A 69,715-nucleotide genomic window follows, 5' to 3' on the forward strand; every position below is an offset into this window, starting at 1 on the left:
GTACAGAACTGGGGTCCTCCAGCTGAGACCCTGCAGAGGGGCAGGGGCAGATGGGGGACAGAGACAGAGATGGAGACCCAGAGAGAGGGAGAGAGACAGTGGTGAGGTGGGAAGGGGCTCCAGGTGGCCAAGGAGGGGCTCTGGGTTCGAGGGACCCCTCCTAGCTTGGGGCAAGGCCCACTCCCCTCAGCACCTCCCCAGCCTCTTAAATTCCTTAATGACTGCAGTTTGTCCCTGGGCCTGAGCAGGGCACGGTGACTCAGGAGGCAACCTCTGCACTCTCCCTCTCCTGACACCCCAGCACCGCCCCCCCATCCCCCACCAGACTGGCTCCCAAACCACTTTCCTCCCTCTCTGCCTGGTCTGCTGCTTAGCCCCTGTCTCTGTCCCTGGGGACTCACTCCGGGCATTTGAACCCACACGCCCACCTCCCTGTGTGCACTTCTGTTTCCTGTGATCTGGTTCTGAGGAGCTGAAGGTGTCAGCTCTGGCTCTGGCAAACCAGGAGGGTGGGATGCTGAACAGAAGGGAAGACGCCCCTAGGGCACAGGGGGCCTGGGGGGGGGCTGTCCGCACCTGGGGACCCTCATGGTGACACGGATGTACGCATGACATAACCTTCCATGGAAACACCATGCAGGGGCACCTGGGCGGCTGGGTTAAGCTGCCTTAGGCTCAGGGCTCAGATCATGACCCCAGGACCGCAGGGAGCCTGCTTCTCCCTCTCCCTCTGCCTGCCACTCGCCCTGCTTGTGCTCTCTCTCTCTCCGTCAAATAAATAAATAAAAATCCTAAAAAAAAAAAAAAAAGAAAGAAACACCTATGCGCACATGCACACAGGCAAACTTATACACAGAGACCTGGAACTAGACCTTAAGAGTCTGGCTACTGGCCCTCGGGGATTTCCTGGGACTGATACAGCCTGCAGGAATTTATCTATGACAACATCGCCACCGGGGGAAGCTGAGAGAAGGAGTCCATGGGACTCTATCATTTGAACAACTTCTTACAGTCCGTAGGTATTTCCTTTTATTTTTCTCTCCATAATTTATTTCAAAATAAACAGCAACAAAACAGAATTTCTGGGTAAAGGCGAGCTCACCCCCTCCATCTGAGCATAAACCTTGATTTGATGGACTCAGGGGGCCCCTCTGCTGAGTTGAGAGGCTCTGGTAAGCATGAGGTCTCCCTCTGCCTAAAAAGAAGGCTCTGAGGGGCGCCTGGGTGGCTCAGTCAGCTGCGCATCTGTCTTCGGCTCAGGTGATCCTGAGGGTCCTGGGATGGAGCCCTGAGTTGGGCTCCGTTCTCAGTGTGGTCTGCGGTTTGCAAACCCTCTCCTGTTTGTGCTCTCCATCTGCTGACACCCCAGGTGTCTCCTGACACTCCCTTTGCCCCTCTGCCTGTTCATGATCTCTCTCTCTCTCTCTCAAATAATAAATAAAATCTTTTTAAAAAATTAAGTAAAATAAAAAGAAGGCTCTGCTTAAGCAGAAGCCTTCAGTGAACCCAAGAGAGCCCTAGCGAAAGGCTGGCCCATGCACCCCAAGTATGCTCCCCTCCTTCTCACTCCCCAGCCCAGCTCCCGTCCTTGCGTGCTCCACCAGGTTACTCAGCACCCTCCTGCCAGAATCCAAAACCTGGGCCGCCTGCTCACCACTCCACCCACCACCTTAGCAGCGCTGTTGGCCCTGACATGGGTGTGCAAAAGATACTCAGTGAGTGAATGAACGAATGAACAAACAGATGGCCAGAGTCCTTGCCTTCAAGTTGCTTATGGTCTGGTGGAAAAGGCCAATGGGGCAATAGGAAACTTGGTCCAGGGTGATGTGCCCCTGAAAAGGAATATGGAAGGGCCTGATGAAACCCCAGGGGTGGGGAAGTGTTCCCGAAGGGCGGCTGTCTCAGCTGGGGCCTGTGGTGGATGAGTAGGAGTTCGCCAGGGGGATGGAGGGAGTGTAGGGTGGTGGGGGGGCAGGGGGAGAGGGGAGGGGCTTGAGTAGAGACCTCCAGGCAGGAGGATGGTGACAGAGCTCAGAGGGCTGGAGGGAAAAGTGGCCTGGAGAAGCAGAAGCTCAAGGGCGATTCTGAGCAGGGGAGAGAAGAGCCCTTAGGATCCTTGGTGGAGATCTATCTCTGGAGCTTAGGAGGGCTGTTTGGTTAGAGACAGCGGTGGGGCGTTATTAGCTCAAGTGGCATGGAAGCCAGAGTGCCTGCAGCCCACGTAGGGAGACTATATCTAGTGAGAGGACCAGGGACATCTGCCCAGGACCCTAAGGAAGACCCCGGTTTAGGAGGCAGGGTGCTGAGAAGGAGCAAGGGGAGAGCTAGAAAGAAGGCCAGTAAAGGGTGGTGTTGGGAAAGTTGAGATAATTTTCCAGGAAGGAAGAGACATGGGAGTGGGACCCAGCTGGGCAGCGGGGAGACTGGAAGGTTTTCATGGCTGGTGGGACTGGAAGGGGGGATGGGGGGTTGGGGGGTTGGGGGGTGGGGAGGAGGTGGTGAGTGAAGACAGCCCTTAGATGGGGCAGGGGCAAGAGGTGTGTGACCATCCCAGGTTGGTGAGGAGAGGGGAAGGAAGCTCCCATTTACTGAGGGCTTGGCACAGCCAAGCGCTGTGCTATGTTCTTTTGTTTTTGTCCTTTAATGCTCAAAGCTTTTAAAAAATTGATTTGAGGGATGCCTGACTAGCTCAGTTGGTGGAGTATGCGACTCTTGATCTCTGGGTAGTGAGTTTTGAGCCCCATGTTGGGTGTAGAAATTAATTAAAAATACAATCTTTAAAAATAAAAAATATTGAGGGCTGCCTGGGTGGCTCAGTCAGTTAAGCAGCTGGCTCTTGATTTCAGCTCAGGTCATGATCTCAGGGTCCTGGGATGAGCCCCACGACCCGGCTCTGTGCTCAGCAGGGAGTCTGCTTGAGGATTCTGTCTCTCCCTCTCCCTCTGCGCCTCCCCCTGCTCTCTCTCTCTCTCTCAAATAAATACACTTTTAAAAGAAATACAAAAAAATTTTTAAAATTTGATTTCCTTTTTTATTGTGGTAAAATATACAGAACATAAAATTCATCACTTAAATCATTTCTAAGTGGACAGTTCCGTGGCCTGAGGCTGCCATCCATCTCCGAAAGCTTCTGTCTTCCCCAGCCAGGGCTCTGTCCCTGTTCAGCACTTCCTTCCCATCCCCTCACCCCAGCCCTAACCCCTCACCCAGCCCTGCCCCGCCCCCAACCTCCATCTGCTTTCACAAGGGGAATCACTTTGTGACTGGTTTATTCCCCTGAGCACAACGTCCTCAAAGTTCATGTTGTAGCATGTATCAGAATTTCCTTCTTTTCTAAGATGGAATCATCTTTCATTGTACATTTTATTTTACCAAGGATGTTCTCGTGGGGGTTCACTTCTTTCCTTCTTCCTTCCTCCCTGTCTCCCTCTCCCTCCTGCCTTCCTTCACTCTCCTTCCTTCCATTCAACAACACAGAGTACCCACTGTGCAGGAGTCATGGTTCCGAGCCCTGAGGATATAACCATGAACCAGACAGAAATCCCTGCCCTGCTGAAGCTTACATCCTAGAAGAGGGGGCAACCAAGAGAAAGTTAAATAAGTACAACACACAATATTTCAATTTATCAGTGCTATGAAAAATAGTAAGAAAGTAGGGAGTGGAGTAGGGTCAAGGAAGGCCCAACTGAGATGACCTTCGGGCAAAGTTGAAAAGTAGTTGGGGATCTCTGGGGGAAAACTATTCCAGACAGAAGGAGCAACAATGCAAAGGCCCTGAGGTGTGTCTGGGGACCAGTGAGGAGGCCAGCATGGCTGGAGCAGAGTGAGTCATGGAAATTGTGGACCCTATGGGATAGGTACTATCTTGTCCCCATTTTACAGATGGAGAAACTGAGGCTGAGGGGAGGTGGCTGGTCCAAGGTCAGCCAGCTGGTCAGTGCAAGAGGAAGTATACAAACTCCAAGACTATAGGAATCTCCAATCCACTACCAGAATCTTCTATTGTCTTCCAAGGCGATTTGAGGGTCAATTCCATTTATTTGGATGTCCAATACGGTTTTAGCACATTTTTCATAAATTAACTCACCAAACCCTTCCCATGGTTTCGTGAGAAGGACGCTCTTATTATCTTCAGTGTACAGATGAGGAAGAGAAGTTGCCCGCCCAAGTTTACACAACGCTGAATGGTGGCCCGTGATTCTATGATTTGAACCCAGGCGGAGAGCTCTTAAAAACCACAGGGAATGAGATGCCCAAGAACAAAGGGGCAGATGGTGCAACTGCCAGAGTGGTGGGATTAGCTCCAGACAGGAGGAAAGACGCCTCTTCCATTGTTCCAGGAAGGAAGGAGGAAAGGGCGGGTGAGGTTTCGGGTGGGGTGTGGGTACTGTGGCAGGAAGAGGAGGGAGGGCCCTTGGGTTGGCTTCTGTTTCCTCCGGGAAGATTGATGCCAGCTCACCTCAAGGGGCACCTGGGCGGGTGGGGTTGGGGTGGTGAGGGTGGCGGAGAAGGTGCCCAGGTGAAGTTGGCGGTCAGGAATTTAAAGGGGCCTCATTTGAGTGGTTGGACGATTTTGTTTTGTTTTTCTCCAGCAAAGAGGCACATGTAGGACTGAGTGATGGTGGGAGGGATGCTAAGACAAGGGAGTTGAGGACTCTAGGTTGGGGAAAGGGTGGACTGTGGGGTGTAGGAAGTGCAGACAGAGGGGCTTGGCAAAGGCTGCATGAGGGGGTCAGGGTGCCTTTGAGCTGGAAGAACAGGTACGGCAGAGCCACTCACAGCTCTGGGAGCACGGGACGCTGTGGTCAGGGAGTGGGATGTGGGTTTTGTGGCTTCAGAGGTGGAGCCTTTCTAGATGGAGACAGGGGCCAGAGTGCTGCTCTGGGAATGGGTGACAGGGCAAGTTGTCCCAGACCACATTTAGGCCGGGGTGTGTGTGTGCTGCAAAACCAGGGGGCTATCTCTCTTCAACACTCCCGACCTTGTTGTCAGGGAATGCCCGTCTCCGTCTTCACTTAAAATAAACATCAGGCAGGTTGCCAAAGACTGCATAAACATCATCACGTTTAATCCCCACAGCAGCTTTATGAGGCTTAGATACTCTTACCAGCACTGTGTTACAGGCGAGGAAGCGGGATCTCAGACAAAAGTCATTCGTGCAAGGGGCATAGCCAGGCTTGGGACCTGGGTCATCCAACTCTTAAACGCCATGCTGCTCTGCCTTCAGATCTGGTCATGTGCCATTGAGGGCAGCAAGTCCTCTGCTGGATCCCCAGCCCCTGGGACAGCCCAGCATGCAATGAATGCTTGTGGAATGAGCACACAGACCCTCACCTCTGCCTTGTTGGGCCCCTGACCAGCTCTTGGTTGGCAATTTTTCTAGTACCTACATGTGCCACATCCACGTGCCACCTACCTCCATGTGCCATATCTCTCTTCATCCCCCCATTGGCCTTGTGTGGTGCACACATAATCGCTCCCATTCTATAGATGGAGAAAACCCAGAGAAATGAGGTTATTTGCCCAACTTTGCATGGTGAGCAAGGGGTGCAGCTGGGATTCAAACCTCAGCCTGTCTGACTCGATGCCCCTCTGCTGCTGATCTCACATGTCTCTTTGATGACCAAACTTTCTGGGTAATCTCTCAGATGTCTCTGACTCAGCACCTGTATCTGCTACGTGCCAGGCAGCCTCTGTATGCACACCTGGGCACCCTTGATGCCAGGTCAACAGGCAGCAAACATTTCTGCCCCACCTCCCTCCATCTTTATTATCTCCCGCTTATTTCTGTTTAAAAAGTGGGAGAAGATGGGTCCACCTCCACCATCCCCCTGGTCTTCCCCTTGTTGGTAAATGACACCATCCTTTTCCCTGTTGCTCAGGTCAAAAGCCAGGAGTGGTCTTGGATCCCTCCCTCACTCCCACCTCCCACTTTGGCAATTCCTGTCACCTTAGCGCCAAAATAGTCGTGGAATCCACCCACTTCCCTCCTGTCTTACCAAGCCACATTTATCTCTCACCTGGACAAGTGCAGCAGCCTAACTAGTCTCACTGCTTCCACATTTGACCCCTGTTCCCACCTTCCCCCACCCCTGCGAAGTCTAAGTCCAAGCAGCCAACATGTTCCTAAAGTACAAAACAGTATCATGTTACAACCTGCTTAAAATCCATCTATGATTCCCTAATGCAAATGGAATAAGATCCAAATGCCTCCAAGGCATTCTGTCTGGCTTATGTCCATCCCTCCAAGCTCATCACTCCATCATGCACCATGCCTCAGCTGCCCTGGATGTCCTTGATTTTCTCTGCATGGTAGTTGTCTTCCCAATATAGGGTCTTTGTCTTTGCTGTTTCCTTTGCCTGAGACACCCTTCCTGCCACTGTGCCTATGATCACCTTGTCGGGAGCAGACATTCCCCTCTAGTTTCTACTTCAGCCCCTTTTTGGTTTCCTTTCTATGCTTTATTTCGATCTACAATTGCTTTATGTGTTTGCTTCCTTGTTTATTGTCTTTTTTGTTTTCTCTCTCTATGGCATTTATTACCATCAGATGTCCCTCGCATCTTATTTACTTGCTTTCTTTTGGGTTCTGTCTCCCATAACTTGAGTGTCATCTCTGACAGGGCAGGGGGTTTTGGCTTCCTTATCTGATCTGTGCCCTGGCACCCAGCAGGTACACAGTAAACGTTTGTGGAATGAAGTAACGTCTCTCTCACTTGAACTGAGGCTTCATGACGGCTGGAACCTTGTCTCGCAGGTTCACTGCCAAATCCCCTGAGAGGAGTCTGCTACCTGACAGGCAGTGAGGTGCTCTATAAACAGGCCCAAGGAGTGAGATTATCTCAAAGCCTCCTCTTCTCCAGGATCTCGGCTTCTACCAAAAAGCCCACTTGCCTCCAGAATTCCCGACTCCCTCCAGATACCTGCTTCCTTCCAGAACCTCTGTACCCAATGCTTCTACCTCTTCAGACCTGACACTAGACTCCAATTACCCAGGCTTGGGAGAGCACACACAGGGGGAAGATGGGAAAGCCCATCTTTCTGAGACTGGGCTTCGAATCCCTAAGGGAAAGAAAGCTTCCAACTCTGGGGCATGAGGTTTCTGCATCATCAGCCTTGACCCTTTCACCAGATCCACAACCATATGCAACAAGACTGAAGGATCCCTTGTGTTTATGTGGGGGCTGAAGTTTGCAAGGCCAAAGACCACAGCAAAAGTCCCACTCCATGATGACGACTAGGGCTCCCGTCTCAGCAACTTCCCTACTCCGCCCTCCGTGCTTACTATGGCTTTCTCCCTCAGCAAAAGACTGTCCCGTGTTTTCACTATGGCCATCTGCCTGAGTGGCAAACATCTTTATTTCTGTCCAGTCTGTTTAGGACGGACTTCTCTTGTACTGGGGTTCATGTGGGAGCTCTTATGCTTACAAAACACAGCCTAGAGTTTAGTAGGATTCCCAGCCCTTGGTGAGTGCTTCCTAAATAGCCCCTCATATCCATTCTCACCATCCCACTCCCTTGCTGCTGCTCTGTTTTGGCTTCTCCCTGCAGTCTTCCTGGACATGGCCCCAGAAGGAGCTTTCTGGTACTCAGAGCTAGTCCTGTCTGCTCCGAACCCTTCCTAGGGCCGGTGTTCCCCCTAGACAGACAGCCCTCAGTGTGCGGAGCTTTTCACTCTTCTCAGGGGCCCAGACTCCTGGGCTAGCTCCCCACCAGCCATCTCACCCTGGGAGCAGCCATTCCACACAGGTTCTAGGTGCTTCCTTACCTGCAGACCTCTGTACCTGCTGTTCTCTCAGCCTTGTCTCCCTCCCATTGCTTTCTGGTGCTCATTTTTTTTTCCCCTTAAGATTTTATTTATTTGAGAGAGTAAGAAAGAGAAAGAGCAGAGGGAGGAGCAGACTCCCTGCTGAGCAGGGAGCCCAGTGTGGTGCTCCATCCCAGGACTCGGGGATCACGACCTCAGTTGATCCCGGGACTCTGGGATCATGACTTGAGTCAAAGGCAGACACTTAACCCACTGAGCCATCCAGGCGCCCCATCTTGTGCTCATTCTTACTCACCTTCTGGGGCCCGGTTGAAACACTATGTCCTTCAGAAGGCATTCTCTGATGCCCCATGCTGAGCTGGGCACCCCACCTCTGGGCTCCCCTGTGTCTTTGCTAACTCCCTACTGTGGCATGTATCCCTCTGTCCATGCCTGCCTTCCCCACCAGATGGGGAGCCCATTGAGGGCAGGGACTGGGGCTGACTCAGCTGTTTCCCCACTACTCCGCGCAGGGCCTGGCCTCTGGGAGGCACCTGCAAAATGTTTGCTGCGTGAATAAAGGGATGATCATTGTCACTCCTCTGCTCAAAACTCTATGGCTTCTGTCTCAAAACCGAAGCTGAGCCTACACCATCTGGTCCCTTTTAGCTCTCTCCTCCATTCTCCCGTTCCTCAGCGAGCAAGGCTCTTCCCACAAATCTGCAGAGCTAGCTGCCTCACCTTGAATAGGTCTTTGCTCAGTTGTCACCTTCTCCTCAAGGCCTTCCTATCCACCCCACAGCTTTGTGCCTCTCAGACTATCGATAACCGATGCTGCGTCTGGACCAGCCCTTGCAGTTCTCAGGTTTGCAAGATGCCCTCAACAATAACCATCAGGAAACTTGAAAAAAAAAAAATGGAGTTTTTTCTTTTTTTTTTTTTTAACTGGAGGCCATACAGCGACGTCACAATGGAGGGTGGGTGCACGAGTCTCTGGGGTTCTGCTTTTATTGGGGTCTTGGGGGTTACCTAGGGTTTCACAGGCTTACTCTTCATGAATTTAAAACATGAGCGGGGAATTTAAAGCGTGGGAAAAGTAAAAACAAGCTGCAGGGTGATTGTGATTTACAAGAATCAACTAAGATCTCTAAAACAAAGGAGCCTGGGGGACGGGGAAGGCGGCCTGGCTCTTTATCTAGTCGTGTGGCTGGCAGTCTGTTTGCTGAGATAGCCATCTTTGAAGTGGATGCCTTGGCAAAGCAAAGCCTAAGTCAGGCACTTGCATTACAAAAAAGAGAAAACCCAACCTTACACTTACAAGGGCTTACACTACACCTCCTTAAAGGTTGGCCTGTTTCCATCCCCTGATTTATTACCATCTGACATACTGTGTATTCAACTTATTTTTCTCCTCGCTTTTTTGGCCTCTCCCATTCGGGCAGGTGATTGTTCACTGCGGTCGCGGCTGAAGTGCTCAATAAATATTTCCGGAGTGAAGAAATGCATGAACGCACAGGTCTTGAGGTCAAGGAAGGTTTCCAGTGGGGCCTTAATATTTCTGCCAGATCGTACCTCTCGCCCTTGGCCCCTGGTTCAGACCAGGGAGACCAGGGAGTCGGTGGCGGCAGAGAGCAGAGCTCCCACCTGGCCAGCGGAGAGAGACCTTTGCCAACAATGGCCACCTGTTGCACAGGTGTGGGTACAGTGACCTCTTGTGGCCAAAGCCTAGGATAGCATCTTCCCAGTTCCCATGTGGGGCCCCTCAGGTCCCAAGTGAGGTCTGAACAGTGGTTGAATCGGAATGGAGACGGGCTTAAGTATGACACACATACTGTATTTCAAAGGCTTAGTACAAAAAAAAATACTGTAAAATATCACAGTTTTAAAATAACAAGATAAAACTAATATCTGGGATATTTAGGTCAAATATGTTTATTTGGGTCAAGTAAGATATATTATTAAAAGCTCACCTGTTCCCCTGTCCTTTAAAAAATATGGCTCTTAGAAAACTTAAAGTTACACATCTGACTCACATTCTATTTCTGTAGCGTAGTGCTGAACCACAGGCAAAATCTAAACACCCACCGACCGCCTGATGTGGAGCGACCGACTCCAGCTGGTGTGGAGGGACAAACTCCAGCGCGGCGACCTCAGGCCAGTCACCCAGCCCCAGGCTGCAGCCGACGAGACTGTGGTGTGGATGAAATCAGACGGGGCAGCGCCCGCAGTGTGTAGAGCTCTCAGAGAAGCATCCTGATTTCCGGGCACGAGAGAGCCCATGGAGAGAAGCGGTTTTGCTTATCCTGATACCGGCAAACATGACACATAGTAGGTTCTGAAGAAGGGTTAGGACTCTCCTGAGCATGCGCAGAACCGGGCAGAGTACTAGGCAAGCAGCCCCCTACTTCCTATTGGCTCCGGAAAGGAAAGTTGCTGAGTTCTCTCCTGGTCTCCAGCCCCTCCTCCCTCGGACCCTAGAGTTCTTGCCTCAGTTCCACCTTCTCCAGCCCCCGAACGCTCCTCCCTCAGACCCAGGAGTCCAGGCCCCTAGCTTCCCCTCCCTTCTGCGGGGTCACCGGTGGCATGGCCCAGGCGGAGAGGGTTTATTCGCAGCGCTCCTTACAGGCTGCCCCGCACTCCCCGGCGGCGGGGCCCGGCGCAGACCCGGGGTTGCTGGGCGGCGGGGGCGGCGGCCCTGGCGGCCCCTCCTCGTCGCGCCCCCCGCGGCCCTTGCCGATGGCCAGGCGGGGCCGGCCGCGCTGCAGGCCGTCCAGGAGGGCGCAGGCCTGGCAGAGCGCGCGGCTGGCCAGCGCCCCGCAGCGGGAGCAGGCGCCGGGGGGCGGGGGCCGCGCGGCCGGGGCCAGGGCCAGGCGCTCGGCCGAGTGCACCAGGTCCAGCGCCGCCGACGGCCGCGCCGCCTCCAGGAGCTTGAGCAGGTCGCGCGCGTGGCCGCGGAAGGCCTCGGGCGCGTAGACGCACTCCTCGGAGAAGTAGTCGAGGCGGCGGAAGTGCGCGTACAGCACCACCTCCTTCTGCGAGGCCAGCTGCAGGGGGCGGCAGCGCGGCAGGGCGCCCCCCTCGCCCCGCGAGCCCAGGCCCCCGCCCCGGGCCAGCCGCCCCGCGTCGCCCCGCAGGAAGTTCATGAGCACGGTCTCGGCCATGTCGTCGGCGTTGTGGCCTGGGGGAGAGAGGGGGAGCAGGTGAGGCAGGGGCGCCACCGTGGGGTAGCGGTGACCCAGCCAGACGGGGAGGGGCCTGGAGAGCGGCACGGAGTGTGCGACCGGGCCGTGGAGACCCCATCCCAAGAACCCAGAGAGAGACGGGGATGTGGAAAGTGGCAGAGTGGGTGACCGGGCCATGGAGACCTCACACCCTAGACACTATGCAGCAGCCAGGACCTAGAGAGATGCATAAGGGGTGTGGGGAGCAGCAGGGAGGGGCCAGACAGGGCCACGGAGGCCCCTGGGCACCATGGGCCAGCCTGGTGGAGGCTGGAGGTGGTCACCGTGAGAAACAAGAGGGGAACACACACAGGCTCCCAGGGAGCAACTCGGGGTGCCCTCATTAGCCTCCCACTTATTACCAACCAGGCCCTGTGCTAGTTGCCTTTTCAGAAAGTAGTAAAAGTGCTTTGCACTACAAATACCATTTCAGTCTCAGAAGTGTGCTTCCCACTGCACAGAAGTCAAAATGACATTAAACAGCGGAGAGTCTCAAGTGAGCCTTGAGCCTCTGGGAATGCAGATCACCGCATTTAGAAAGACCAGGAAGGAGGTAAGGAAAGATTTACACAACAATCGCCATAAAAAACATAAGCTAAATCTCTACTAATTTGCATCTTGTCATCTTAAATGTGAGTCTGTATAATCCAGATAGTAAAACACTGGTCTTCTCAGGGCTTTTCCAATAGGCCATACTAACCCTCCTCAGGGCCTTTGCATAAGCTGTTTCCTCTGCTCAGAACCCAACCCTCTGTCCACCCTCCACTGCTTACTTGAATGGCCTTCAGGACTTGCCTCACTCTGGAAATGCTTCCTAACCCCTACTTTTCTCCTTCCACGGGGTGTTCCTGCTATAAACTGGCAAAGTCTGTGCGATTTTCCTTAGTAGAGCTTCTCAGGTTTTAAATATGCGTGTGAGAGAAGAGCAGGCACAGAGACTGTCTTGTGTGACATTTGCGTAAGGTCTACTATTTTCCAGTCTCTGGTCTAAGCGCCTCACACATAAGTCATCTAATGCCCAACAACCTTGGGACCTGGATATTAATAACCCCATTTTACAGAAGAGGTAACTGAGGCTAGGTATCGCTCTGGACCACCGAGCTTGTATCTGCTACACAGTAAATGGTCAAGAATCACGTGTGGAAGTAATGACCGGGAGAGGGTAAGGGTTATCAGAGAGGAGAGGCTAACAGAGAAAAGCAGTTCAAGGACAGGGGCGTTTCAGAATACAGTTGGCTTCTGATGGGTGGTACCACTTCACTGGCCTCCTTTTGTGAAGGGGGACACAAAGAGCGTCAATTTTTAAAATGCAGGGAACCACAGCCCCGGGGAGTACCCCTCCGCCCCTCTGGCTGCCAGTGTGACGGCAGGGACTCAAAAGCTTGCCGTGCCCATCCCGGCCCGCGAGTGCTACGCCCGTGTGCCTTCAGCGGGCACGCATATCCGCTTCTCCTCGTGGACATCCTCCACCCGGGGCACCACCAGCATCTCCTCCACCAGATATCGGGCCCGTGCACAGCCCCCTTTAGGTGCCGGCCCTCGCCCCTCCGCTGCAGTGCCTGCGCTCACCCGTGACGATGTGCGTGGCTCCCACGAGGCGCGCCCCTTCCTCCAGCGCGCGGCGCCGCAGCACCCCGCAGAAGGTGCAGCAGGAGCGGCTGCGGCCGGTGCCGGCCGTGCTGCGGGCCACAGCGTCCATCGTCCAGCCCCCGAAGAGGTCTGCGTAGGCCACGACGGTGAGCGGGAGGTCCCAGCGCGCGGCCTGGCGCCGCACGGCCGCCAGCGCCGCGTCCCGGTAGCCGCCGATGCCCTCGTCCACCGCCACCAGGCGCAGCGAGACGCCCAGGCGCGGCGCTAGTTCGCGCAGCACGTGCGCCAGCACCGTGGAGTCCTTGCCGCCGGAAGCGCCCACGGCCACCACGGCGCCGGGCGGCAGCAGGCGGCCCGCCAGCACCGTGTGCAGCACCTCGGCCTCGAAGGCGGTGCAGAAGCAGGGCCCGCACAGCGCCTGGCCGGAGCGCGGGCGGCGGAGGGCCGCGCGCGCCGCGTGGCAGGAGGAGCACTGCGGAGCGGGCATCGCGGGCTGGGTTCCGGGTGTGCGGGGAGGAGCTGGCTTCTCCTGGACAGGGAGAGAGGGGAGGCGGGTTACATGTGGATTCCGGCTTGCGGGGTCGTTGCCTCCAGGGAGGCTGCCAGCTAGCTCTCCTGCCCAAATTGATCCAGGGCCAGGTATGTGTGGGTCTGGCTTCAGGAGGCTTCTCCTAATGCACCCCATTGTACACCAAGTAGAGAAGGAGTCTTAAGAGTTGGTATGGGACGGCGGTGGTGGTGGTGGGGGGGGTTGATGGAGAGGGGAAGACAAGCAAGTTACACTCAGAATTAGGTTGTGACCAGTTGAGGTGGATGGGGTCTGCATATTAAGCAGCAGTGTCAGTCTCCAGGGAGGCCATCCCTATTAGAGCAAGAATCAGAGGGACAGGGTGGAGACCTTTGACCTGGACCCCCAGGGCTTTTTAGAGAGCCTGGAAGGGGTTAGCAACTCTGAGGATAGAGGAGGGCTGGGGGACTGCAGCTCTGTTCAGGGGGAAGGGGGAGAAATGGGAAAGACCAATTGGATTTCACTTTGGGGGGGACGCTGTCTCCAGGAGTGAGCCCCCACAGCATCCTATGCAGGGCAGGGTGATCACCAACTCCCGGGAGACACAGAGGCAGCATCGATCACATCTCCACAGGCACCAACTGGGGCTGCTTCTGTTTCCCAGGCAGGGTGAATGGCCCTCCAGGATTGGACTCAATTCTGCTCCAGTGTCAGAATCTCCCACAAGTTTCTGTGGACTTACAAACAGGAATTGGCCCCTCCTTGGCCCCCTTCTGTCCCCCTCCTCCTACCTCATCCCTCCCCAGCAGAAACTCCGATCCTCCAGCCACACCCTCCTTGGTGCCACATGCCTGGTAAACCCATAAATATCCACCAGGCTCAGTACCCCCTCCCCAAGCCACCCCTGCCTCCAGCCTGGCCCGGTACAGGAGCCTCCGAGCAGGTCCCCCTGCTTCGAGGATTTGCCACAATACGCGGAGTCACCTTATGTGACACTTTGTTTACTGTCTGTGACTTCCTGAGGCAGGGCCCATGCCATTCAGATGTCTAATAGGCATCTCAAAACCCAGATTCCTGATTCTTCCTCCCACACTTGCTTCTCCTGCAGTAAAGAGCAGCCCCAGCCTTTCACCTGCTCAGGCCAGAAGCCTCGGGGTCCGGGACCCCGGCCTGCTCTTCTTGCACTATTCTCCTCACTCTCCCCGTGGATGACTCCAAATTGCAAAGTCGAGTCACAGCTGTTCCTCCGCACGTCCCACCGAGGATGCCCCAGAGACATCCTTAGACCCCAAACCCCAAATGCCCACATGGAAGACAAGTAAATCCCGACTGACTATAGCTTCCGCGCAGATCCAGAAGCCAACACTTCTCGTCATCTGTGTGGCGGCCACCCTAGACTGAGCCACTGTCTCTTCTCACTTAGGAAAATCCAGTGGCCTCTGAGGCTCTCTGGGATCTGGCTCTCTTCTTCTTGGGCCTCGTCTCCCCCTCCTCGCTCACGCAGGTCTGTACTCTCAAATGCTCCAGGACCACACACCTCCCACAAGGTCTTCGCACTGGCTCTTCCCTCTGCTTGGAGTACTTTTCCCTGTCTCTGGGCCAGCAAGTAGCCCTCAGGAGCCATCAGCCGTGCCTGTCAGGTGCATCTGTCACAGCTGAGCAACAGCCCCTTGCAGTTTTTTCCCCTTTTGACTTTTGACTGGATCCTCCCTCTGCTCTCTGCAGAGTCTCCAGTCTCTTTTGGAGAGTCCCCTTCACAGTCCTCAGGTCCTGCCCAGCCCAGTCTCCCTGTAGGTGACTCTGACTTCTGATGTCCATTCGTCTGGTCGTCCAAATGCCCCGCTGAGGATCCCGGCTAGATCATCTCTCAGATCCCAAGTGCCCACACCGGCCAGACTCCCATTCCCCCCACCCCAAGGCAGAAACCTGTTCTTGCCCAGCCGTTGCCTGGCTCCTGACAGCATCATCACCTCCCGCCCAGCTCCTCCACAGGACAGAACACCACATCACCTTGGATTCATCCCTCCTCTTGCCCTAAATCTACAGCCACCCAGTTCTGGGAGTCGGCCTCATGCCAGGTGTTGAGTCTGTGGAGCTCATCAGAGACTCAGAGGCCATGACATGGAGTCTGAATTTTATTCACAGAGGGTTTTGAGCAGGAAAGGGATACGATCTGACCTAAGTTTTCGAAGGATGCCATTGACTGCTGTGTGGGGAACATACTTGAGGGGGCGAGAGCAGAGGCAGGGAGGCCAGGGAGGAGGCTATGGTAATAGCCAATGCGAGTCACAAGTGGCCCAGTGGGCATGGTGGCAGTGGGAGTGGGAAGGAAGGGTGGGATTCCAGACCTGTTTTGAAGGTAGAGTCCATAGGACTTGCTCAAGACCTGGATTATGGTGGAGGCTCAGCTGATGAGAAAAGATGAATGGAGACTGATGTGGAGGTTTTGGCCAGAACCTCAGGAGGATGATGGGGCCATTTTGTCAGGAGGGCCACCAGGAATTCCAACCCGGCAATATCAGGTTTGAAATGCCTGATAAGCATCTTCCTGTGGAAGATTTTATGGATCCAGCCTGGGTCAGGCGCCCCCTCCAGGCTCAGAGAGCCCCTAGTATGCCTCCATCCCCTCCCGACCACGACTCTACCTGTCAGTGGCAGACCTGTCCCCTTTGGGGGCACTGAAGGCAGGGACTAGGTCTGCCTCATCCACCACCGTCTCCCCCGCCAACCCCCCGGCCTCACATTGGGCTTGGCACAGTGCCGCGCTCGGTAAATAACTGTAGAATGTGGGATTATAAATGCCCCCAGAGGAAGAGACACGGACCCCAGGGATGCCTCCGAACTGCAGCTTTGGCAGACGGATGATAGTGTGTGGCATCCTTCTACCAGAACAGAGGTTCGAGGACACACTAGGGGCCTCCTGGATGTACCCGATGCTGTGGGGGTGGGCAGGGAGATGGTGGAAACCCCACCTGCGGGAAGGAATGTGTGGACAAGAGACCGGACGGACCACCATGTCCAACGTGGGGATCCTGGCCAGAAGGCCTCTGGGACACAGGAGTTAGGGAATCACGGGGGCTACTGTCACCACTCCCCGAGCCTCTCAACTTCACATGCCATTGCAGTTTAGAGCAGGGGCCCATGGGCCCATCCGCTGCAGGAGGAACAACTCACCTGGACACAACGCGGTACTAGAACGTCCAAACGGCCCCACACGCGGAAGTCTCTCACGGAAGTGGCTCCGGAGACTACGACTCCCAGAAGGCTTTGGGGGCTGTCTTGCCTACTGCTCCCAGAACCCCATGCGGCAATTCCGAAGTACCTGAGGCTACTGGGCCTGCTGGGCCAACAACTCCCAGCAACTCTCGCGGCCCCTTCTACCGCTTGCTAGCGAGTACCGCCCGGTTTCCTTTATGCGCCTGCGCAGGGCTTGGGACTCCGCAACGCTGCGAAGGTTTTTGCTTTTTGGGGTTTTTTGGTTGTTGTTGGTTGTGGGGTTTTTGTTGTTGTTGTTGTTGTTTGTTTTTGTTTTTTTTTCCTGTAGCAGTGCGCTGTTGCTGTCACCGTGCAGGGCACTCGCAATGCGAAGCAGCTGTTTGCGGATTACCTGCTTTTGTGGGATTATTATAGGCTCTAATAAAATTTTTAAAAAGATGTATTTGTCAGGGAGAGAGAGCACAAGCAGGGGCAGTGGCAGGGAGAGGGAGGGGGAGAAATAGGCTCCCCGCTGAGCAAGGAGTCAGAGCTCGAGTGGATCACAGCTCCCCGGGATCATGACTTGAGCCAAAGGCAGATGTTTAACTGAATGAGCCACCCAGGCGCCCCTTATTATGGGGTTTATTTATTTAATCAATCATAGGCTTTAAAAGCTATTGTAGGGCATTGATTTCTACCCTCTGAGGTGGCATTGCAGGAGGGAATTGAAGGCGGGAGGGAATTGAAGGCGGGAGCTCAGTGGCTGCTCACCAGAGTGAAAGGAGGAGGTGGCGCATGCGCAGAGCAGAGTCCGAGGTTGGGGGCTCGAAGTGGGTCTGTGCTTGCACTGTGCGGGTGGTAATGGTGCGCGTGAGCATGTCGAATGGGGAGAGGGAGCAGTGTTTGTGAGCCGAGGTCTGTGTGCATGCTTCACGTGTTAGTGATTTGGTGGTGGTAGTGGTGCGTGTGTGTGTCGGGGGCGGGAGGTGAGGAGGGTTGTCTCTGGACGTGGCTCCTGGCTTCGGAAAGTGGGTGAGATTGAGATCCACAGAGCAGATTCCTCCCAGTGCATCGGGTGGTACACACTTCTTTTCACGAGGAGGTGGAGCTGAGGGTGGAGAACAGATAAGAAAGAACTTGGCCAGAACAGGAGACCCAAGAGACCCTGACTTCCGAGACTGAGGGATTCAAAGGCTCAGACCCCAGAAACCCAGTAGTACCTAGGGCCAGTCATGGAGACTCAGAGTTCTATTAACCCAGGGGCCTGGAGACCCAGACCCTCTAGACTGTGACTATTGAGAAATTCCACTAAAAATATATACCCAACAAAAGTGTATATTCATATCAAAGACATGTTTGTAGCAGCACTCTTTCTAATATTTCCAGACTGGAAATAACCCAAATACCGTCTAATGGAGGAGGTTCCTGTAGTGTATGGCATATGCACACAATGAAATTCTTTCACAAGTGAAAATAAATGAGCTGCTGTTGTGTGTGTGGGTGACTCTTACAATAAATGCTAAGCACAAGAAGCCAGACACTGGAAGATCCCAACTGCATAAAAATCAAAAACAGAGAAAACTAATCAATAATGATAGTCATTATAGTGGTTACTTTTCTAGGGTGGGGGCAGTGTCTAGGAATGGGTGCTGGTGGGGCTTCTTTATCTAGATGGTTGTTCCAGGAATGTCATCATCATATGAAAATTGATCAACCTTATCTGTATAATCTGAACCGTTTTCTCTATGTATGTTTCTCTTTGATGTGTTTTGCTTTAAGAACAACATAAGGGGAGGGGCGCCTGGGTGGCTCAGTGGGTTTAAAGCCTCTGCCTTCGGCTCAGGTCATGATCTCGGGGTCCTGGGATAGAGCCCTGAATCGGGCTCTCTGCTCAGCAGGGAGCCTGCTTCCCCCTCTCTTTCTGCCTGCCTCTCTGCCTACTTGTGATCTGTCTGTCAAATAAATAAATAAAACCTTTAGAAAAAAAAAAAGAACAACATAAGGGGAGGGGTGCTTGGATGGCTCAGTGGGTTAAGCATGGGACTCTTGGTTTCAGCTCAGGTCATGATCCCATGGGTCCGTGGGATGGAACCCCCCCCCACCATGTTGGACTCTGTGCTCAGCAGGGAGTCTTCTTGAAAGATTCTCACCCTCTCTCTAAAAATAAATCAATATTTTTTAAAAAGTAACAATGTAAGGGGATATTTCACTCAAATATATGCAAATTAATTTAACAATTCAGATGACATATAAAAATTACAAGAAAAATATAATTTACTGAAATGGTCTCAAGAAGAAATGAAAACCCAAATAGCCATGTATCCATAAAGGAATTGATTCAGTAGGAAACATCTTTTTCCAGGGGGGAGAAATTCACTGGCAGGTTCTGAATGTGCAAGGTAGAAACAATAGCAGTTTTTCATAAATCTTTCCAATAGGAAAGACACATCAGCCGGTATGGCTTTTGAAAGTCTTTTGCATTCTCCAGGCTTCATGGAGTCCTGCAGAGCAGGAAAGTAGGCTGGTCTCCAAGAAGCTCTCCATCTCTGGCAACTGTGGGTCTGAAGTTGCACTAACGCATACAATTACTATCCTTTTCATGTCCCAGTCTCAGTCCTCTGATGGAGGGGCTAGCCCTTGGGGCCTTGTCTTCCCACCATTCAAGAGTTCCCTATACACTATACAGTTTTAAACTCAAAATATGGTTCCTATATTATACCAGATTTGTCACCTTTCCCCCCCTAAATTTGTACTTTTAATGGTCTGCATTCCACAAGCATTTATTTATCACCCACTGTGGGCAAAGCCACCCACAGGCAAAGGCCCCTGTGATTGAGGGTCATGCTACATTTTGTGAAAGGAATTCATATCAACAGCAGGAGTAGATGATCAGTGGCCCCAAACTGTCAGCTCCACTCCAGCTGCCCCTCCAACCTACCCTCCCCAGGGCAGCCAGAGAGAACATCTGGGAACGCAAATCTCACTATTTCACTCCCTGACTCTAGCTTTATACCCTTAGTGGCTTCTATTTCTCATGAAAGTAATGAGAAAGTAGGAAATATGGCCAATTAGATCTGGCTTAATCTGTCTGTCCCCCTTTTGACTGTATTAGGTGAGTTCTCCAGAGAAACAGAACCAAACAGAGATTTACTATGAAGAACTAGCTCAATTATGAAGGCTGAGAGGTCTCACAATCTGCCACCTGAAAGCTGGGGACTCAGGAAAGCCAGGGGTGTGACTCCAATCTGAGTCCCAAGGCCTGAAAATCAGCGGAGCTGATGCTGTAAATCCCAGTCCAAGGGCAGGAGACCAATGTCGCAGCTCACAGGCAGGCAGGAAGGGAATGAGTTTGCTCTTCCTCTGCCTTTTGCTCTTTTCAGGCCTTCAGTGGATTGGATGATGCCCATTGACTTGGGGAGGGTTATCTATTTTACTGAGTCCACTGATTCAAATGCTAATCTCAAGTGGAAATACTCTCACAGACACACCCAGAGGTAATGTTTAATCTGGGCATCCCATGGCCCAGTAAATATGACACAAAATTAATCACCACACTGGCCTAGGAAACCAATGTTTAGAATATACATGCAGACAGACAGACAGACACACACACACAGCTGGGCATTGGTCATTCTGAGTACTGAGATGGTGGGCCACATCCTCTCCTTTGCTCAGGGAAGACAGAGTCCTGCAAACAGGCAAATGGCCCTAGTTGTCAGGTCAAAGAGATCCTGGCACAACATCTTAGTAGGCAAGAAATGCTAGGGACACTGTTTACCTGGATCCTTTGCATATCACTGTAAACTTCTCTCTGGACCACCTGTGTCCACCTGGGTCACTCATCCATGGACCAGGGCTCAATGGTCCTTGCCCCCAGAAATTCAGCCAGGTTTCCCCAACACCCTCTTTGCCTCCTAGCAATTGAGCACTGTTACGTCTTGCTGACAAGGTGAGCCATCAGAGCCTCCAGAGGGTGTGAGAGCTACAGCAAGACCTGCCTCTCCACCGACCTTTGGAGCCTGGTGCCTGCTGCTTCCAATTTTCCTTTCTCTTCTGGCCAGATTTCACCTGGAGGTAACTACCCTCACTCTCTTTTTCACTGCCTGACCACCACCATCATGGGTCACATGCAGGCTCCCAGGAAGGGTCTGTCCCAGTTGGCTCTGTCTTGCCACCCCCCGCAGCATCCCCGCCTGGCTGAAGTTGACATCTGACAACATGAAGGAGCAAGCCTACAAACTCACCGAGAAGGGCCTGACTCCCTTATGAATCAGTGTCATCCTGAGTGATGCCCATGGTTTTGCACAAGTACGCTTTGCCATGGGCAATAAAATCTTGAGAATTCTCAAGTCCATAGGACTTGCTCCTGATTTTCTCAAGGATCTCTACCATTTGATTAGGAAAGCTGTTACTGTTCAAAAGCATCTTGAGAGGAATAGAGAGGATGAGAATCATCCTTTCAGAATCAAAAATGATTCTGATTGAGAGCTGTATTTACTGGTTGGCTCGATATTATGATACCAAACAAGTCCTCCCCTCCCAGTTGGAAATCTGAGTCATCCACAGCCCCTGGCCTGGTTGCAGAAATTGGACTTTGTACTCAAGCAACAAAATCATTGTCTTACTAGAAAAAAAAAAAAAAGAAAAAAACCTGGAACTAAACAGGGAAGGGGATTTCTTGGAAATGTCTCCTCAGATCAAATGAAGGCCTCAGATAACCGTTTAAGAACCATCCTTGAAATGCCGTATGTAGAAAAACTCATAAGGCCCGTTACCTTTTCCTTATTAGCGATGAGTTGTGCAGGCTACTGTTTTGGTTATCTATTGCTGTGCGTCAAACCACTCTACAACCTGGTAGCCTGAACTTTCTGTTTCATGGTGCCGGTGCTATAAATCGGCCAGAGCCCACCTGGGCAGTTGCACTCCCAGCTTTCTTTTAGCTCTTTAGGCAGTCATATTGAGGTTGAGATGGTGGCTGTGATTTGGGGCTGGGTGTCTGACCCTCAAGGTTCCTCTATGTAGCCTCTCTCTCTATCAGCATTCCCAGATTGCTTACACAGATGCCCAGGAATCTGCAAGGGAGGAGTGGAAACTACCAGGCTTTCTTAATGCATGAATCTTGGAACACCTTATCCTCCACATTCTGTCGATCAAAGCGGTTGTGGGCCCAACCTTGATTCAAGAAGAGGAGATAATAACAAATTTTATCTCGTAATGAGAGGAGCTCCATGTTTGTATAAAGGAGGGGTGGGGTTGTTTGGGGTTGTTCTTGGATGCTAGTTCTACAACTACTCATCTGTCTTGAGTGTTGGCTGCCTGCTCTAGGGGGATTACCCCTGTCTGTCAGGGATGAAATGGAACCAGGTACGTAAAAGGACAACACAGAACCTTCATTTTCCTTGCACTTGGACCGGTGACAACAGCCTGGCATTGTCTGGAGGACAGATAGAAGAAGAGACTCAGGTCTTCCCTTCCCTTGACTTTCCCCTCCCAGGAGGACCTGAGCCCTCCCCAGCACATCGGACATGCTAACTGTCTTGACTCCAGACCTAGGATCCCTGTTCTGTGTGATCCGGCCCCTCCACAGAGCTGTGGATATGCCCGACGTCAGCACAGCCCTCTGAATCAGCACCACGGACAACACCACCCCCCAAATTCAGAGCGCCGCCCCTCCCTCCCCCGGGGAACCGGCTGAGTCCTGTGCTGAGAAAGCGCCCCCTATGGGTGGTGGCCCCACCTCTCTATTGGAGCAGAGGTGATGTTGGTCACAAACAGCACAAACTTGGTAGCTGGAGGATTTCCAGCACAGTGGAAGACTGGAGTGGATTGAGAACACAATACCTGGGAGTCCAGAAATTCTCGGGGTTCTAAGATTATCTGTGGAATTCAAATCCCTTGAGATTGCCTCAAACTTCCTACCATGTCTACTTGTCCCTGAGAACTCACCTTGCAGAATTCAGAAAAGCAGGAGTCCCATGCATCCCCAGTCTGTGCCTCTCTCCTCCCAGTCATCTACCCTATGGCACTGGAATTGTCAGATCAGGTCTCTCAGTGAGATGTTGCTCCTCTCAAAGACAAGGGCTAGATCTCTCATACTCACCCCCTTACTGGAAACCCGAAGACACAATGTAGATGGTTGTTGAACGAATGAATGAAATTTCCTCTCTCATCTCATGGGAAGAGTTGATCATTCTTCCCTATCAGATTAACATAAGCTACCCATCTCCCAGCTCAATGGGTCCTGGGCTGACAACGATTGATGAAGTCGGGGTGGGGGGGCGTCCCTGTGTAGACAGTGGTGCATAAGACAGGGCACTGGTATGATCTGGGCAATTCATCTGCCCACTCTGGACCTCAGTGTCTTCTTAAAGTCGGAGAAGTGGGGCTAGAAGGCCTCCCAGCTCTGATGGCCTGTGGCTTTTAAGTTTCTCTTTTGCATACAGCTAGATTCTCTGTGGTTTCCCTGAGTCTCTCCTCCTCAGTCTTCTGTTTTTCTTTGTGAACTGGGGACCATGGAAACAGACTGGGCATGGCCCAGCCCTTCTGACCCCAGAGATGCTCCAATTGGCCCTGCTGGGAGAGAATGGGTTGTCCAGGACAGGGGGCCAGGGTGGAGGGATGGGGCGACAGGGGGAGACACAGCTACAGATGCAGGAATTGTTGATGGTGTGGGAGTGTATATGCATGCTCAAATCCTGCCCCTTCCCTTCTCAGTGACCCCAGCACTGACTATACCCCTAGTTATGGGTAATGGTTCGGGGAAGGCGTAACATGGGATGGGCATATTCATAAGGTTAAATGGAAGAAAAGAGACTGTAATTTTTCTTTGCATACAAAGTCTTAAGAAAAACATGTGTAAGGCCATAGTATTAAAGGCAGCATGCTTGGGTGATAAAGCTACGAAGAAAAACCAGGGCACAATTAGCATTAAAGTGACTCTCAGCAGGGCGCCTGGGTGGCTCAGTGGCTTAAAGCCTCTGCCTTTGGCTCGGGTCATGGTCCCGGGGGTCCTGGGATCGAGCCCCACGTTGGGCTCTCCACTCAGCGGGGAGCCTGCTTCCTCCTCTCTCTCTGCCTGCCTCTCTGCCTACTTGCAATCTCTGTCAGTCAAATAAATAAATACATCTTAAAAAAAAAAGTGACTCTCAGAGCTCCTTTGGGGGGAGTGGGGTGTGCGATAGGGATGGGGACCCAAGGGGAAGGTCCAAGGTGCCTGCAATGCTCTATTTCTGTCTTGCGATGAATCACTGAGTTGTTTTTGTGGGCATCCTTCTTTGTGTGTATCTTATATTCCCCCCAAAAAAATGTATCAAGGAAACCAACATCAGTGGGAGGGAGTGCCACCTATCAGGGCTCCCAGCACCTTCTCCCAGTCCCCAGCTACACAGTTAAAACTAAACTTCTGTGAATTCAAGTGCGCATCTCTTCTCTCACACAGTCCTCACCATCTTGAGGGTGGATGGCACCTAGCTGGCATCCCCCCCGGCCCCCATGTCCCCTGCACTTCTGACTCCTGGGAGAAGAAACTGTAGGCTGTGGAGCAATGAACAGGAGCATGGCCCCGTGAAGTACTCGTGGTGAAGAAATTGTCCTGGCACCAGACAGCCATGAGGAAGGGGGAAAGGGGAACTTTCTATCCCTTTCAAAATCTGCCCCTTCTCTTCTGCACTTCCCCCCACACCAACCCCGCTTACAACCACAGCCTCAGGTTCCCTTTCCTCCTTGAGTCAGGCGCCCCTCAGCATCCTTGGAGTCTTTGCCTCCACTGCCCAAGTGACCCTTATGCCCAAGCTTCCTGTGACACAACCTCCCACATGGGGGGACAGTAGCCCCTCACTCTGCCTCTGGCCCCTGTCACAGGGGGCTCCAGGTGCCGGACACTTATCATCTCCCTATCGGATGGTGACTCTCAGGGCAGCAGCTGGGGCTAGTCTGTGACTTCATGAGCAGGGAGGGGATGCCCCCTGCGTGGATGCCCAGGGCGGGAGGACAGTTGGCCTCCTCTCGCCCCCAGCCCTGGCCTCCCCAACCTCTTGAGTTCCTGTGTCCTGCCCCCAGCAGGACTGACTTCCACAGACATGTACAGCCTGAGATTCAGGGGGTCTGGCCAGAAGGGACCCATTTTCACTTTGCAGAAAACAACCCCAGAGGGAGGCGTTATCAGCAGGGAGATGGGAGATGGGGTTTGAGCCCTACACAGAGGGTGAATTTGGCTCCCTGAGGGCTCTCACCCTCTCTGGCCTCCAGGCCCAGGGTCCCCAGGAGTGGACATGTGGTGGCGGATGGCTGATTCCCCATGGCTGTCCTGGCCCTGACAGTGTCTAGGTGTGAAGTTCCTCCTCTGAGGAGGGTCACTGTTCTGACATCACCTGCATCTTCCTCTTGGGGCTTCCTCTGATTCTTGCAACTTTTAGTTCCTGAGAGACCAACCCTGAGAAACAGACACTCTGGGGACCCCGGCTCTGCCAAGGCCGGACATGCTTCTGCTGCTGTTGGCCGTGCTCTGGAGGAGGGAAGGGGCTGACGGCCAGAGGTGGCCCGAGAAGGGGGTCCAGAAAGTTTGCAGTCTGCAAATGAATGGCTCGGTGGCTGTGCAGGAGGGCCTGTGTGTGTTTGTACCCTGCGACTTCTGGAACCCTGAGGACTGCAGGTCTGACTTAACCTCAGCTCTCGGCTACTGGTTCCGGAAAGGGGCTGTTGTACACCACGATGCTCCAGTGGCCACAAACAACCCAGCTTGTAAAGTGCAGGAGGACACCCAGGGCCGATTCCGCCTCCTTGGGGATCCCCAGGCCTATGACTGCTCCCTGGACATCAGAGATGCACAGAGAAGGGACTCGGGGACATACTTCTTCAGAGTGGAGAGACAGTCTTCTGGCAGCTACAGTTACACACAGAACCTGCTTTCCGTGCAAGTGACAGGTAAGAAGGAGACCCCAGGAGAGGCCACAGTGGAAGGACGGGGGTCCTGGGTCAGAGCTGGGATGGGACTCCCCCTCCTGGGAAGGGTTAGAGGTAACACATGTCAAGGTTCAGAAGCAGGAGTTGGACCAAAGCCCGAGGCTTCTCTCAGGGTCTCACCTCAGACCCTCCTCCTGATTCCCGTGTCTCCCCATCTCCTCACAGCTCTGAACCACACACCTGACATCCTCATCCCGGGGACCCTGGAGTCTGGACACCCCAGGAACCTGACCTGCTCTGTGCCCTGGGCCTGTGAGAGGAGCACACCGCCCATCTTCTCCTGGACGTCAGCTGCCCTCACCTCCCTGGGCCCCAGGACTCACCTCTCCTCGGTGCTCACCCTCACCCCACGGCCCCAGGACCATGGCACGCCCCTCACCTGTCAGGTGACCTTGCCTGGGGCCAGAGTGACCACAGTGAAGACCATCCACCTCAATGTGTCCTGTGAGAGCCAGGCCAGGAATCCCTGGGTCCCTGATGGGGTCATGAGGGCAGCGGGTGGGGGGTCAGGGCCTGGGACATTGGGTGCTGGTCCCAAAATCTGGACTGGGAGAGGGTCAGGAGGACACCTGTCTCCATCCTTTCTCCACTTTTGCAGCTGCTGGGGACAGAGGGCCAATGTCCACCAGCCCTCCCTATTGACATGAATTCCCCATGTCTTTCTGTCCCAGACTCTCCGCAGAACTTGACAGTAACTGTCTCCCAAGGAAATGGCACAGGTAGGGTAGAGCTTCCTCCCGGGGTGTGGGGAGCAAGGGCAGGGCCAGGGTCATCCCCTTTCCTGGCCTCCGTGTCGCTGTGAGCAACTGTCCCCTTCAGCCGCCTCCTCCCCCACTTCTGCACCGCCCCCCACCCCAGCTCTGTTAATCCGAAGAGGAGAACAGGGCAACGTGCACCCAGCAGATCTGCCCTTTATCATGCATCTCCTGACTCCTGCTCCATCTTTTATCCTCCCTAGCAACTGTTTATTTAAGTACTTCTGAACAGGTAAAGCAGTCACACAGACAAACATTCAAAATGCACAGCAGAGTCTGTCCTCAGATGCCCAGTCTCCTCCTGGGAAGTGACCAGTGTCCATAGCTGCTCTGAGCCTTGCTGTGTTTGCCTGGACGATCTGAGGGGTCCTCCGATATCAGTCGTACAGACTGTCCTCGATCTCCTCCGAGACTGTGCAGTATTCCTTCCCGTGGATGGATTCTGATTCTGTCTGAGTCTTCTGATGGGAAATCATGACATCCATTTTATTCTCTTCGCTGAAAGGCTGCAATGAGTAATCTTTTGCCTCCTTCCACAACTCTGTATACGTCTGTCTGGGGGATAAGTCCCTAAAAGCAAAATGTAGCTTTTATGTTCTTTCCACGTTGAGGTATGTGGCCAGTTGTCCTGAATGGAGGATTGACAAGCATGCATTCCCACCAACAAGGGGAAAAAAGCATGCCTTTTCCTGCACCTCAACCTACTTCTGTTTCTCTGTCCCCTCATCCAGTCTGTTTTCAAATCCTGCTTTCTCTCTATCTTTTTGTCTCTCTGACCCTCTGTCTCTTTTTCTCCAGCACCCACAGCCCTGGAAAATGGCTCGTCTTTTTCAGTCTTGGAGGACCAGTCCCTGCACCTGGTCTGTGTTGTCAATAGCAACCCCCCTGCCAGGCTGTGCTGGGCCCGGGGGAGCCTGACCCTGTGTTCCTCAAATCCTTTGAACTCTGGGGTGCTGGAGCTGCCTCGAGTGCAGGAGAAAGATGAAGGGGAATTCACCTGCCGAGCTCAGAACCCGCTGGGCTCTCAGCACGTCTCCCTGAGGCTCTCCCTGCAGAGTGAGTGCACCTGTGTGTGTGTAGGGGGGTGCTGGGGGAGAACAATCGTACTGCCCCCAGGATCCCCAGCAGCCTCTGAGCCTTACAGGGAAGCTCAACTCTGGTCTGTGCTCCCCTGTGAGGCCAAGATTTTCCCTGCCCCCTATAGTATCTCTGTCCTCTTCCTGCCAGACCAGGGCTGTAGGGTGGGTGAAGCCTGAGAGGGGAAGGACCTGGGTCTTGAAGGAGAGGGGCTGGGGCCTGCACAGGTGTGTCCAGGGACACAGATCCTTGATTTGTGGGGCAGGGAGGAAGGTGAGGCAAGTGAAGCACTCACCAGAGCACAAAATTCAAAGAGAAGTCCCCAAAGCCTCAGTAATGAGAAGTAATATTGCATTGCAGTGTTTTTAAAAATACAAATGAATGCAAAATAAATATTACCATGAATCCAATATCCACATTTTAAATACAGACAGGCTGCACTCCAGCCTCCGTTTGCCTCCCTCACCTGGCCCTAATTCCCTCCCCAAGACCCGGGTGCCCCTGTTTGGAATCTGGCAGAGGAGCTAGAAAATGGGAATCTGGGGTCCTACAGGGAGTGGGAGAATGTGCCAAGTTCTTGGAGAGGAATCACCAATAACCCAATCTGTCTGCAGGAAAAGCATGGCCTTTTTCTGAGAGGCTGCTGGGGGCTGCTGGGGGAGCAGGTGTTATGGCTCTATTCTTCCTGTTTCTCTGTGTCATCGTCATCACGTGAGCACTGGCCCTGGGGATGGAGGGATAGCCTGGGGGGGAAAGGGCAGGCGGGCTCAGAATGGAGGGACTTGGATGGCTCACGACCCTGAAGCAAGGGCAGGAAGGAGGTCGATGGCACCTGGGTGAGTCTGTCACAGAACTCTGGCCCCACTGTCGAGGATGGGGAAGCCTGCGTTCTCAACACTGGGGTCTCCAGAAAGGGACCACCACTCTCCTACCTCCATTACCCTCCAGCCCTTGAGAGAGAACAGAGGAGGGAGTCAGTCTGCCTACAGCATGCTGGACTGACCAGACTGAAAGGCTCTCTGGTCTCTTCTCTCAGAGTGAAGTCCTGCAGGAAGAAAGCTACAAGGTCAGCAATGAGCATCAGGAACATGGGCATGGAAGGTGCAAACACTGTCACAAGGTCAGTCTCTCAGGTGAGTGACCCGGGCAACTTGCCATTGAGCATCCATCCTGGACACCTCCCTTTAGGATGGCCCCCAGGATTGCTGCTCAGCATGGTCCGAAGTTGCTCTTCTTATCTCCTCCTCTTCCTCCTTAAGGATTCCCCATCTTTGTGACAGCACAACCACCCCCTCCTCTTTCTTTCAGGCCAGGCATGGAGGAGTCACCTTCTCTCTCTTTCTTTCTTTCTCCCTTTCTTCTCCTAAAACCCCAAATTCACCATGTCTTGTCTATTTTTCCTCTTAAGAACAGCTAGCATCAGCATCCCCCTCCCATCTTGACTCCTGTCATTGCCAAGGCTTCAGATCTTTTCCCTGGACCCCCTCACCTCCTTGCCTCTCACCTCCCTTGTTCTACACCAAGCAGTCATCTAAAAATCATCACTATTCAGTTCCTCTGCGTTTGAACTGCTTGTCTCCACTGTCTAGACCAGAGGCTGGCAACTTTTTCTAATCTAGGGCCATATAGGTATTTTTGGGTTTGTAGACATTACCTTCAATTGGAAGCATTCAACTCTGCTGTTGTCAAGTAAAAGCAGCCATAGACCATATGTAAATGAATGAGCACAGATGTGTTCCAATAAAACTTTATTTACAGACACAGGCAGTGGGCTGTATTTGATCTATGGGCTATAGTTTGTGGACCCCTCACCCAGAGAATAGAGTCCAAACTCCTCACCCTGCAGCCTGGCATATTCTGACCTCTCAAACACGTCTCCAGAAGGACTAGGATTAGGGTGAAGTGAGGGAGGAACGTGCCCCAGATGCAAAACTTAAGGTAGTGCTCAAAAATATCAGTAATCCAGATAAATAATGTCTGAATATACTATTTTTTAAAAAAGCAAAATTAAGGCAAAAAAGCCATGATAAGGAAAATACCAAAAAACTCTTAAGAATGACAGGATCTGTAGACTAAAGTTAGTTAAAAATTACGTAAGATCATAATTGAGTTTAGAGAAATTGTCAAACATGGCAGCATTCTCAAATGAAAACTAGAGAAGCGAGAAGCTGATTTTTAAAATGTCCTCTCTACATTTGCTTTCAGCAAAGCCAGAAAAGCAAAATTATCAAAAATGCAGATTTGGGTATAAATAAAATCCTTAAACTGAAAGTAATGTTTTATTACACACACTCTTTAAGTTTGCAATAATATTTCAATTATTTTAATGTGAAAAAATAAACATTAAAAATACACAAAAACATTTTTCAGGGGCACACATGTCTTTGGTCTCAAGCTCCACATGGTTCAGAAAGTCACTCTTACTTTCTATTCCATCGACTTCTCTGAACAAGGTTATTTGTGTCCCTGCGTCTTTGCATGGGCTGTTCCTTTCTCCTCAGATGCTTTACCCTCTCATTTCCACTTCTTCATTCCTGTTCAGCCTTCATGCTCCAATGTAAATATCACACTTTTCATCCATTTATATTCAGAGTCTGACTGCAAGCCTTTGCAGCATTTTGAGCAAAGTACCATGTAGGCTTTCGTTCATTAATTCATTCAGGAAATGTTACTGAGCACGTGACAAGTGACAGGCATTTCAGCTGCCAAAGATTCATCTATGAAAAAAATCTGGGGTGGGGGGCACCGGGTGACTCAGACAGTTAAGCATTGGCTCAGGTCATGATTTCAGAGTCCTGGGATCGAGTCCCACATCGGGCTCCCTGCTTCTCCCTCTCCCTTTGCCATTCCCCCCACTTGTGCTCTGGCTCTATCTCTCTGTCAAATAAGTAAAATATTTTTTAAAAAGAAAATAAAAAAATTCCATCTCAGGCTCAGTAAGTTTTAGTCTAGACATAAGGATACAACCAATTAATCAAACAACCAAACCACAAATAAGTGACTACAATGGAAAGGACAGACTCGTACTTTGGGGACGATGCAAGGCACAGAAACTGGGAATGATGGGGAGATGGTTTATGTTTTAGTGTTGTTGTTGTTGTTCTTTATTTTATTGTGATAAACTTACCACCTAGCCATCTTTAAATGTGCAGTTGTGCAACCGATTTCCAGAACATTTTCATCTTGCAAAACAAACTCTGTATGTACCCATTGAACAACAACTACCCACTTCCCCTGCCGCTCCAGCCCTGAAACCACCATTCTATTTTCTGTTTCTGTAAGTTTGATGACTTTACATACCTCACGTAAGTGGAACCATGCAGCTTTTGTCTTTTTGCGACTGGCTTATTTCACTTAGCATAATGTCCTCTAAGTTTATCCATGCTGTAGCCTGTGACAAGATGTTCTTCTTTCTAAAGGTTTATTTATTTTTTATTTGAGAGAGAGAGAATGAGAGAAGTGTGAGGTGAGGGGGAGGGACAGAGAGGGAGAGAAAGAGAATCTTAAGCAGACTCCCCACTGAGCAAGGAGCCCAATGTGGAGTTCAGCCCCACAACCCTGAAATCATGACCTGAGCTGAAATCAAGAGTCAGACACTCAACCGACTGAGCCACCCAAGTGCCGCAGGGTGTCCTTCTTTCTAAAGACTGAATAATGTCCTCTTGTATGTATACAGCACATTTTCTTTATCCATTCATCTGCTGATGGATACTAGGATCATTCCACCTCTAGCTACTGTAAATAACGTGCAATGAACAAGGCAATGTAAATATCTTTTTGAGATTCTGCTTTCCATTTTTTTTTTGATAAATACTCATAAGTGGAATTGCTAGATCATGGGAGTTTTCATTTTAACTTTTTTGAGAAACCACCATGCTCCCTTCCCTCTTGGCTGCACCATTTTCCTTTCCCACCAACAGTACACAGGGTTCATTTTTTCCACATCCTTACCAACACTTATTACTTTTTATTTTTTTGCCTCTTAAAAAAAGATTTTATTTATTTCTTTGAGAGAGAGAGACAGAGAGTAAGAGAAAGCACAAGTGGAAGGGGAGGGGCAGAGGGAAAGAGAGAGAGAAGGAGACTCCTTGCTGAGAGCTGAGCCTGACTTGGGGCTTGATCCCAAGACCCTGAGATCATGACCTGAGCCAAAGACAGATGCTTAACTGACTGAGCCACCCAGGTGCCCCTATTTTTGGCTTTTTATAGTGGGCATCCTCATGGGTGTGAGAGGATATCTCATTGTGGTTTTGATTTGCACTTTTCTAATGATTACTCGTGAGTGTCTTGCATAGCTTATTAGCCATTTGTATGTCTACTTTGGTGAAATGTCTAATTCAAGGTTGGTTTTTTTTTACCCATTTAAAAAACTGGGTTGTTTTTTGTTGTTCTGGATATTAACATCTTTTCAGATACATGATTTGCAAACATTCTCTGCCATTACATAGGTTGTTTTGTGGTTTTCATTAGTGATGATTAAGCAAAGACATGAAGGACCCTTAAGACTTTGCAATCTATTGTGCCCAGAGAGCACTCTGGGCAGAAGAAATAGCAGGTGCAAATGCTCAGAAACAAGATGCAGACCAGTGAGTGGAGGACCAGCAGGAAGTCTGTGCAATTAGAAAGAGGGAGGCAAGTACCAACAGGCAGGAAATGAATTTGCAGAAGTCAGGGTATGTGTAAATCACGTCTGCACACCTAGTGTGCTATGAGCATCTGGAGATGTTTGAAAAAAAAAGAAGGACATGACTTTCATTTTCACAGATCCCCCTGCTTACCATGTGTAAGAGACTGTACGTAGCAGGGGAGTTAGAAAGGAGGCTGGAGAAGCATTCAGGTATGAGATGATGATGATGACCAGAACCAGGATGGCATGAGAGATGGGCATGATTGCATCCTGATGAAGTCTGAAATTAAAACCAACGGGAATTGCTAATGGATTGAGGGTGGGATATGACTGACAGAGAGGGGTCCAGGATGACTCCTAGATTTTTTCACTGAGCAGCTAGAAGAGTGGAGGCATCAATCGTTGTGCTTGAGAAGATTGTAGGAGGAAGAGATTTGGGGGAGAAAGAGTTCAGTTGGAATATGTGTGTTTTGGACAAGGGAACCAGGATTTTAACTACACCATCAGATCAAAGTCTACAGTTCAAGAGAGGGAATGGACTGGTGGTAAGGCTTTGGGAGCCTATAGATGACATGAAGCCAATTGAGTAGATGAGGTCACAAGGTGAAGCTAAAGAAGGAAAGAGTCTGGGGCCCCTCTTCACTTAGGGTTCAGGGAAATGGAGGGCAACCAGCAAAGTGTCTGCCAGGTCAGTTGATGAATACCTTGTGATTAAGAAAAGAGAGGCTTTTATTTAGGGAAGACATGCAATGGGGTCACCCGCTGTTGCAAAGTCCAGAGAGGCGGGAACTGAAAAGGGAACATTTAGATTTCACTAAGCAGAGGTCTTGATAACAGGAGTGTCAGGAAGTGTGTGTGTGTGTGTGTGTGTGTGTGTGTTAATTTGAATATCAAGATTTTTTAAAAAAGATTTTATTTATTTACTTGACAGACAGAGAGCACAAGTAGGCAGAGAGAGAGGGGAAGCTGACTCCTTGCTGAGCAGAGAGCCCATTGCAGAGCTTGATCCCAGGACCCCGGGATCACAGGGCTCCATCCCAGGACCCCAGGACCATGACCTGAGCTGAAGGCAGGGCTTTAACCCACTGAGCCACCCAGGTGCCCCTAAAGTGTTCTCATCTAGAGGGGGCAGCAGAGATGGGTGCCTCCCAAGCCCGGTCAGCACCTGTCGCTCTGCAGTAATGAACGGCTATACATTTAGTGGCCTCCAACAGCATAATTTTATCATCTTACCATTCCAGAGGTCCCAAGTCCAAAATGGGTTTCACTGGGTTAAAGTCAAGGTGTTGGCAAGCAGGCCTGAGTTCCTTCTGGAAGCTCCAGGGGAGAATGCATTTTCTTGCCTTTTCCAGCTTCTGGAGGCGACTGGATGGCCCTGGTCTCGTCTTCAAGGCCAGAAGCATCTTCAAATCTGCCTCTGCCTTCTTTTACTTGTAAAGAGAAAGACCCTTGTGATTACACTGACCACACCCAGATAATCCAGGGCAATCTCCCCATCTCAATATGCTTAATTTAATTCCATCCCCAAAGTCCCTTTTGCCATATAAGGTAACATATTCATAGATTCCTGGGGATTAGGATGTGGGCATTTTGGAGGGGCTGTTTTTCTGCCTATTTCACAGGGACATGATTTCTTTCACTGACTGACCTTCTGCCAAACTGTGAGCTTCCTAAGGACAGGTGCTATACCCAAATCAAGGCTTTGTAACTCTCTCTCCCTTACCCAGTTCCTGTCCATTATATAATAATTCACAATTAGATATTTATTTATTTAACTCACTTCTTGCCTCCTCCCTAGGTTAAAAAGTAAGCTGCAAGGGGAAAAAAAGAGTAAGTTGCAAGAGGTCAGGGCCTATGTCTGGTGTGTCCGTTACAGTGTCCAGCTCAGGGCCGCATGCACAGGGGGGCCTCAGTAGGACACCAGGCTTTGGGGTCAGGAAGAACTTGGACAGAATCCTAGCTTCACCAGGGATTTTGAACAAGCTACTTCCTTGGTTTACCCTCTATTTTCATAGTGATAAAATAAGGACAATAATACCTTCTTTATGGGGTTGTTATGGGAAGTTAATGAAATTCACAAGCATCAAATAAAGTGCCAAGTATTAAATATTTGAGGAAAGGATGCCTTTAGGAGATTCCATGAGAATGTACATGGGATGAATGAATGAAGGGATTCATGGGCCTCCCTCCTGGGTCCTCCCTGTCTTATCCTGTCCCCACCGTTCTGCTCTGACTCCTTTTTCTCTCCCTCCACTCAGGGTCCCCTGATTGAGTCCTGGGTAGGCAGCCTTCCCCCAGATGCAGCTACTCTCTCCTTGGGGGAGGAAGAAGAGCTCCATTATGCATCCCTCAGCTTTCATGGGACAGACACTCGGGGCCGGCAGGAACAGGTGCCAACTGGTATTGAATACTCCGAGATCAAGATTCACAAATGAGAGCCTGCTGAGACCCAGCCCTGGCTTGGGGGATCTTGGCCCCTGAGGGGCAAAGAAAAAGTCAGTCTGATTCCTGTAGAATTAAAAGGACTGCAGGTGATGAGCTGTAAGTACAGTGGAAAGAATACAGGCTTTAGAAACAGTTTCAAGTTCAAAACCACACGTCACCCCTTTACTAAGCAAGTGACAGACCAATCCCTACTTTTCAGTGTCTCAGTTTCCCGCTCTGTGAAACAAGGATGAGAACCCCTAGCTGCAAGTTCTTGGTGGGAATTACAGTAGGAAAATCCAGTCAAAGCTCCTGGCACAAAGTGTATGCTGACCACATGCCGGATCCCTGCGCTCTGAGCAGAAAAGTCTTCCTGAGAATTTTCCTGACTCTGGAGGGTTCCTGACTCACTCTCTCCTGCTGACATGCCTCCTCCTGGAATGTCCTCCCCACTAGGTCTTCCTCTGCCTCTGTTCTTGAAAGCCAAGCTCAAGAGGTAGACTTCTGGGTTCAGAAGGGAGTCATGCAGTGGGACATGATCTCTCCCTGTGGAGACAAACCAAACCTATGAGGAAGGTTCCCAAACGAGTCAGTACATACCTATGTATACACGCATAAATTGGCAAATTGGTTCCAAAATTTACATAGAAATGTGAAGGACCTAGAATAGCAAAAACAGTCTGCTAAAAGAAGAACACAGTTGGAGGAATAAGACTACTACAGAGCTAGAGAAACCAAGACACTGTGGTGTGGAAGAGAACACAGTCCATAATTAGAGTGTGTATATATAGCTAATCGAACAGGTCCAAGTCTATTCAGTTGGGGAAAGAGGGACTTTTTAACAAAAGGCCATAGAACAAGTGGATCAAGGTTTGGAAACAATGAACCTTGACCCCTTTCTCATGTCACATGCAAAACATTAGTCTGAGGTGAATCATAAACCTAGAAGTGAAAAACTATAGAGGTTGTATAATTGTGCTGCCCAGTGGTGGCCACTGGCCACCCATGGCATTTAAGACATGCTATCCTAGGGGCGCCTGGGTGGCTCAGTCATTTAGAGCATCTGACTCTTGATTTCGGCTAGGGCTGTGATCTCAGGGTCCAGGATAGAGCCCTGCATCTGGCTTGCTCTGTGGGGAGTCTGCTTGTTCCTTTCCCTCGCTCCTTCCCAACCTCCTGCTTGCACTCTCTCTCTCAAATAGATAAGTAATTCTTTTTAAAAAAAAATATGTGCTACATTTACAGTACAAAAAAAGGGATAAAAGATGTCGTTAATAATTTTTAATATGGATTACCTGCTGGAATGATAATATTTTAGATATACTAGTTTAACTACACTATAATTAAAGGTAATTTCACCAGTTTCTTTTTACTTTTTTTATTATAGCTACTAGATTTTGGAAATTATATATTTGGCTTGCATTATTTTTCTATCAGACAGAATTGCTCTAGGAGAAAATTTAGGAGACTATCTGTGGGTATGCAAAGATTTCTCATAGGACATCCACAACAGTAAGCATTATATGTTTTTTTTTTCATTAAAAACTCCTGTTCATCAAAAGACATGATTAAGAAAATGAACAGGCAAGCCATAAACTGGAAGAAATATATACAAATATATATATCCCTGAAACTGGGCTTGAAATTAGACTATAAAAAGAATTATTACCAGTTAATAACACAATAACCTAACTTCTTAAATGAGGAAAATGACTTAATCATATATTTCACAAAAGAAGAGATTCAAATGGCCAGTAGGTAAATGAAAGGTGGTCAACACTGCTGGACATCAAGGAAATGAAATTCACCACAATGAGATGCCCTATCCCATCTGTCAGAATGGCTAAAATAAAAAAGCCCGAGCACACCAAATGTTGGAGAGGGTGTGGAGGAATTGGAACTCTTGTATATTTCTGGTAGGATATAAATTGTACAACTGTGGGTTCTGTACAACGGTGTGGCGGTTTTGTATAGTTAAACAAAATACCCACTCTGTGACCCAGAAATTCCATCTGTAATTTTTACTCAAGAAGAATGAAAACAAAGGTCCACACAAACATTTGTACATAAACATTTATAGCAGCATTACTCATAATAACCAAAGGTAGAAACAACTCAAATGCCCATCATCATCAACAACTACAATAACAACAACAACCCAGATGCCCATCAACAAGTAAATGGATAACCAAAGTGTTACAGCATACAAACAACAGAATACTATTAAAATGTCTATACTGCCTAGAGCAATCTATACTTTTAATGCCATTCCGATCAAAATTCCACCGGTATTTTTCAAAGAGCTGGAGCAAAGAATCCAAAAATTTGTATGGAATCAGAAGAGACCCCGAATCGCTAAGGAAATGTTGAAAAACAAAAATAAAACTGGGGGCATCACGTTACCTGATTTCAAGCTTTACTACAAAGCTGTGATCCCCAAGACAGCATGGTACTGGCATAAAAACAGACACATAGACCAGTGGAACAGAGTAGAGAGCCCAGATATTCCTCAAAATAAAAGAATGAACAGTTGGCCCATGTAAAAACATGAATGAATTTCCCCAAAAACATGTTGAGTGAAAGAAGCCAGAAACAAAAGAATATACTCTATAATTCCACTTAGATGAAGTTCAAGTACAGATGAAACTAATCTATTAGGACAGAAATTCAACAAAAGGAGCTGCCTCTGTTTGGGGGTGTGTGGCTGGGGGATAACTTAAATAGTGCACAAGGACACTTTCTGGGATGCAGAAAACATCCTATATCTTGATTGAGATAGTAGTTATATGAGTGTATGTATTTATCGAAACTCATTGACTTATTCATGTAAGATTTCTGCATTTTACTGTATATAGATCTACCTTTGACAAAAAATAATAAAAATTTTTTAACAATAATGAAAAGGCTTTAGGTAAAATTCAACAGTCTTACTTAAGACTGTAAGGTGGGGAGGGGCGCCTGGGGGGCTGAGTCCTTAAGCATCTGCCTTCCACTCAGGTCATGATCCGCGGGTCCTTGGATGGAGCTGCTACGTTGGGCTCCTTGCTCAGTGGGAAGCCTGTTTCTCCCTCTCCCACTCCCCTTGCTTGTGTTCCCTCTCTCACTCTCTCTCTCTCTCTCTGTCAAATAAATAAATAAAATCTTAATTTTAAAAAAAGACTGTAAGGTGGGGAAATACAGGTTCAGATATAGAAATAGTAAAATGCCCACCTCTGCTGATGGGAACATGCAGTGGTTAACTCAGGATGTGTTTGGTTTTCTTTCATTCAGATGAGGTGGTTTTGGAAATATTTGTGAATCTATGCATTTTGATCCAGAGATCTAGTGGTTAAGTAAGTGACCACAGAGACAATGCAAAAAAGAAATTCGTGGGCAGAATATAAAGAAATGGCACCGAGATGCATAAAAGCATGCACATACCTATTTTCAATCTGCCCGCACACCTCGAAGTTGTGTTGGTGCTGGTCAGCCCATCTGAGGACGAGCTGTTAGCGGGGGAAGTGGGGCGGGAGGTGCTGAAAACTCTAGCTGGCTCTTCCTGCAGGCAATGTTTTAACTTTATTGGGTTTTAGTAAAGCAGAGTGGCACAGTGAAGACTGTTGGGTCCATAACTTTATTGTAGTGTTTTTTTTTTCCTGATTATAAAAACAGTTTATACATTTTGTGAGGGGAAAAAAAACCCCACTTTGGAACATATAGTAAAGTGCAAAGAAGGAAATTAAGAGATAAGACTGTTAATAGTTAATGTTTTCCATATTTTTGTACAGGGGTGTATATATGTGTATACGCACACATACATGTGTATGTATGCACATATATAAGTATATGTGTGTGTATACATACAGCTGTAGTCAGCTAATCTCCCCTCTTCATAACGATGGTCCTACCAGGTGCAGTTTTACATTATACATTTCTAACAATGAGTTGTAAGCATTTCCTGCGTCAGTGAGCACCTTTCTCCAGCGTGGTTTCTAACCATGACAGATTAGCGCAAACTGCGCTGTGTCCGTTTAAGCCATTCCTGGTTGTTGGGCAATTATAGGTTGTTCAGTTTCCCCGTCACTGGCAATGGTCATCTTTGCATCTTCTCTGGTGGTGCCATGGCATCAGGCTAAGGGAAGGGAGGTCAGAAGCGGGTTTGCTTGTGGAGAAGAGGCCTCAGAATTAGAGCACAGGGCTCCACATATGACCCGCCCCAGCCTACTTTCCATTGGTTGGCTCTGATTGGCAGATGGAGCAGCCAATGGCCGCTCTTCCCTTGACATCACCCCCACCCTGTCCTAGGTGGGGACTCCAGACTTGCTCCTAGAGTCTCCATCTCCCAGCCTCAGTGTGACTGGGCTGGTTCCTTCTCTTGACTCTCTCCTCCAGTTAGACCCTGTTCCCTCTCCAGCCTAACCCATCCCTCTGGGGACTCTCAGTGCTTCTCCCTCGCTTCCACCTCACCTTTTTGCCCATTTGGTCTTGTCCTCATGTTCTAAGGCGGACACTGGGTAACCGGGGCTGCCTGCGGGGAGAAATCAGAGATGTCATGTTTCAGGTCCTTAGGGAACAGAATTCCAGAGAATCCTGGGGAGATGAAGGGTCAGCTTCTTCTTTCCAAGCCCTCCTTGTGAAGGACCTCAGGAGTAGCAGGGGATGAATCTGGGAGCTTAACCTCTGCACTGAGAGTCCTCCACATTCCCCATATGTTTTAGCATTTCTGATGTCTTAAGGTCACTGGAGGAAGATGCCGCGGGGCAGCAGATGCGGTGAGGGAAAAGAGACTGTGTGTACCTGGGGAAGAAGCTGGCACTACCTGGGCTAATTCCTAGTGATAATAATAGTAAGTTATTTCACACCTGTTATGTACCAGACACTAGAGTAGATTATTTATAGAAATTATATTGAATCCTCTCAACAGTCACACAAAGTAGAAACTTTAACCCTGTTTTGTGAATGAAGAAACAGGACTTCAGAGAGGTGAAAAAGCTTGCCTAAAGTCACACAGCTAGAAAATGACAGAAGCTTGTTCTGAACCTGGCCTTTCTGATTCCCAGCTCCCTGCTCTCATGCATTCCAGACTGGAGAGCTGAGACCAAGGAGAATGTGGCACCTCTAAGGAGAATGGGGCAGTGGAGATGTTCGGTTCACTCCTGGCTATGAGGAGGGGGTTATGCCTGGCTAGATTGCATCTTTCAGGCTGTAGAAGAAAAAGTAACCTAGATATCCTGCAACTACTCTTAAACTCCCTAGAGTTTATCATGACTAGTTTGGAAAAGTACATAAAGCACATTGAATGATGATGCTATCAGTAATAATACTTGAGATTTTATTCAGTGCTTACTACGTGCCAAGCTTTGTTCCAAGCTACTTGTCAGTGACACTGACTTTATCCCCATAGCAGATATCCCTGTGAGGTCAATACCAGTATTACTCCCATTTTACACATGGCAAACTGAAGCACAAATGGGCTAACTGTCACACTGACAGTCAATACTTTAAGCTTCTTGCTGGACCATGCAATGATCACATATAGATTCCATATCAAAATATTAAAATGATTTGAAGAAAGAATGTATTTTCTAAAATCATCACTGTCATCACCACAATCAATACCACTGCCACCACAATCACTACCACCACCATCACCACCATTACCACCACCACCACTATCATCACCATCAACATCACCACATCACCACCACCACCACCATATCACCACCACCATCACCACCATCACCACCACCACCATCACCCCCATCATCACCATCACCACCATCACCCCCAACATCACCATCACCACCACCCCCATCACCACCCCCATCATCACCATCACCACTATCACCACCACCACCACAATCATCACTAACATCACCATCACCACCATCACCATCACCACCACCATCACCACCACAACCACTACTACTTTAGCATCACCAACATCATCAGCACCAGCATCACCATCATCTCCATCATCACTGCTTTCTTTAACATCTACTGCAATGGTTCTCAGTCAAGGCAATGTTGTCCTCAAGACCTTTCTAATACTTAGAGCCATTTTTGGTGGACTAAACTTAGACTGATAGAGGTCATTGCTGCTGGTATCAAGTGGGTAGAGGCCAGGGATGCTGCTAAGCATGCTACAATGTGCAGGATAGCCTTACCCCATCCCTGAAATAATTATCTGACCCCAAATATTGATAGTGCTAAGCTCGAGAAATTCTGATCTACTCTGTACTAAGAATGCTGCTAATTGTTTTATCCTCCAAGAATTGTGTCTAGTCCCCATATCTCCTTCAGGGCAAATGTTACCCTTCACATCCTCCAGATGGGTGAAGAGGACCTGAATGGATTATGATCTACTCAAGGCCACCTAGACAGCTAAAGTCAGAGCTGAGATTGAAACCCAGATTAGAATCTTCCCTCTGACCAGTCTCCTCCCCTGCAGTTGACTCTACTACCTGTTTCCCTAACTTCACTTGGTAACTAGCGACTACCATGTTCCAGACATATGCTCGATGCTTGGCACCCACCCTGCTCATTCTCATGGTTGCCTCTCTAGGTGGACCTCCATATCAACATCATAAACACAAAGAAACTGGGATGAAAGGAAGTCGCTAAGTGAAACCTCATTGCTATATGGAGGCATGACTGCCTCTGCATTCTCCGTCTCTGTCAGTGGCTTCTAGTCCATGACCTATCTATCTGCCTCCAATGATTCCTGACAACACATTCCTAGCTTGTCCCTTCCCCTCCTGGCTTTGCCTTCCCTTCTTAAGGAAGTGTTCTTGAGACCCATTCCCCAGCCAGCACCCCACCTCTGACCCAGGGCAAGAAGCACCTGATGGAGAAATGGCTGATCAAGGCGTAAATCAGGATTCCACAGAAGTAGACGCTGCCCAGGACTGTGAACACAATGAGCCACACCACTTTGGCTCCTGAGATGTAGAAACCTTTGTTCACAACAGGAGTTGTGTCCCCTGGAGAAGAGGATACAAGGGAGTCAGGGACAACATCATTCAATACTTTGCTCATGCACACATCTATTCTTCAGAGATTTACCAGCATCTGCTATGTTCCAAATGTTAGGAATTCAGTAGCGACATTCCAGCTGGAAAGCGGACAATTGACAATTAGGCAAAGAAATGTCTAATATCATTGCAGGAGGCAGGAAGATCTCCAAAAAAGAATAAACCCACTCTGGAGGGTAGAGAGTGACAGGGTCGGGGGTGTTGATTACACAGGGTCATTAACTAACTCACTGCATAGGTATTTGCTGAGCACCAACCACGTGCCAGGCACAGTGTTAAGCACTGGGGACAAGTGGTGAGCAAACAGTGTTCCCAGCCTCTGTCCTTCTGGAGCTCACAGTCTGGTGGAGTTGGAAAGGTGTGGATCAGTCAGTGCATTCACTGTCGGTCTGTCATGTCTGGTGCATAGCAGGTGCTTAGTAAATAGTATGGAGTGACCAGAATAAATGTCTCCAGCCCACATTCAGTGTTTGTGGCTCTCTCTGGGACAAGCCAGGCTGATGGCTTCTCATGCACTATCTGACTTAATTCTGCCAGAAGCCCTGTCATACAGGGACCCTTCTTATCTCTACACTATTTAGATAGGGAAACTGAGGCTCAGGAGGTGCTCTTCCCATTTACAGAATCATTCTCAAGCCTTATTCCAAATACCACATCCACAACCGATCCCTGCTTCCTCCGCACCACCACCTGCTCTAGCCTTTCCACTTTCTCTTCCGAGCAACCGAGTAAAACAGCTGAGGACATAGGCTGTGAGGCTGGACTACCAGAATTTGAGCACTGCCTCCTCTGTTGATTGGAACTGGAACCTGGAAAAAAGCACTCAAACTTCCCACAGCTCAGTTCTCTTCTCTGTAAATGGAGGTGGCGTTCACAACAGTCACTTCCTCTGCAGTGAGACTATGAGGGTTGCACAGATTAGAAGAGGGGCTGGCACATAGTAAGTGCTCATTTGATGTTGGCTGACCAGCTCTCCCTGGGACTCACTCTTGCTTTGATCTGAGGTCCCTGAGGGCTTCATGGAGGGGGGCAGCTTTGGACTTGGACCTCAGAGGACAGGATGGGGTGGGGTTGGATTTTACCCAACCATCGTGAGCATGGCTTTCCAGGGTGGGGATGGCATTCATGATGATGGGCACTGCCTAGGCAAAAGCACAGAGATGGGAAGATTTGGGGAACATGAGCCTCAGAGGTGGGCTACTGTACTTACGGGACAGTTGGATCTGGAATTCCCTGTACAAGGTCAGCTGGGTCACAGGGTTCCCCACGATGCATCTGTATTTGCCCATCTGGTCCCAGGTCAGACTTTGGAGAGTGACGCTTGCCTCTGAGAAGCTCAGGAGAGAGCCATTGTGAATCCACTGGTACATGGGACTGGGTTTGGAAATGGCATCACACTCCATCATCACCTGGGAGCCGATCTTAGCAGACAGGACGCCTTTGGAGGTAATGGGACTGGTACGCAGCCGCACATTGTCTGGCCCATCTGCAGACATGGCAGGAGACCCGGAGCTATGTTTCTGATCCCTTGGGGTCCTGTCTCCTTCCCTCAATCCACACACAGTCCTCCCCGACCAGAAGGTGCTCCCATGTTGCACCCCAAGTATCCCCTAGATCCAACACATGCAAGGTAGCTGTGCCAACAACACAACTATAATTATAACATCTTCCATTTCAAGCATCTATTATGAGTCAGTCCCATGACAGACCTTCACATCATGATAAAATAGGAGTAGAAGTAATATATCAGGCCCCCTGAATGTTGGGCTCTGTTCTAAACACTTTATAGGTTCATACATTTGCTTAATCCCCATAACAACCCATGAGTTAATTTTATAGATGAGGCAAATGGGGTTCCCAAAGAGAGGATTAGGGATTTCATAGTACCCTCCTGATCCACAAATGGACTAAGCAAATTCCCCTATGGCCTGGGAGGAATCTTCCTGCAGAAGCAGATCCTAGATCCTGGCTCTTGACTGCAAACCTGCAGCCAGCAAGCTGTGTATGGAGGTCAGAAACTGTCTGCTCTGTGACCACTTTATCTCCATGATTGCCAGAGCATGCTTGTTAGGAAATCTGATGGACTTCATGTGGTTCTAGATTTAGATGTGAAAACCATTCAAGACTTATGCTTTTTCACAGTCTGAAGATGTGAAAGAGTTTGGTAAATGTGAAAAAGTCCCGGAACATTGTAAAGATCCAAGGTTCATTGTATTTATAAGATGATGTCTTCAATTTACGAGACCCGTTTGATATTTTGGGGAGGTCCGGCTGGATTGAGTACTTGTGTTGGTGGGTGGTGAAGGATCATGGAGAAAAGAGAATGCATGAAATGTGTCATTTAGCTTTAAAATCAAACTGTTTCAGGGAGTATAGCCAGTTCAATCTGAGTAAAAGGAAAAGTGAAGGTGATTTTACTAAATTTAGAAAACCAGAATAAAAAGACCAATGTATCTGAAGGCTCAAGGGAACATGGGATTTGAATATTTAACAAGGTGAATGACATTTTTAAGAAACTATTTGTTGTAAGAAGTCCTGTCGTTACAAAAGCCATATCTGAACAAATTTGCACTCTTTCTAATCTGAGGAGTAGCAAGCTGGGTCCCCATTTTAAAAAGCAGATCATTCTGTGCCCCGAGGGTGATTCTAAGTCCAGAGAGCTGAGATTCAAACCCAGATCCAGCTGGCTGGGGGCTGACGCATGGTGTTTCCTCTCCCTGGTTCTGCCTATATTATTGCTACATCCCCGGGTCGCCCTAAGCCCCCCCCCCCAGCATTACTCCAGGGCCCCAGACTACTCACAGGCCACAATCAGAGAGATAATTTTACTATTCTGCGGAATCTCCAGGATGCTGTTTATCTCGCAGTGAAGTGTTCTGTCATAGCGGCTGACTCTGTGAATGACAAGGGTCTTGAGGTCCGGGGAGATTGTCATCCGGTCACTGCTGGACACCCGTGTAAAATCCACATACCACTTGACAATGGTGGCATTGGTGTAGCAAATGGCAGCCACAGAATCCACATCTTCTATAAGAGAGGTGGCATTGGCCCAGATGTCTGGCTTGCCTTCCACATCTGGGGGAAGCAGGAAGAAGACATTAGGGGTAGGGTCTGCCTCCCCAAGCTCTGCTTGGGGGAGAAACCCCGAAGGGGCTTCCGGGGTAGGTTGGTGAGAAGCCAAGAGTTGCAACATGGGGTCTGAGGTCTTGGCAGGGGAGCATCCCTAGAGCTGTGAGGGATAGAGAAGGAGTGGGCACAAATGGTTGAGGTGTGGACACTAGCCTGAGCCTGCAATCCTAGGTGTGGAGTCATCACTGTGCATCCACTGCAGTAATGGTGAGTTCTTGGGATAGATGTGTGGCCTAATGGTTGTTTCTGAACCCAGGACCTAAAACAAGAACACCCCCAACTGAGGAGCCATGGGTAGAATTCAATGTGACAGGTGATGTTTGAACTCTGTATAATAATTGCTCCCTTTATCTGAGTCCCATTCACTTTACAGTTACTTACAGATTATTTACAGTTACTTACACCTATAGATACTCCCTCCAACCTTACAAAAGACAGAAGAGATACTATCCCCATTCTACAGATGAGGAAACAGAACACCACAGAGGAAGATGAAGGCTCAAGGCCATGGGACATATACATAGTCAGAGGTAAACACAGGACTTCCAATCTCCAAATCTCCACTCTACCCACCCAGCCCTGTGGAGCCCCCAGGAGCTGTCTATAGTAGACAGAATTCCAAGACGGCCTCATGACTTCCAGCCTGTATAGTCCCTGCCTCTCAAATGTGGGTAGAGCCCATGACGTCCTTCTAACCTAAACAATACGGCAAAAGTGATGGACTGTCATTCCAATCGTTACCCTTATGTCATATAAGACTCCTTATTAACAGAGTTAAAACTTCTTAACAGAGTCTCCCTCTCCCAGAGAGGCAGAATTCAGTTCACCTCGAAGAATCAAAAAGTCATGATGTGACATGCCCACAGACAGAGCCACACATGAGACCACAGCCCCAACTCAACACCTTGTGAGTCTCAGAGCACAGCACTTGCCAGACTTGCCAGACGGGGATGTGTGCTAGTAAATGGGTGTTGTCTAAGACTGCCACTTGTGGCTCTTTGTTACGCAGCAGAACTAACGGATACCCTGAGAGTGAAACTGGAACCCTTGAAGGAAACCAGTTACCCATCTCAGCGGGAGAAGCTGGACTACATCTGCCAAGTCTCCCCCTGTCACCTGCGGGTGGAGGACACTTGGACAGTATGATCTCCCAGGGACCTCACATCTAAAGCCCCCAGGTCTGGAAACGGGCAACCTGCCAACTCACCTTGTATTTCAAGCCAGCCGGTTGCTGTCTGGGTCCCATTGCCAGTGTCCACACTCACAGTGTAGTTCCCTGTGTCACTTAATGCAGATCGCTTGATCATCAGGTCACCTAACGTGGTCACATTCTCCCGGCCTCTGTACATGGGCCCAGTCTGCCAGGAATTGGAGGGAGGTTTGTAGCTGACGATCATATTGTCCTCAGTGTCATTTGCACCACGGTGCCAGCTGAATTCTAGAGCATCTTCAGTGGCATTCTCGAGGACGATGATGGTCCGAAGTCCCTTGAACCCTAAGAGTGACTCTGGGCTGATGTAGATTTGGCCAGAGGCTTGGCGGGTCCCCCAGGCCAGTAGACTGGCTGGAGAAGACAAACAGAACCCACGTACATGAGAGAGAGAGAGAGAGAGAGAGAGAGAAAGAGAGAGAGAAAAGAGAGATTGATTTACACTGCCCAGGAAATGATTTCCAGGGACACTGGTGAACGTGCCATGGGTTTCTAGCTCCCCAGCCTGTCCTCCCCTCTCCACCCCCTCAGCCCCTGTCCTGGTCCATTCCTTCCTCACCCTCTTCCAGCCTGGTTTCTTCCTTGGACACTCAGTCTTCAACCCATCCTCATATGACGGTTATGTGGATCCTTACAAAGCCCCAGTTGTGACCCTGCTCTCTTAGGTAACTTCTGTAGTTCCCCAGCACTCCATGAATAAAGTTAAAACTCAACATGGCTTATGAGCCACTCAGAGAGAGCTTGTCTTTAGGACTCATCTAGCCTCCTTTTGGATCATACCTACCCCACCCCATTACCCCATGAACCCCCTATTCAGTAATTCATTCATGCATGCGTTTCTGCATTCATTTATCAGAAGACACAGTATCTGTACTGTGTTCCCCAGACATAAACGGCTCTCTTGTTGCACCACACTCTCTCCTGACTTTGGGCTTTCACACATGCTGTTCCCTGTTTCTGACACACAGGTCTCCATTCCCTCCTTCCCAGCCCCCTATCAACTCACTTCTACTCAGCCTTCACTTCTTAGCTTTGATGCCCCCCTGCTCTCCAGTCTGGGTCAGATGGCCCCCTGGGGCTCCCCCAGCCTCCTGGGCCCCCTCATCCCCATCCCCAACACTCTGGGTCACCAGAGTCTGGAGATAGATCTTCATCACACTGGACACCACATCACAGGGTCCCTGATCATGGGGCAGAACCCAGTGGGAGAGCTCAGTTGATAGGTGGGTGGCTGAAGTCCTCCAAGACTGTCTACACGTGCCTTTGACTTAGCATCTAAATTCTGTGGAGTGCACATGAATGTGGATGAAGATCTGTCGTCCTAAGACATGGAGATCTCCTGTCTGTGTACCCTAAGCCTTGACTCCATGGAGGAGGCAAATACCCCTGAGATCCCCTGCTCCAGGCCTCCAGGTGTAGATACTGGTGGTGTTTGAGGACAGGACACAGGGTGGCCAGTGAGACATGACAGTTGTCCCTGTCATGGGGATTCAGAGGGTCCTAGAAGGAAGTGAGAGGTTGAGAAGGAGTCCAGCTGGAGAGATAGGGGAGGGGATCAGGGCAGACTAGGAACCCAGGGGAGGTGATTTCCAGCAATCACAGGAAGGGGTCCAAGTTCATCACTCCTGGGGGTGAATGGGGATGAACATTCTGTGTGTATGCATATGTGAGTAAGAGAGAGAGAGTGTGTGTGTCTATGGGTGAGGTAGGCCCAGGTATGTGAGCTCACGAAAGTCCTGGTGCCAGCTCTGTCCTCCTCTCCTCTAACACTTCCCTGCCCTATGGGTTCAGGTCTCTTACCCAGGAGAACCAGCTCCCTCCAGAGTCTGCATCTGGGTCTGGAAAGGTCCATGGGTTACGCAGGTCCTCCTGGGCTAGGTGTTTGTCCAGGGACTGGGCAGCCTCCTCTGCCTCTTTACGACCTGCATCTCTGGCTCTGAGCTGCTGGTCCCCACCCCGCTCCTGCGCTCCAGTGGACTCTGAACCCCAGCCACCCAGGGCTGGGGAGGAGACGCTTGGGGAGTTGTTATCTTTATGACTCTAAGGTGCACTTAGCTTATCATGTATTCACCTCATTTCTTTTTTTTTAGATTAGTATCCTATTCTGCCCTGGTTACAAAAAAAATCTTAGGCTCACTTTTAGGAAACTGGAAAATACCGAAAAGCACAATAAATACAGGACAGCAGCCTTTTTAAAATGTGGGACAATTGTTCGTTTTTGTTTTTCCTACTCCCTGTAGATCTCACATTTTAAATTGCTTTGTCTTATTTGATGAGGGGCTGCTTTTCAATCCCTGGACACCAACAGCTTATTTTAAGTCTCTCCCCTAAAGGGTCAGCAGATCTTCCTCCACCTGGACATTTGGAGTGGCTGTGGGGCCTGCTGTTGTATGCCTGAGCCAACATGTATAAATCACATTCTTTTGGTGTTGGATCTTTAGGTTCAGTAATAGAAGTGTTGCCAGGGCAGAGCAGAGCGTGCTCATGGAGGGCACGGCTCTGAGCACATGTGATGTATCTCATCTGGGGACCCCACAGAGAGAAAGGGAAACATGGAGATACAGAGACCCAGGTGGGCTGGATGAGGGACTGAGAAGGCAGGGGAGTGGGCTCACCCCAGAAAGGGTCACAAATCTTTCAAGCTGGACTCGGAAGTATGTTCATCTTTCATTTTTATGACAGCAAATATGACTTTAATTGAAAAAGCAATGCATTGGCTGTAGAAATTTTGGAAAATTCTCAAGAGGGAAAAATAGAATTCATACTGTGTTAGTAATTAATTTAAATAGTTTTAAGTTGTTATGAATACTCATTTAAATAAATGTGTAAATCTGTTACTATTTATAATAGATTATTTAAATATGCAGATGAATATTTATACATTCATACATTTTTACATTTATAAATATGTAAGTAAATAAAATCCTTTTAAGTAAAGTACAAACTTACTTATCAGAATTTGATTAATACTATTGGAAAGTCACCTGTAACAGCCAGATCGCCTGGAGATACAGCCAGTGCTTTCCCTCGAAACTTTTCAGTTTTGATATGTCATACATACTCAGGCACAGATACATATTTTTACCAAAGTGGTATCATACCGTTCAATATCCTTCTATATTCGGGCTTCTCTAATGTTTTTTTTTTAATTTTATTTATTTATTTGACAAACAGAGATCACAAGTAGGCAGAGAGGCAGGCAGAGAGAGAGAGGGGAGAAGCAGGCTCCCTGCTGAGCCCGACGCGGGGCTCGATCCCAGGACCCTGGGATCATGACCCGAGCCGAAGGCAGAGGCTTTAACCCACTGAGCCACCCAGGCGCCCCGGGGCTTCTCTAATGTTAAGCCCAAGTTTAGACAGAGGTAGGTGAATATACACCTCAGAGTTCTTATGGTTCATTCAACATCTCTGAAGTCTCCTACTGTATTCTGACAACCCATATGAATATTTGTAGCCTACTGCAAAACACATCTTTGTTGTATTTGTTATAATAGGAAAGTACTATATTATGTGCCACTGAAATTGCTAAATTGGTCCTCCTCAGTATTTGAGTGTAAGTGGTGCCCGTAGAAAACACAGAGAATAGGTTTTCTGCCTGTAGCTTATCAGAAGCCCTACTTCTTGTATCGCCATTGGTCTTTGTTCATTGTTGCATACTATTCCACTGCATTGGCCATGGATCCATTTGTTCAACCCATCCCCTATTTGGGAGCATTCAGATTCTTTCAATGTTTCCTCTTTTTTATACCAACAGCAGCATAACGACTTTTGCCCAGTCCCATTTTTGGAGCTAAATGGGTCCCAGAGGTGGACTTTTGAGTAAAGAATTTACCTTAGCCAAAGACATATCTGACTTTGTCCTCAACTCCTGGAAGAAATGCCTAAATCCTTAGAACGCCCTGCCTGATAAGAGTGTCTCTATTTTCCTTGTGGGGCCTTGGAACACACTGGATATTCCACAGTAGAAATTATGATGAAGGCTTTGGGTCACATGAAATCCGCTCTGCCCATGGAGAGGCGGGAGGTCGAGATCAGCTATGTGAGCAGTGAATCATAACTGAGTGAAAGAGCCCCAATAAAAACTCTGATAACCAGTCTCAGGTGAGCTTCCCTGGTCAGCAGACTGTCATACACTAGTGCTGAGAGGAGGTAATGCTGTCCATGACTCATGACTCCACTGGAGAGACATGTGGAAGCCCCTGGACCCTGACCATGCCCTTTCCTCCCTTTCACTGACACTGATCTGTATCCTCAAGCTGTAACCAGCCCTAACCACAAGGATAATAGCTTTTAGTGTGTTATGTGAGTCCTTCCCCTGGAAGGAGGTGGTCTTAGGTATCCTGAACTTGCAATAGTGTCACAAGTGAAGGTGGTCATACGTATGGATGCCCCCTAACTATGCCTCACTGTCTCCACTTGTAATGTGAGGATATGAAACCTTTCCTCTCCATAGGACTGCTGTGAGCTTTCAGTAAGGTAACATATATAAAAGACTGCCAACAATGCCTCTCACACTGACCATTTCAGGACATGTTAATTCCTAATGGCATAATTAGAAATCCTTTTATAATGTTTCACTAAACTTTTCGGGAAAAAAGAAACATTTTAAACTGCATTTATAGATATTTAAAAAACACTTCGGTTGTATGACCTAATAACAAAAATCTTCACAGGTACTTAAATTATCCTATAAATCTCATTAATTAAGATCTTGTATCCTTATTACCTTTTCTTTTTCCTTATTAAGGTTAAAGGGGGTTGGTTAATGGGAGGAGACCAGCAAGCTCTGGCCCAGAGGCCATCTGATTGAATCTATTTGACATCACTCACCGTGAAGCATCGCTATCCAACAGAGCTTTATGCCAAGCTTTATGCCAAACCACTGCAGAAGAATGTCCTTCCCTTGTATCCAGACTGTACATGGACAGTAATGCTTGGTCCAAGCAATCAGGACCGATATGGAAAAACTGGTTTCATCCAGAGCCCACAGCAAGAATCCGAGCATTTACGGAAGTGAGACCCTCAGGAGGGCCCTACGCTCAGGAGAAAGCGGCAGGCTTGGAACATACTTCGGGCTCAGAGACTCACTTTCATTCCCTTAAGCCAACCCCTGAGCTCAGCTGGGTGTGGGTGGCAGCCTGGGGAGGCCTCCCAAGGAGCCCTTAATCTTCTTCTAGAGCCCAGCTTTGTACCTTTTTAAGACAGCAAAACGTCACAGGCCCTCCTAGGGCAAGGTTCTGCCCGGGACAGCCAGAGTGAACACTGGATGATGCTCACCAGGCCCAGAGACCACAGGGAATGCTAACCTGGGATCCTTGTGGAGATCAGGGTTCCACACCTGTAAACCAGGTGGAACCCTGACGCCTCAGCCTGGTCCCTGTGGCCCCGTGTGGGCAAACCTATCACCCCAGTTGCATCAGACCATCAGGGAAAGCCATGAAGTTGTCAATCGCAGCAACCCTGAGATGGTCTACATTTTCACGGGGGTGCCATGCGAACCGGATAGAGAGGATAGGAGGCAGGACCCCCCCCCCCCATCAGCTCCCAGAGAAGAATGAAGTGGAATGGGAAAATAACATTAACAATAACATGGGTAATAACAACAGTGATAACAGTAATAATTCTTTGCCTTTTATCATTCCTGTGTAGCGAGACTGGCTTCTGAGTAGCAGGGTGGGAACCAGGTGTCAGGGCGCAGCTGGTGTGGAAGTGAATGGGTTGAAGGAGTAACGGAAGGACACAGGTGGTGCCGCCATCTGGGTAACTCTCTGGGTGAGCAGCAGAGGGCGCCCTAACCGCCCTAACGTTGAAAGAGAAGCGCCGCTGCCAGGAGGGCATCGTGGGGGCGGTGGAGAGGGGCACAGACCCGTTTCTGCCCCCAAATTACCTGATCTCTCTAGGTTTCAGTGACTTCACCGTCCACTCTGTAGGCCTCAGAGTGGGTATCGCACCTCCTACCTTTATGAATTTGAGAACAAAAGCCAGACAGTAAAATCAGCAACCACACCACCAAAAAAAAAAAAAAAAGCAAGGAGAGTGATAGGGCCTCTGTCATATGAACCCTGGAGCCACCCACACCTAAAGCCGGGTCAAATTATGTCGTGAATAAAAAAGGGGACTCAGAGGGGCGCCTGGTTGGCTCAGTCGGTTAAACGTCTGACTCCTGATTTCGTCTCAGGTCATGATCTCAAGGTTGTGAGATGGTGCCCAGAACTGGGCTCTGCACTGGGCAGGGAGTCTGCTTGAGATTTTCTCTCTCTCCTGTACCCCCCCCGCCCCTCCCCCAGCTCGCACTTGAAATTAATTAATTAATTAAGTCTTCGGGGGGAAAATGGAGGACTCAGAGACAGAGACATATAAGACAGGAGCCCCAGACCTGGTGGTCAGGTCAATAACTACTCCACATTAAATAATCCACATTGTGTTCTCACTGTGTATTTTCCATTTGCAGGTTTGGGGATTTGGACTGTTCAGTTAAAAACAGACGCTTTAGAGATAAAAAGATGAGATTCAAAACTGTCTCCAGCAGGAGCTTGATCTGCTCTGCAGAAAGCGACATCGTGAAATATCTCAATTTTGGGACAGTCTGTCATAACCTGATCGCGACTTAACTTAATCCCGTACAAAACTCTACAATTCAACCCCTCAACACTTGTATTTTTGATGTCACAATTTACACCTTTTCATATAGAGTATCCATTAACAAATAGTCTTAGTCATAGTTATTCTTAACACTTTTGTCTTTTCACTTTTATACTAAAATTAAGTGATTCATACACCTCCATTCCAGGGGTACCGTGTTCCATATTTGTCTGTGTACCTGCCATTCCCAGTGAGTTTTATACTTTCATATACTCATGCAGATGGTCTCACAACCTTCCATTTCGACCTGAAGCTCTGCCTTACACATTTTGTTAAGACCTTATGCTAAATGGGATAAGCCAATCGAAGAAGGGCAAATGCTCCACAAATGGACTTAAATGAAATATCTAAAATAGTCAAGTTCACTGAAGCAGAGAGTATTGTGGTGATTGCCAGGGGCTGGAGGGAAGGGAAAAGGGGAGCTGTTGGTCAGAAGATATAAAGTTTCAGGGATGCCAGATGCATCAGTTGTGAGATCTGCTGTATTGTATAATGCCTATAGTTAGCTCTACTGTTTTGGGCACTTAACAAATTTGTTAAGGGGGTAGATCTCATGTTAAGTTTTCTTACAACAACAACAACAAACAGACAAAACAAAACCCAAAAAACAGCAGAGAGTCACCAGGAAACTTTGAGGGGGGTGGGCGTGTTTGTAACCAGGATCGTGGTCACAATTTCAGAGGTGCAATGCATAAGTGCAAACTCATCAAATTGCATACATTAAATATGTGCCATTTTTCGTACATCAGTTGTATCTCAATAGAGCCATCTAAAAAGAAAAAGGAAAAAATATCACATCTATCAACCTCATCATCGCTGGTGAAAGGGAAAGGGATCATTACTATAGACCTCAACATGTCTACACGAGGCTCAAAGGATGCATTACAGGTAAAACGTTTGGCACAGTAGTTAATTGACACTAGGCTCACACTAACAGGCTTCCCTCTGTTAACTGGACCACTTCCTGGGGATCATAAAAATCTCAGATGGGGGCGCCTGGCTAGCTCTGTGGGTTGAGCCTCTGCCTTCTGCTCAGGTCATGATCTCAGGGTCCTGGGATCAAGTCCTGCATCGGGTTCTCTGCTCAGCAGGGAGCCTGCTTCCCCTCTCTCTCTGCCTGCCTCTCTGCCTATTTGTGCTCTCTCTCTCTCTCTCTGTCAAATAAATAAATAAAAATCTTAAAGAAAAAAAAATCTCAGATGACCTTTCACTTAATTCCTTAAGCCTTTGAGTTTAACCGCCGGAATTTGATGAATCATTACCGCCATCTGGTGGCCACAGCCTGCATTTCCGCTTCTGCGGATTCCCGCAAGGAAGATGGTCTCAACAGTCAAGAACACACTCCTTCGTCCTCTGTTGGTGTGTTGAGGTTTCCAGGTGGGCTCTGTTTTGGTTTGCTCAGCCCTGGATGGGAGGTGGTTTAAAAGTAGCATTCCAGGAACCTCTGCAAAGAGAGACGATGGCTTCTGATCACAGGTTACAAGGGATATTTTGTAACAAAACCTAATTGCACACGGATACACCCTAAACAATGATATTCTGCATTTCCTCTTCCCACTCCAAAAAATATGTCCCAGCCTCCATCCTCTGGGAGGACTCCCTATTCACCCTAAACACAAATTGCTCCTCCAACCACAGAACAGACAGGACTCTGCAGGATGCTAGGCGGCTCTGGACGCACACATACAGGCTGCTGAAAAGCAAGAGAAACAGCCACACATGTGAAGCTTGGCAACAGGAGGGGAGGCCCAAAGTGAAAGCATTCTTAAGAAAAAGTCCGCTGTGGGATGCTGGATCAGGAGGGGGTTTGCACTGTGAACTGGGACAGCCTCCAACCATGTTATTTGAGTATTTGCTCACAAAGCCTGTATTACACACTGTACTGGCCCTGCCCTTCTGTGGTGATGGAGGAGGGCGGGAGACATGGCCAAGGAGATGGGTGGATCCTGTCCTCTCAAAACAGAGATGTGGGGATCAAGTGCCTGGTGAACCAGGTGAAAAACCTGGAATAACTCCCCATGTGGCCTGTTCTTCTTGGTTCTGGCTCCCGACACGAAAACCTGGAATTGCCTAGGGACCACCCCACTAAGCGGGGAGAAGAAAGATCAGGTCTCAGTTCCAGTCTCCAACACAGTGAGTGTGTTCACTCTGTTTTGTTAAATAAATGCATGAATGGAAAACTTCTCCCTTCAGCTCCCTTGGAGTTCTTCCATATTCTTCTGCCTTTAACTCCTACTGGGCCACTCCAGAACTAATCCCCAGCAGGAACAGCACGACTTCCTGATACCTGCCCAGGAGCGCCTTAGTCTCTAATGCGGAGAGTAGGTACCAAAGGTCAGGACATGGGCAGGTGGTGTGGAGACAGGGAGCAGGTCTTGCCTTCCCTGGTGTCTTAGGGCGTGTCTGTGGTCCTTTCTGAACTTCAGCAACCCCCTCTGAAAAATGGGAAGTGAGCACAATCTCTCAAGGCAGCCTAGCTCTGATTCAGGACAAGTCTAAGGTTCCTATTCTGTGCATACACCTCAGTGTCACTCACCTTCCTGTCAGAACTTCCTCTTGGTCCTATAGCTCATGAGTCCTTGAAAGAGAAAATCCCAGCAGAGGGCTTGGCCCATCCCTTCCCAGAGCTGCAGCTAATCCTGCTGTCTGGGGGGTGAGCAGGTAGGGCAGGAGGGCTGAGGCAGAGACTGTCACCCCCAGGGTCCCAGATCGGGCATCTGGATTTCACGCTGGAAGCGAACAAGCCAGTTTGTGATGACATGAGAGAACTTTGCATCCCCACTACCTGTACCGTCTCCTATCCTCAGGATGGCTGGAACAAATCCACACCTGCTTGTGGCTACTGGTTCCAGAACAGGGACAAGCCTGGTAAGGATTCTTCAGTGGCCATGACCCACCTGGACCACGTACTACAGGTTGTGAGTCAGGGATGTTTCCATCTCCCTGGAGACTCTGAGAAATACAACTGTGCTTTGAACATCACTGACACCAGGAGGATGGAGGCTGGGACAAATTTCTTTTGAGTGGAAAGAGGAAATGCAGAATATAATTATTTATATGACTTGTTTCTTTGCACGTGAGGGATATGAAACTGCCTACAAAGAGGACAAAGATGGAACATGAGAGAGCCCATGGAACCTGAATGCTGTAGACTGAGTTGTGCCCCCCAAATTCATCTCCCGGAGCCCCAACCCCAAATGTGATTGTATTTTCAGAGATAACTAAGATTAAGTGAGGTCATAAGGGTGGAGTCCCAAGATGGATGGCCTTACAAGAAGGGGAAGAGAAAGAGAGTGATCCCTCTCCCTCCCGCACTTGCCTCCCCCAACTCCAGGTATGGAAGAGGACAGGCCATGTGAGTGCACAGGACATAGTGAGGTAGCTTCACTTAGGGGTTAAAAGGACGCCATTGAATTGTCCTGGAGGGCCACACCTGAGGTGCTCCGGGCCCTCGCTGTCCAGGGTCCTGGAAATGTCCTGGGTAGGGACTGGAGACGGAGAGAAACCCACCTGTTGCTCAGGGCACCTGCGGGGCCCCAGGGTCTCCCTGCCTCTCCGTGCAGAGTGAACTTCAGGAAACTGGTCTCTGGGATGCTCCTCCCAGTAGGTATGAGAGAGGACGGTGGAAGGGACAGGAGCGACCTCAGTCTCAACTTACTCTCAGGTTCAGCTTCAGGTACTCCCAGGGACACAGACCAACTCTGTCTTCTGTGTTGCTCTTGCCAGGACAGGGGTCTGTGTGGCACCTGTGCTCGGCATTCTGGATCCTAGGACCTAGGATCCTGGGACCTCAAGGGAAGGGCCTGTGACCCGTCTAGCATGTGGCTGGGGCACAGAGGTCCTCAGGATGAGAGACGTGGTAAAAAAGGATATGAGAAGGGCACCTGGGTGGCTCAGTGGGTTAAAACCTCTGCCTTCAGCTCAGGTCATGATCTCAGGGTCCTGGGATCGAGGCCCGCATTGTGCTCTCTGCTCATCAGGGAACATACTTCCCCCTCCCCACCTCTCTCTGCCTGCCTTTCTGCCTACTTGTGATCTCTCCCTGTCAAATAAATTTTTTTAAAAATCTCAAAAAAAAAAAAAAAGGATATGAGAAGGGTGTGGGGGAGTGACAGCAGCTGAAGATCCCTTCCTCCATGCAGTTCCCCTGAACCATCCTTGGGGAGGATTTGATCCCTGCCAGGCAGGACTGAAAGCTCCTTGAGGTCAGAGTCTGTCTGTATACCTCCAGCCCCAGCCACAGCACAGTACCAGGTAAACAGATGGTGTCCCATGAATGTGGTCAAATGGACAAGCCAGTCTCCCCATGAGGGAAGTCAGAGATCGGCATCTGCAAGGCAGTTAGGCATCTGCACTGCCTGAGGCTAACACCTCTGGTGGATGTAGGCATGGCCTCCAGCAGGGCTGGCAGGATGACCATGTGGCAGGGCAGAAGATAAGACCTGGAGGCCCCTGAGGGCATGGTGAACTGCCACCTGTTGTGTGAGCCTGTGGGAGACCACAGTGGGGAGGTGCAAACAGCTTTTCCTACCGCCCAGCCCAATTTTGCCTCCGCATTGACCTTGAGCCTATGGCAGGGTCCTATAGCTGGGAATCTTCCTTCCTGTCCACTGAAAGTATAGGCCAGGTCCACTCTGCTCCCTTGTGCCCCAAAGCACCCAACAGAGCTTCCAGTCCCATGGCCCCAGCCTGTTTCCACCCTCATGACCTCTACCAGACAAGTGCCTATACACTGTATGTCTCTCCCCTGGATGGGGAGCATCTAAGGGCATGAACTGGTTCTGCTGTGTGTCCTTTTTGCCTCTAGCCCTAACCATTGCTGTGTCTCCTCTCTGTGTCTAGCCAACATCCACTCTGTACCCAAGACCCTTACCCATCATTCATGGGCTGGACACCCACACAGAACCTCCAAGATCCCATATCAGCTCTAGACTGGGTTCTCTCAACCTCAGCACTGGTGAACCTTGGAGCTGCATGATTTTTTGCAGTAAGGGCTGTCCTGTGCGTTGGAGGATGTTTAGAAACATCCCTAGTCTCAACCCACTAGATGCCAGACACACCTTCCTCCTAAGCTGTGATGATAAAATGTGTCCAGACACTGACAATTTCCCCTTTGGGGAGAGGCAGTCAAACACCCCCTGTTTATGAACCGTAGGTCCAGACACCACAGTGGTTAACTCAGCCCAGGCCAGGAAGTGACTCCTTCCCCTTAGCAAAGGGAGGGCACCAAGAGTGGCACCACAGCCTGGACAGCAGGACTCCAACACACCCACCTACGTCTCTCTCATGCTGTGGAGTTCTCAGACACATCTACTGTTCCACTCCTCACCAGGACAGGCCTCCAGCAAATGTGAGGCCTGATGGGAAAGATGCATGTCACTGGTCCATAAGAAATAATATTAGAACACTTTGTGCTCTAATATGTGTTTACAGAAAAACTATGAAGACTGAGCAGCATGTGGTATATTGGGGACCATGTTCTGGAACCAAGAGCTGAGGAGGTGACATTTGAACAAAGACTTGAAGTCAGGTGACAAAGCAGGTTCTGTATTTACCTGAGAGAAAATTATCCCAAGAAATGGACAATGGGGGAAGGTGAGCGAAGTCACTCTGAGACAGGAGGAGGGCTGGTGTGGAAACAAGAGGATGGGGTTGAGAGCACAGGAGTGCAAGGTGGGGATGCTGGGATGATGGTGCTGATCTGGTGGGGGTGCAGGCCCTGTGGGAATGGGGGTGCAGATCCCATGGATTCAGACCCTGAGGGTGTGGAGACCTTGAGGAAGAAGAAACCCCATGGGAGTGGAGACCCTGGGGTAGGAGTGCAGATCCCACAGAGGTGCAGACATCCTCCTGGTGCAAATCATGCGAGCCTTGCAGAAGATGCAAGAATCTGGAAGTCTTTGAGGAGAGCAGAGATATGACTGAACTTTCCTTTTAGTAGGATCCCCACGGCTGTTCTGCTCAGCAGCAGCCAGAGTGGGTCCACGACGGCAAGACAGGGATTTGGAGGGTACTGCTGGTACCCCAGGTGGGATGATGCTGTCTCCAACCACGGAGAGTGGGGACTTTATTTTTGGATATATAATGACAATAAAAGAAACAGGATTTCCTAAAGGATGAGGGGGGGTAAGAGGAAGAGAGGAGCAAGAATGATGCTCAGTGTCATCTTTGAGCATCTGGCAAAATGGAGTCAAGGAATTTAGAGATGGTCCTTCTGAGAATGTTGGGGATGGAGCAGGCTGTGACTGTCTGGAATCAGCAGAGGGGTCCAGGCAGAGATGTCAAATCCCACAGATCCTGGAAGGACATAATCAATAGGGAGGAAAGGGACTGATTGCACATAGAGAAAATGAGGCACTTGGAGACAAGTTTGTCACTGCGGACCCAATAATGGCAGATTTGACAGAAGGGGCAGGAAAGGGGTGAAGATGTGGTTGGAGAAAGTTCAGGAAAGTCAGATGAGGGGAGATGGAAGAAGGGGTACAGACCACACTGTGAGGACTTTGCTGCAAAGAGGAGCAGAGCAAGGCTCCAGAGAAGGAGAGCTTCTGCTTTTTCTGCCTTCCCCCTGGAGGGGGCATCTCTGATTACCTGCCTGTATTAACTTCCTGAGGCCCTTGTAACAAATGCCACACTCTTGGGGTCTTAAGACAAAAGAAATGTGTAAGCTCTCACAGGGAGGTCAGAAAGCTGTGATATGAAGGAAATTCATTGTTTCCATCTGTTCTGCTGAGATCTCCCTGGGACTCTGTAACACAGGACAGGTGAACCAGAGGAAAGTGAACAAATGTATTTCATATGAGGTTTATGTGGCACAGGAGCCTTCATAAAGAAGTGAAGACCCCAATAAATGGCTAAACCTGAGGGGTTGTTGCTAGATTTACTGAAGAGTAGAAAGTTGGAGCCACACCTGGGAGAACAAACGGTTTGAGCTGTGGGTGGTAACTGAGTGGCTTGAAGAAACCTGCTTGTCGGATCCATCCCTCTGTCCATCTGTCATCAGACTTGTGATGTTCCTTTCCTCTGGGTAGAGGGAGGGAAAAGTCACAAAGTCCTTCCTCCACCTGCCAGTTCTCAAATTCCTTCCTCCTGAAAGGGTCAGGATGCCAAGGTCACACATTTTGGGAGCCATGTCCCGAACCCCAGAATCCCAAATCAGGGTTGCTGCACAGAAATCAAGAGTGGTTGAGCTCCATGTTTTCCAGAGGCTCAAGGAGAGAATCCTTCTCCTGCTTCTTGGCGGTGATGGTGGCTGCCAGCATGCCTTAACCTGGGGAGTCACTGCTCCACTCTGGGTCTCTGTGGTCATGTTCCCTCATGCTGCTCTGTGTGCAGAAAGTCACCCTATGCTTCCCCTTTAGAAGGACACTCTGATAGATTTAGGACCCAACCCAGATAATCTACAATGATCTCCACAGTCCAGATCCCTAACTTCGTCCCATCTGCAAAGACCTTGTTTCCTGTGAGGTAACATCTAATTTCCACATCTAATTAAGACCTGGGTATGTTTGGGGTCATTATTTAGCCCACTGCATGGCCCAAAGGATTTTCCCACCCCTAAATGTCCCTATCTAGCCCCCTGACCTTCTTTACTCTGTTCTTCCATGTCCTGAGGCACTAGTGGGTCACCTCAGGCATAACAGAGGACTTGGGGAAGAGGGACCTGCTGTTCTGTAAAAGCCACCATTGCCAGAGCTAAAAGAAAAGCGACAAAGAGAAGGTACCTACAAACACATATTTGATGAGAAAGTAGTATCTAAATATTTCAAAGATTCTCAAGACAAAACAATAAGTCAGCAAATAAAACATAATTGTATGTCTCAACAACGAAAAAACAAACCACTGTAACTACAAATTGCAAGGATTTGAATAGATATTTCTCCAAAAGTATCCAACAGACCACTAAGCACATGACAAGATGCTCAACATCTAGTATCAGCAAAATGCAGACAACAGGCACACAATGAGAAACCTCTTCACACTCATTCTGATGGCTGTTATGAGAAAACAAAAGAAACAAAAAGCAGGAAATCACAAGTGTTGGCCTGGATGCAGAGAAAGTGGAACTCCTGGTTTTGCTCTTGAGGTTGTAAAATGGTGCCTTTGCTGTGCCATCAGTACAGCAGTTCCTCAAAAAATTAAACATGGGATTAGCATAGGATCCAGTAATTTCGCATCTGGGTACATCCCCAAAGGATCCAAGGCAGGCACCTGAATGGCTATTTCTACATCTGTGTTCATGGCAACATCATTCATAAGCACTAAATGGTGGAAGCAACCCAAGGGTCTACCAAGAAAGGAACAGATAGGCAAAGGCTGGTATGTCCATACAGTGCCATATTATGCAGTCTTGGAAAGAAGGAAAGTTTGGCACATTCCTCAGCATGGATTGAGCACATTGTTCTAAGTGCACTAAGCCAGTCACAAAAGGACAAATCCTGGAGGATTCCACTTACATCACGTATCTAGAGTAGGCAAATTCATAGACATGGAAGAGAGAATGATGGTTGCCAGGGTCAGAGGATGGTGGGGGACAGGGGGATTCGAGGGTTATTAACTTAATAGGCACAAAATGTCAGATTGGGATGATGAAAAAAGTTGTGGAGATGGTTACTGGTGATGGTGGAACAACAATAGGAATGGGCTTAAGACCACTGACCTGGACAGTTAAAACGGTTAGAGAGTAAAGCTTTTGTTCTGCATGTTTTACTCTAGTCAAAACAGAGCAGCCAAAGATTGAACCAGCCAGCCACCTCACCAAAGAAGGACAATGGATGGCAAACGAGCACATGAAAACGTGCCCATCCCCACTTGTCCTTAGGAAATCCCAGAGTAAAACCAGGATGAGATACCAGTGCACACCTCCTAGAATGGCTAAGAAAAAAAAAAAAGTCCAAACACAAATACAAGAAAAATCCTGGTAATGTCAAACACTGAAGACACTGTGGAGCAACCAGAACTCACCACACTCTGCTGGTGGGATCACCAAATGCTACAGCCACTGTGGAGAAGAGTTTGGCGGTTTTGTCCCAGTTCAACCTACATGTCTTATGGGACCGAGCAACTTGATGCCTAGACATTTGCCCAAGAGAAATAAAAACACATTCCCACAGAAGTCTGCACGTGAACATGGACAGTTCCATTATTCATAGTCATCCAAACCTAGAAACAACCCCAATGGTCTCCTCAGGGTAGCGTATGCAACATGAGGGCACACAGAAACAGTGACATACCAGCAGCAAGCACAGGAACAAATTATGGGCATACACACCCAGCAACATGCGGAACCCTCTAATGCAGCATGCCAAGTGAATGAAGCCAGACTTTGAAGGCTACTTTTGGTATGATTCTGTTTCTGTGACATTCAGTAAACAACAGAACTACAGGGATGGAGAAGAGACCGGCATTTCTGCAAAGATTAAGGTTGGAGGGAGGATCTTTCCACCAAAGGACAAGAGGAAAGAACATTTTGGAGAATGGCAATCTGCAGTCTCTTCACCGTGGTTATGGTTACATAATTCCATACACCCATCAAACTTCACAGAATTGAAGGAGATAACAAGTGAATATCACTATGTCTAAATTAGAATAAATTAATAACTTAAGAGCACATTGAGAAAACACTACCTTCTGCTAAAATTGCTAAAATTTAAAAGGCTGTCAACATCAAGTGTTAAGAAGAGTATTGAGCCACTGGAATTCTGGAACATCGTGGAAAGGATTGGTAAAGGTTCAATCCATTTGGGAGAGTAGTTTAGCAATTTCTCTTAGTGTGAAACATGCAGTTACTCTTTGACCCAACAATTACACTTTTGGGAAGGGGTCTTCTTTCTTCTTTAGCATTTCGTATGTCTGTTTTTTAATCTAAGTATGGTTGACATGATCTTACGTGAGTTTCACAATTATACTACTTGTATATACTCAAGAGAATGAAAATATGTCCATAAGAAGTTTCATTTTCATATAGTCAAAACTTGAAAATCTCAACTGTCTGTCAATAGGTGAATAAATAAGAGGTTATAGTACACTCATATCATGGCATAATACTTAGTAATCATGTGTTATGAACTACAAGTACAACTTGGGTCCATTTCAAAAGCAATATGCTAAGTGAGAGAATACAGAACATGCAAATGAGTACATTTCTAGGAAATTCTCAAATAGGTCAAATTAATTCACCGTGACACAGACTAGATCAGTGTTTACCTGGGGCTGAGGTTCCAGAAACCCATGTGGGGTGGTATTTTTGTTCTCTGTCTCCATTGTGGAGGTATACATTTTTCATAAGTCCTAGAGATGCACACTTTAGGGGGGTACATTTTATCTTATAAGAAGTACAAAGTTCATTGAAGAAACATCATGAGAACTCACAGAACTTTCCAGTCCATGAAAATGGTATACCTCCCTTTACTGTAAATTCATCACTTTGTTTTTCTGTTATGTGCCACAACTGTACATTTTGATAACCTAGAATAAGGTGTGATTTCACTTATTGGAGACTCAATTCCTCATTTATCAGATGAGATGCAAAATAGCTCTATGTTAGTAATGTTTAAGGAACATACTTTAGATACCACTGCGTTTGCAATATTTTACAGCTGTATGATGCAATTATATATCATATTATATTGTGTAGATAGACATCAATGATTTGCCAGATGCGTACTCCACAGAGATGGAAAATCATGTTGGTAGAACCTGTGATTTTAATTGCAGCTGTATATTTGTTCCACTTATGTTTTCTGAGTAATATGTGTTTTGAGCCACATTTCACCTTGAGAAGCTAATTTTTTACATCACAGGAAATGCTAGTCTGTATGATAAGGAACTAGAAAACCTGCTTCAGTCCACCCACCACTGTATAGACAGCATTCATGGAAAAGATTTTTCCCATGACTCATTTACATGAAGATCCCACATAGTTCTCATTTTGGAGATGCCCTTGAAACGTCATGAATCAGCATAGTAGAAGGGAAAGAAAAAAGGACCCATCCCTGTATATTTAGAAAATATCCAGTAGGTCAGCAGACACATTTATTTATTTGTTTGTTTGTTTGTTTATATTATGTGATGTTAGTCACCATACAGGACATCATTAGTTTTTGAGGTAGTGTTCCATGGTTCAAGCAGACACATTTAAAAAGACCAGGTGTCTGCAGCTGTGAACCTCACAGGGACAAAGAGAAAGTCCAGTGTGTCTATGGAGGAAATGGCTCCCTGGGTGGGGACTGCATCATGGGATGGACCAGGCCAGGTCCAGCTGTCTCGTGTCCAGTTCCCCAACACAGATGTTCACTAAGCTCATGGAGAATGAATGAATGAACGTATGAATGGCCGTGGCCTTCTCTTCACCCAGGATCCCTTCTCTTCTGCCCCAGAGGCTCACACAGACCTACAGAGTCCTCCACCTTGCAGGACAGAACACCCGAGGGTCGAGATAAGGCTGTGACCCTCATCCAGGTCTAGCCAGGAATTGACTAGCTCCCCAGTGTAGACGGTGCTGCTCAGACAAGCCCCTCGGGTGGAGGAGACCTCAGGAGACTCACTGTGTCCCAGGCCTCACGTGTCCTCAGAGGTCCTGGTCCAGGCTCTGGTGCCAGAGGGAAGTGCCGAGATGAGAGGCAGGACATGGGTCTGCTCCTGCTCTCTCCTTCCCGAGTGGATCTCCTTGGTGTCCAGCCAAGGGTGAGGCCGGCTCTGCGTAGAGAGCGGGGAGAGCTCTGGAGCTGTAGTTCCTCTTCTGTGAACCACGAGGCCCTGTGCTCCTCCCCAGCTTCCCGTGGGTCCCCCTCAGCCTCCCTCCCACTGCCTTCCTCTCCTTCACCCACCGGAGGCCACACACCCTCCATCTCACAGATGCTGCTGCTGCTTCTACCCCTGCTGTGGACAGGTGAGTGGGCCGAGGGGAGGGGGCGAGGTGGGCGAGGGCTGGTGCTGACCCTCAATTCTCCACAGGGTCCCTGACTCAGGGCTCAGAATTCTGGCTGCAAGTGCAGGAGACGGTGAAGGTGCAGGAGGGCCTGTGCGTCTCTGTGCCCTGCCGCTTCTCCTACCCCTACTCCCCATCCTACTGGACCTCGTCTTCCCCTGTTCATGGCTACTGGTTCCGTGAAGGGGCCAGTGCACACCAACATGCTCCAGTGGCCACAAACAACCCAGGTCGTAAAGTGCAGGAGGAGACCCAGGGCCGATTCTACCTCCTCGGGGATCCCCGGGCCTACAACTGCTCGCTGGACATCAGAAGTGCACAGAGAAGGGACTCGGGGACATACTTCTTCAGGGTGGAGAGAGGGTCTTCTGTGAGCTACAGTTACACACAGAACCAGCTCTCTGTGCAAGTGACAGGTAAGGAGGAGACCCCAGGAGAGGCTGCAGAGGAAGGATGGGGGTCCTGGGTCAGAGCTGGGATGGGACCCCCCTTCCTGGGAGGGGTTAGAGGTAACACATGTCAAGGTTCAGAAGCAGGAGCTGGACCAAAGCCTGAGGCTTCTCTCAGGGTCTCACTCGGACCCTCCTCCTGATTCCCATGTCTCCCCATCTCCTCACAGCTCTGAACCACACACCTGACATCCTAATCCTGGGGACCCTGGAGCCTGGACACCCCAGGAACCTAACCTGCTCTGTGCTGTGGGCCTGTGAGAGGAGCACACCGCCCATCTTTTCCTGGACGTCAGCTGCCCTCACCTCCCTGGGCCCCAGAACTCACCTCTCCTCGGAGCTCACCCTCACCCCACGGCCTCAGGACCATGGCACCAACCTCACTTGTCAAGTGTACCTCCCTGCAGCTGGTGTGATGGTGGAAAGGACCATCCAGCTCAATGTCACCTGTGAGTGTGGGGCAAGGTTGCCCGATTCCCTGAAGAGGTGAGGGGCAGGAAGGTCAGTTTGGGGAGCCTCGGAGTTTTACTGGGAGGTCTGTCTAAGTGTGGGACCTAGAAGGACTCAAGCCCTGTCCCTCCTGTGTTTCTGTGGTTTCTGGGGGTGAGAAGATACCTACATGTATCTCACATGCCCCTGCTCACTGAAGGGGGAAATCCCCTCTTCCCATCCCAGGTGCCACACAGAACCCAACAACTAGTGTCTGCCTGGGACACAGCCCAGGTAGGAAGGAGCCTCCTCCCTGGTTATAGTGAGTGGTGTTTTTCAAACCTCAGCACAGAGTCATGTCCCTGCCACTTTCTGCACTCATGGAGATGGCCTAGACCCCCTGTGGGTGAAGCCAGTGTTTCCTCTCCCTCCCCAGGCCCCATGGCCCTGTGAGCTGCTGTCCCCATCGGCTCCCCTCAGCTCTTCTGCACACCTCCCTCCCCACCCCATCATCAGTAGAAGGGAGAACAGGGCAACGTGAACCCAGCAGATCGGCCCCTTATCATGCAACTCCTGATGACTCCTCCTGTCCCATCTTTTATTCTCCCGAACAGCTGCTTTTTTAAGTACTTCTGAACACGTAATATATTCACACGGACAAACATCCAAAATGTACAGGAGATTCTGTCCTTAGACGTACAATTTCCTCCTGGGAAGTAGCCAGTGTCCATGGGCAGCTCTGAGCCTTAGTGTGTTTGCGATGCGGGGCTTAATCCCAGGACCCTGAGATCATTACCTGAGCTGAGGGCAGAGACTTTAACCCACTAAGCACCCAGGCGTCCCAGTGTGTCTTCTCTTAATGGAAAATCATGGCATTCATTTTCTTCTACCAACAGAAACACTGCAACACTGTAATCCATACTCTTGCATCTCATTTCTTGTACGCGTGCCCGTGTGTGTGTGTGTGTGTGTGTGTGTGTGTGTATCTATGGGGTACATTCTTTTTTTTTTAAGATTTTATTTATTTATTTGACAGACAGAGATCACAAGTAGGCAGAGGTAGGCAGAGAGAGAGGAGGAAGCAGGCTCCCTGCTGAGCAGAGAGCCCAATGCGGTGCTCGATCCCAGGACCCTGGGATCATGACCAGAGCCGAAGGCAGAGGCCTTAACCCACTGAGCCACCCAGGTGCCCCTATGGGGTACATTCTTAAAACCAAAATAGCTCAATCATAGGTTCTTTGTCTTTGTCTCTTGAGAGACAGGGCAAAGTTTTCTCCACAGAGGGTGGACAAGTTTATTTTCCCAACAATCAGGTTTTCACCAACCCTCCATGGGGTGAAAGTTCTGATCTTTGCCAGTACCAGGTGGAAACTGTTATACAGTATTTTTTATATATATGCAGTATTGTGTCCATGAGGAAAAATTCACCTATAAGAAAACTTGCTATTTTGGCCATTTCAAAGTGTATAATAGGTGGTTCTGGGGACATTCACAGTGTTGTAGGACCATCACTACTACCTGACTCCATCCCCCCTGCATTGTCATCATCCCTAATGGGAAACCCCCTGCCTCTTAGACAGTCATTCCCTACTCCTCCTCCTCCTGACCCCCTGCAACCAGGAACCTGCCTTGTGTGTCTGCAGATTTGCCCACTGGGAACGTGTCAACTAAACGAAATCCCACAAACTATGGACTCTTGTGTCTGGCTTTCATTTTACCAAAACATTTTCAAGGATCATCCATAGAGCTTGTATGAGTACTAATTCTTTTTTGTCTGGATACTATTCTATTGCATGGATGTCCCATGTTCTATCCAACCACTGATCAGGCGATGGACATGTGGGTGGTTTCTGTTTGGGGCTATGATAATGCTAAGAACACTGGAGGACACGTTTTTTTTGTTGTTGTTTTTAAGATTTTATTTGTTTATTTCACAGAGAGAGATCACAAGTAGGCAGAGAGGCAAGCAGAGAGAGAGGGAAGCAGGCTCCCTGCCGAGCAGAGAGCACGATGTGGGACTCGATCCCAGGACCCTGAGATCATGACCTGAGCCGAAGGCAGTGGCTTAACCCACGGAGCCACCCAGGCATCCCTGGAGGAAACGTTTTTGTTTGAACATTCTTTTAAGCTTTCTCGAGCATATGTCCAGGAGCAGAAATGCAGGGTCCAAGGGTAGTTTCTGTGTTTTAATTTTTTGAGGATAATGCCAGACTCTTTCCCACAGTGGCAGCACTGTTTTTCACCCCCACCACAAGTGTGTGAGGGTTCCCTTTTCTACACACTCTTCCCAGCATTATTGTTTTCCTTTTCAAAATAATTATAGCCTATTTGTGGGTGTGAGGGACTGTCCAGTGTGGTCTGATTTGCATTTTGTAATGACTAATATCATTCATTTTTACATGGATATTTTTATCATTGGCATATCTTTTCTGGAGAAACTTTCGAAGTCCTTTGTCCATTTTTAAAGTGTGTTGATTGCCTTTTTGTAGTTAAGTGTTCTTTACATGTGCTGGACACTACACCTTTATCAGATCTGTGATTGGCAAGTATTTCTTCCCAATACGTAGGTTGCCTTCTTACATTCTCAATAGAATCAAGTAAACAAGACGATTCACTTTGGTGAAGTCCAGCTTTTGCGTATTTGTCCAGTATTCCTGCTGGAAGGGCAGTGTATGTGGTGGGGTGAGCCCCAGAAACAGGTGGTCCCGCATCCAGTGATGCAGGAAGGCCTGTAGAACCAATGGCCAGAGTCGTGCTGGGGTGAAGGACACAGGGCCGCGTTCAAGCCCATGAATCTGTCCTCGTCCCATGTCCCTACAGTAAAATCAGAGCCCATGGCAGAGTTGGTTCTGGTGGCCATTGCAGAAGCAGCTGTCAAGACCCTGTTTCTCCTGCTCTGTCTCGTCATCCTCATGTGAGCACTGCCCCAGGGGAAGGGGAGAGGTAGGGAGGGCGGGGGCATGTGGCTGAATCCCAGAAGGGTGCAGGAGGAACTGAACAGGCTGAGGTTGGGGCAGGAAGGAGGATTCCACTGAGTGTCCGTGAGGGGATGTCCCTGCGCAGCTCAAGGTAATCTGTGGGACAAGACATGCCCTCTCTTACCTCAGTCACCTCTCCAAACGCTTAACTGGCAACACGGGTGAATCAGCTCACCCTGCACCCCCATGATTAGACTGAAAGACCCTGGTCTCTTCCCTCAGAGTGAGGTTCCTCAGGAAGGAGACAGCCAGGCCTGCAGGGGACCTGGAGGAGGCAAAGCCCACCCCCACTTAATCCCTCAGGTGAGTGACGTGGGCAGCTCACCACCCAACATCCCACCAACACCTGCTCCAGGATGGCCCCAGCGTTGCTCCACTCAGCATGGCCAGAATTGAGCTGCCACATTCCTCCCAAAGCCACTTCTCTACGGGGTTTCCCTCACATGGTTGACAGGGCTCTCCTCTCTAAGGCCAGAACTGGGGTGTGGTTCTCCACTGTGACCTCCCTCCCTTCTGCCTGACCCAGTACATCACTCAGTTTTGCCCATCCTTCCTCCTAGGCTCATCCTGCTGCCAGTCTCTGCCCCATCCTGACCTTACTTGTACCTGTGGCCTCCTTTCTTCCCCAGACTTCTAACCCACCTGCCTCCAGCCTCCCTCTCTCTCCTCAGCACACTGAGTCTTGGGAGACCATTATTATCCACTTTCTCCACAGCATGAGGAGCTATGGGTCCTCTCCAGGGCCAAGACCAAGGCTGGGTTTGAAGGCCTGGCATGGTCCGCTCCCCACTAGACCCTCCACCGGGATCTCTACCTCTCCCTGCTTCTTGCAACATCTCCACAACCAGCTGGGCCAAGGTTTTGCATGTGCCCTTCCTTCTCCTGAAGTACAGTTTCCTCCCCAACCCTGCATCTCCAAGTCCTAATCATCTTCAGGCTCAGTCTTAAAAGCCAACTAGCCCCGTATGTGTGTGTGACTCACATGATTTTGAATCAAGTCGTATTCAGTTAAGAATAGACTCCTTCAGCAAGTACTACTGAACACCTACTATGTGCCACCTTGTTTTGGTTTCGGGTGCATCAGTGAACACAACAAAATCTCTGTCATCAAGAACTGTCATTCTGGAGACAAGAAATCAAAAGAAATAAATAATAAATAATATTAGAGCACTTTGGGTAGAATATGTGTTTGCAGAAAAGCCATGCAGACTGAGTGCACATGGCATATTGGGGACCATGTTCTGGAACCAAGAGCTGAAGAGGTGACATTTGAGCAAAGACTTGAAGTCAGGTGACAGAGCAGGTTCTGTATTTTCCTGAGAGAAAATTATCCCAAGAAATGGACAATGGGGAAAGGTGAGCGAAGTCACTCTGAGACAGGAGGAGGGCTGGTGTGGAAACAAGAGGATGGGGTTGAGAGCACAGGAGTGCAAGGTAGGGATGCTGGGATGATGGTGCTGATCTAGTGGGGGTGCAGGCCCTGTGGGACTGGGGGTGTAGACCCCATGGGATGCAGACCCTGAGGGTGTAGAGACCTTGAGGAATTGGAAACCTCATGGGGGTGGAGACCCAGGGGTAGGAGTGTAGAGCCCACAGAGGTGCAGACATCCTCCTGGTGCAAATCATGTGAGCCTTGCAGAAAATGCAAGAATCTGACTGAGGGGGTGGTGGGGAGGGGTAGGGAGAAGGTGGTGGGGTTAGGACATTGGGGAGGGTATGTGCTATGGTGAGTGCTGTGAAGTGTGTAAACATGACGATTCACAGCCCTGTACCCTGGGGTTAATAATACATTATATGTTTATAAAAAAAGAAAAGAATTATAAAAGAAAAG

The 69,715-nt window shown here is 49.3% G+C and overlaps 4 protein-coding genes and 1 pseudogene across 4 annotated transcripts; 3 read left to right on the top strand and 2 right to left on the bottom strand.

Annotated features, from left to right (window-relative positions):
- Nucleotides 1-9,849: 9,849 nt before the first annotated feature.
- Nucleotides 9,850-13,057, bottom strand: CTU1 (cytosolic thiouridylase subunit 1). Its single transcript, XM_032838980.1, has 2 exons — nt 12,538-13,057; nt 9,850-10,925 (listed from the first exon to the last, which is right to left on the bottom strand). Exons 1-2 carry the CDS (start codon nt 13,043-13,045, stop codon nt 10,351-10,353), a joined length of 1,083 nt encoding a protein of 360 aa, XP_032694871.1. The 5' UTR covers nt 13,046-13,057; the 3' UTR covers nt 9,850-10,350.
- A 7,322-nt stretch (nt 13,058-20,379) lies between these two features.
- Nucleotides 20,380-20,889, top strand: LOC116855953 (annotated as a pseudogene).
- Nucleotides 20,890-24,738: 3,849 nt separating this feature from the next.
- LOC116855919 (sialic acid-binding Ig-like lectin 13) lies at nt 24,739-34,225 on the top strand. Its single transcript, XM_032839005.1, has 7 exons — nt 24,739-25,183; nt 25,388-25,666; nt 25,894-25,941; nt 26,776-27,033; nt 27,669-27,765; nt 28,091-28,187; nt 33,940-34,225. The coding sequence occupies exons 1-7, from the start codon at nt 24,739-24,741 to the stop codon at nt 34,114-34,116; spliced, it is 1,401 nt and encodes a 466-aa protein (XP_032694896.1). The 3' UTR covers nt 34,117-34,225.
- Nucleotides 34,226-37,875: 3,650 nt separating this feature from the next.
- On the bottom strand, nt 37,876-47,367 carry CEACAM18 (CEA cell adhesion molecule 18). The gene is made up of 7 exons (XM_032839044.1): nt 47,258-47,367; nt 45,455-45,811; nt 43,921-44,193; nt 42,329-42,604; nt 40,929-41,067; nt 38,552-38,612; nt 37,876-38,216 (listed from the first exon to the last, which is right to left on the bottom strand). The coding sequence occupies exons 1-6, from the start codon at nt 47,307-47,309 to the stop codon at nt 38,576-38,578; spliced, it is 1,134 nt and encodes a 377-aa protein (XP_032694935.1). The 5' UTR covers nt 47,310-47,367; the 3' UTR covers nt 37,876-38,216; nt 38,552-38,575.
- A 16,585-nt stretch (nt 47,368-63,952) lies between these two features.
- On the top strand, nt 63,953-69,051 carry LOC116855906 (myeloid cell surface antigen CD33-like). Its single transcript, XM_032838981.1, has 7 exons — nt 63,953-63,989; nt 64,055-64,444; nt 64,648-64,926; nt 65,153-65,200; nt 67,727-67,820; nt 68,107-68,187; nt 68,600-69,051. Exons 1-6 carry the CDS (start codon nt 63,956-63,958, stop codon nt 68,177-68,179), a joined length of 918 nt encoding a protein of 305 aa, XP_032694872.1. The 5' UTR covers nt 63,953-63,955; the 3' UTR covers nt 68,180-68,187; nt 68,600-69,051.
- The last annotated feature ends 664 nt before the right edge of the window (nt 69,052-69,715 follow it).

Source organism: Lontra canadensis, unplaced genomic scaffold (genome assembly GCF_010015895.1).
Source record: "Lontra canadensis isolate GAN:19392208 unplaced genomic scaffold, GSC_riverotter_1.0 scaffold107, whole genome shotgun sequence".
Classification (NCBI taxonomy): domain Eukaryota; kingdom Metazoa; phylum Chordata; class Mammalia; order Carnivora; family Mustelidae; genus Lontra; species Lontra canadensis.

What these genes read in the sequence shown, in the direction of transcription:
- CTU1 (XM_032838980.1), bottom strand. Translation starts at nt 13,045, where the DNA reads ATGCCCGCTCCGCAGTGCTCCTCCTGCCACGCGGCGCGCGCGGCCCTC. An exon ending in AGCCACGCACATCGTCACGG is followed by an intron (nt 10,926 to 12,537) that starts GTGAGCGCAGGC and finishes TCTCTCCCCCAG; the next exon opens with GCCACAACGCCGACGACATG.
- LOC116855919 (XM_032839005.1), top strand. Translation starts at nt 24,739, where the DNA reads ATGCTTCTGCTGCTGTTGGCCGTGCTCTGGAGGAGGGAAGGGGCTGAC. An exon ending in CATCCACCTCAATGTGTCCT is followed by an intron (nt 25,667 to 25,893) that starts GTGAGAGCCAGG and finishes TTTCTGTCCCAG; the next exon opens with ACTCTCCGCAGAACTTGACA. An exon ending in CTCCCAAGGAAATGGCACAG is followed by an intron (nt 25,942 to 26,775) that starts GTAGGGTAGAGC and finishes CTTTTTCTCCAG; the next exon opens with CACCCACAGCCCTGGAAAAT.
- CEACAM18 (XM_032839044.1), bottom strand. Translation starts at nt 47,309, where the DNA reads ATGGACCTTTCCAGACCCAGATGCAGACTCTGGAGGGAGCTGGTTCTC. An exon ending in ATTCCAGATCCAACTGTCCC is followed by an intron (nt 41,068 to 42,328) that starts GTAAGTACAGTA and finishes CCTCTTCTCCAG; the next exon opens with GGGACACAACTCCTGTTGTG. An exon ending in ATCAGCCATTTCTCCATCAG is followed by an intron (nt 38,613 to 40,928) that starts GTGCTTCTTGCC and finishes TTCTCCCCGCAG; the next exon opens with GCAGCCCCGGTTACCCAGTG.
- LOC116855906 (XM_032838981.1), top strand. Translation starts at nt 63,956, where the DNA reads ATGCTGCTGCTGCTTCTACCCCTGCTGTGGACAG. An exon ending in GCTCTCTGTGCAAGTGACAG is followed by an intron (nt 64,445 to 64,647) that starts GTAAGGAGGAGA and finishes ATCTCCTCACAG; the next exon opens with CTCTGAACCACACACCTGAC. An exon ending in CATCCAGCTCAATGTCACCT is followed by an intron (nt 64,927 to 65,152) that starts GTGAGTGTGGGG and finishes TTCCCATCCCAG; the next exon opens with GTGCCACACAGAACCCAACA.